General features: G+C 35.2%; 8 protein-coding genes and 1 long non-coding RNA gene across 13 annotated transcripts; 8 read left to right on the top strand and 1 right to left on the bottom strand.

Moving 5' to 3' along the window:
- The first annotated feature begins 1,047 nt into the window (after nucleotides 1–1,047).
- LOC107922828 (F-box/kelch-repeat protein SKIP30) lies at nucleotides 1,048–4,255 on the top strand. 2 transcript variants are annotated; one of them, XM_016853008.2, is made up of 2 exons: nucleotides 1,048–1,422; nucleotides 2,978–4,255. In XM_016853008.2, the coding sequence occupies exon 2, from the start codon at nucleotides 3,050–3,052 to the stop codon at nucleotides 4,085–4,087; it is 1,038 nt and encodes a 345-aa protein (XP_016708497.1). In that variant the 5' UTR covers nucleotides 1,048–1,422; nucleotides 2,978–3,049; the 3' UTR covers nucleotides 4,088–4,255. The 2 variants fall into 2 exon arrangements, with proteins under 2 accessions (XP_016708497.1, XP_016708498.1); XM_016853009.2 differs by having other exon boundaries at nucleotides 1,096–1,795.
- Nucleotides 4,256–8,048: 3,793 nt separating this feature from the next.
- LOC121223758 (uncharacterized) lies at nucleotides 8,049–14,926 on the top strand. Of its 2 annotated transcripts, none has more exons than XR_005921102.1 (4): nucleotides 8,049–8,473; nucleotides 8,566–9,507; nucleotides 9,596–9,696; nucleotides 14,311–14,926. It is a non-coding gene; the product is annotated as an uncharacterized lncRNA (long non-coding RNA). The 2 variants fall into 2 exon arrangements; XR_005921101.1 differs by having other exon boundaries at nucleotides 9,596–9,707.
- A 2,930-nt stretch (nucleotides 14,927–17,856) lies between these two features.
- Nucleotides 17,857–20,341, top strand: LOC107924280 (FCS-Like Zinc finger 8). Of its 2 annotated transcripts, none has more exons than XM_016854641.2 (3): nucleotides 17,857–19,009; nucleotides 19,106–19,968; nucleotides 20,050–20,341. In XM_016854641.2, exons 2-3 carry the CDS (start codon nucleotides 19,175–19,177, stop codon nucleotides 20,117–20,119), a joined length of 864 nt encoding a protein of 287 aa, XP_016710130.1. In that variant the 5' UTR covers nucleotides 17,857–19,009; nucleotides 19,106–19,174; the 3' UTR covers nucleotides 20,120–20,341. The 2 variants fall into 2 exon arrangements, with proteins under 2 accessions (XP_016710130.1, XP_016710131.1); XM_016854642.2 differs by having other exon boundaries at nucleotides 18,210–18,868.
- Nucleotides 20,342–22,148: 1,807 nt separating this feature from the next.
- On the bottom strand, nucleotides 22,149–23,626 carry LOC107924407 (uncharacterized). The gene has a single exon (XM_041106086.1). The coding sequence runs from the start codon at nucleotides 23,034–23,036 to the stop codon at nucleotides 22,416–22,418; it is 621 nt and encodes a 206-aa protein (XP_040962020.1). The 5' UTR covers nucleotides 23,037–23,626; the 3' UTR covers nucleotides 22,149–22,415.
- Nucleotides 23,627–30,154: 6,528 nt separating this feature from the next.
- Nucleotides 30,155–31,315, top strand: LOC121223757 (late embryogenesis abundant protein 3). Its single transcript, XM_041106085.1, has 2 exons — nucleotides 30,155–30,785; nucleotides 30,914–31,315. Exons 1-2 carry the CDS (start codon nucleotides 30,441–30,443, stop codon nucleotides 31,076–31,078), a joined length of 510 nt encoding a protein of 169 aa, XP_040962019.1. The 5' UTR covers nucleotides 30,155–30,440; the 3' UTR covers nucleotides 31,079–31,315.
- Nucleotides 31,316–32,209: 894 nt separating this feature from the next.
- Nucleotides 32,210–33,616, top strand: LOC107923656 (late embryogenesis abundant protein 3). The gene is made up of 2 exons (XM_016853839.2): nucleotides 32,210–33,085; nucleotides 33,164–33,616. The coding sequence occupies exons 1-2, from the start codon at nucleotides 32,810–32,812 to the stop codon at nucleotides 33,320–33,322; spliced, it is 435 nt and encodes a 144-aa protein (XP_016709328.1). The 5' UTR covers nucleotides 32,210–32,809; the 3' UTR covers nucleotides 33,323–33,616.
- Nucleotides 33,617–36,086: 2,470 nt separating this feature from the next.
- Nucleotides 36,087–37,222, top strand: LOC121223756 (late embryogenesis abundant protein D-34-like). Its single transcript, XM_041106083.1, has 3 exons — nucleotides 36,087–36,474; nucleotides 36,608–36,898; nucleotides 36,981–37,222. Exons 1-3 carry the CDS (start codon nucleotides 36,154–36,156, stop codon nucleotides 37,143–37,145), a joined length of 777 nt encoding a protein of 258 aa, XP_040962017.1. The 5' UTR covers nucleotides 36,087–36,153; the 3' UTR covers nucleotides 37,146–37,222.
- A 5,281-nt stretch (nucleotides 37,223–42,503) lies between these two features.
- LOC107923085 (transcription repressor OFP16) lies at nucleotides 42,504–44,833 on the top strand. The gene is made up of 2 exons (XM_016853296.2): nucleotides 42,504–44,174; nucleotides 44,457–44,833. Exons 1-2 carry the CDS (start codon nucleotides 43,427–43,429, stop codon nucleotides 44,549–44,551), a joined length of 843 nt encoding a protein of 280 aa, XP_016708785.1. The 5' UTR covers nucleotides 42,504–43,426; the 3' UTR covers nucleotides 44,552–44,833.
- Nucleotides 44,834–59,618: 14,785 nt separating this feature from the next.
- LOC107922856 (uncharacterized) lies at nucleotides 59,619–61,178 on the top strand. 2 transcript variants are annotated; one of them, XM_016853059.2, is made up of 3 exons: nucleotides 59,623–59,827; nucleotides 59,944–59,988; nucleotides 60,138–61,178. In XM_016853059.2, exon 3 carries the CDS (start codon nucleotides 60,265–60,267, stop codon nucleotides 61,012–61,014), a length of 750 nt encoding a protein of 249 aa, XP_016708548.1. In that variant the 5' UTR covers nucleotides 59,623–59,827; nucleotides 59,944–59,988; nucleotides 60,138–60,264; the 3' UTR covers nucleotides 61,015–61,178. The 2 variants fall into 2 exon arrangements, with proteins under 2 accessions (XP_016708545.1, XP_016708548.1); XM_016853056.2 differs by having other exon boundaries at nucleotides 59,619–59,827; nucleotides 59,944–61,178.
- Nucleotides 61,179–70,486: the final 9,308 nt, after the last annotated feature.

Raw genomic sequence — 70,486 nt, 5'->3', positions numbered from 1 at the left:
TCATGGGAAGCAATTATCCTCATCCTTGTTACACGCTTAAAATAGAAATATTTTTAAATTAGTAAAGATAAAATTATACTTTGACCTCCTTAAAATGATAAAAATTTGATTTAATCCTTTAAAGATTATAAAAATATAAGGTATTCAAATGGTAAAATTACATTTTTACTATCGTAAAAATTCCAATTTAATTTCGGCTCCCTCTAAAATAATTTTTTAGCTTTGCCCCTGTTAGATTTTATCTTTATGTTATTTATAATAACACTTTTTTATCTCTATACCTGTCCATGGGCTGGGCCAGGTCACCCGAAAAGTGGGAAGATTTGAGTAAAAATATAGACTCGAAAAATAGGCTTCGGGAAAAAACAAGACTCGTTTAGAAAACAGGTCAGGCCTTAGGTAAGGCTTTTTTGGCCCTGGCTTGGCCGAATATGAAAAAAAAATGCTATTCTTTTAAACTGCTTTCTTGCTTCTTCTTCTTTTCTTTTTTTTTCATTTTGTTGCTATTTTCTTTTTATTTTTTCACTATTTTGTTACCATTTCACTATTATATTGCTACTATTTTGTTGTTGTTTGGATATTATATAACTCTTATTTTATTGTTAATTTTGTTACGATTTAAGAGTCATTTGCTTATTAAGTTGCACCTATCTTAGTGTTATTTAAGTTTACATATTATTCTTTAATTTATTTTTAATTTTTTGGGAAATATTTATTTTAATATTTTTAGTAATTTTGATGTATTATATTTTTTAAAAAATTTTAAAAATAAAAAATTAATACATGCGGTCCAGGCTCAGTTTTTATTATTTTACCCGGGCCGAATTTAGACAAAATTTTAAACTCATTTTTTGAGTTGAGCCCAGGCCTAGCAAATAGGCCTAAAATTTTAGTTAGACCTAACCCGGCCCATAGACACCTCTAGCTATATAATTTTTTATGAATGAAGCTTTTGGGAAAAAGAATTGAAATACTAAATTGAAATTAAATAAATAAAAAAATTAAAAGAAAAACAAATTTCGATCTAATTCTCGAGCAGGTTAACGAAAAAAAAAAAGAAAATAAAGAGGTGACCCAAGTCGATACAGATAATGCGTAGAGGAAATCTTGTTTTAATAAGAGATAGAAAGAGTCAAGGAAGACAGAAATTTGGGAGTAAATAAAAATGGCATATCCCAAGTGGAATATCCACTTCACTTTCCACAGTTTGGTTTTAGAATTATAAAAAACCTAACAAAGTAAGAAACCAAATAAATAAATTTTAAAATATTTTACTAAATGTATTTGTAACATGGGCGTTTCCTTCCTTAGCTGTGAAAAGTCTCTCTTTGCTTTCTCTCCCTCCCTCCCTCGAGTATCTTCTCTTCGCAGGCAAACAAACAGAGCTCAATTTCTTTTCTTATTCCGAGTCTTGGTTATCAGGTAAGGCATCTTCTCTTTTCTCCATTTCAGAAGCTTTAGAATAATCGCCTTTTCTTTTCTTTAATTCAGAATCTTGATTTTATTTCGAGACTATTCCAATTCCCTTTCTTTTCTTTTTAATGATGATTTACAACTGGGTTTTTTTGTGAAACTGAAGGAACGGTGGTGGGTGTATTCTTTTTCTTATGCTGAAATTTTAGGGTTTTGTTCTCAATTTCACGAATTTCTTTGATTTATCATTGTGTTTCTGCGTTTTGGATTAACAAGTTGATAAAGTGAACTAAGCGTGTCTGTGATGGCTAAATTCAATCGGTTTGGGGAAATGAAATACATTCTGGTGCCACGTTTCTTTGAACATGTGCTTGATATTCAGGTTAGAGTCAGGAATTTTGTTCTGTGGGTCAATGAGTTAATGCTATAACTGGAAATTTTAGATCTATGTGTAGATTGTCAAAATCAGTTTTTATATGATTTTACTATGAATATTGCTAAATGTGCAAGCATATTTCTATTTTTCATAACAATTACTATTTGTATAAAGACAAAATAACTAAATCACTCAATTCGGTAACTTAACTCACCTAACATCCTAATCAACATTCAATTCATCCAAAATTTAATTGTAATTAAATTATAAAATAACTAGATTACTGTACTGTAAACAATTCAATTCATCTAATAATCCAACATGCACCTACCATTTAATATCAAATATTGAATCATGTCATTTAATACAAACAAACTTAAGTAAAAGTAATAGAAAATCTAACATTCAATTCTTCCGGAGCTAGTTATTCCCAAACTGGAATTGTTTGGGCCATGAATGGAATTTTGATAAATAGAGCTTCTATTTTCCCCACAAAGTAACTTCATTGATTGTATCTTACAGTTGTTGCTGAAGATTATTTGTTGTGTTTGATGAAAAGCATGGTGTCTAGAATGTCTTATGTTTGCCTATTTGTTTCTTATTTGCTTGTTGCAAATGCAGCAGTCTCAAGCATGGAAAATGAAATCTTAGAAGTTAATTCCATGCTATTTTATCATAGTTTATGTGCATACGATTTCCATCACCACCCTTATGTACTTTTAGGTTTATCAGCTGGTTTATCCTTCAATGTTTTATACCTTGTTTGTAAACATGTTGCAAGAACCACAGTCTCAACTGAAGTCTTAGATGTTAATTATGTGTTTTGTTTTTAATCTTATTAATAAATAGGTCAAGTGCAGATGATTTCCATTAAGGTTCATTTGTGTTTTTGGTTCATCAGTTGGTTTGTCCTCCCCATCTTAAACCACCAAGTCCTTCAGCTACATCAGGCACTTGAAAATTGTTAATGGGATGATTTCTTGCAGTTGAACTCTTGAAAAAAATTTACCAATAAACTATCTCTAATTGTGTTGTTTCAATGCCCCTTTGATCATTAGTTTTCAGAGCTAGTTATTTCATTTAAGATAGCGAAAGCACTTCAATGTTTTGTTTGTGAACTATGTTGGTTAGAAAAATTCCAAACTATTGATTTGGTTCTTACCTACAAGTCCATATATTCTTTTTCAGATTGCATGTTGCACTGGAGTGATTGACATAGCAAAAGTTTGTTAGGGAAGAATCAATGAAACCTTGGTTAGCATGTCTGGATTAATTGAAGGTCTTCCGGATGCTGTTGCCCTTAGGTGCCTAGCACGGGTTCCCTTCTACCTACATCCTAAGTTGGAGATTGTTTCTCATTCCTGGAGAGCTGCCATTCGTAGCCCCGAGCTTTTTAGAGCTCGACAGGAAATTGGCTCAACAGAGGAGCTTCTATGCGTGTGTGCCTTTGATCCGGAGAATTTATGGCAGATGTATGATTCTTTACGTGATCTTTGGATTACTCTTCCTGTCCTTCCCTCGAAGGTCAGGCACCTTGCTCACTTTGGTGTGGTCTCTACTGGTGGGAAGCTGTTTGTGCTTGGTGGTGGAAGTGAGGATGTCGACCCTTTGACTGGTGACCAAGATGGGAGTTTTGCAACTAATGAAGTCTGGTCATATGACCCTGTAGTGCGTCGGTGGGCTCAACATGCATCCATGATCTTACCTCGTGCTATGTTTGCATGTTGTGTGTTGGAAGGAAAGATCATCGTTGCTGGAGGTTTCACCAGCTGCAGAAAATCTATATCTCAAGCAGAAATGTATGATCATGAGAAGGATGTGTGGATTCCGATACCTGATCTCCACTGCACCCACAATTCAGCATGCACAGGGTTAGTTATTGGAGGAAAGGTGCACGTGTTGCACAAGGGATTATCTAAAGTGCAAGTCCTGGACAACGTGTGCTCTGGGTGGACAGTGGAGGATTACGGTTGGCTCCAGGGTCCAATGGCAGTTGTACAGGGAGCCCTCTATGTGATGAGCCATGGGCTTATTTTCAAGCAAGAAAAGGAAGTGAGAAAGGTCGTTACCTCTTCTTCGGAGTTTCGTAGGAGAATCGGGTTTGCAATGACAGGAGTGAGAGATGAAATTTACGTGATCGGAGGGGTAATTGGCCCGGATCGATTTAATTGGGATATCAAACCCATGTCTGATGTTGATATCTTGACGGTTGGGGGTGATAGACCTACATGGCGTCAGGCTGCTCCAATGACAATGTGCCGAGGAACAATTTTTGGTTGTACACAGCTAAGAATTTAGATCTCAACTCTTCTCTCTTTTCTTTTTTCTTTTTTTTTTCTTTTTTTTGGTTTTAATTTTATTTATTTTTATATTTAATAGTTGGCTGATTTCATTTTAAGCAGTGTACTGTTGCTGAGGCATTGAGTTCCCTCCTATTGGAGATGAGAAATGATATTTTCTCTTTTACTCCTTATGGCTACTTTATTTTCTATATACATATATATATATATTCTCATCTCTGCTCTTGTTTTTCCCTTTTGCTTTTATAATTTAGTAGCAACTTTTTTAATAAAATAAAACAAAACAAAAGTAGGAGCATAAATTAGTGTCATAGAGCTAGAACTTTAGTCTCGTTAACCATATGATTTTGGGTGATTTTTTTGTTTCAAATTTATCTAAGTCAGCCTAATTTTCGCAAAAGTGAGAATTTTCAAAAAAAATTATCTAAGGCATCGAAATATAGTGGAAGCAGACTCGAAATGAAAGAACAACGAAAAACAGAAAAAGGAAAAATAGCGCATACGAATTGTTTGACTAAATGCTCTTAAATATATTCACAACTACGAATGAAATGGTTACAAATGAGGGGAAAGGCTTTTATTTAGTTTCCCCAAAATTAACAGTACATATTAAGTTACATCGACGATTATTATTAGAGTTCATCTATAATCGAGAGTCCATAAGGATTTAAACTCTACACAATATTATCCTTTTAGGATTTATACTATTTACCTTGATAACTCTAGTTTTACTAGTGAAGTAAAATCAATAGCAAAGCTTTTCTTCAATGTTTTCAAAATTGGATCGGTGGTAAAAACGATTGTTCTATCGATCCAAGTGATACGACATGATCAATCCGACCAAGTGGTTGAACATGATTTTTTAAATAATTTACTTAATTTTTTATTTTTAATGATAATTTGTTTTTTATAGACTTATTTTATTATTTTAATTATTTTAATTTACTTCTATTTGAATCTTTAAACTCTAAATAAACCTCCAATTTTGTCCTTTTGTTACTCGTCTTATTTAGTTCTATAAAAATAATTAAATTAAAATTTTAGATTTTTAATTGTAGTATATATTTTATTAATATTTTTTTCTTTGGCAACTTTTTCCTTCTTTAAACTACAAGCAATAAAATAAAATAAAAAAAAATAATTAAATATATTTTTTTTAAAATTTTATATTGCTTATATTTTTTCTTTTTATTTGTTAATAAATAAATACAAAAAAATGTTTTACATTATTTAGTATAAATTTTATTTGCACTAATCTATTATTAAAAATAAAATAAATATTCTTAATTAAATAATGTAAAAAAAGTTTTTTATTTAATGATAATTTGTTTTTTATAGACTTATTTTATTCATGAAAAAAGAAACAAGAAAAAATAATTGGGTTACAATTTGGTACACTGAAACTCCACAAAGCAAACTTAAAAAATTGTCATCGGTCTCTTTTCTTTTATATATATATTTTAATATTTTACTATATCCCGTGAGACACTTGTCATCACTTAAATTCTGCTTGTGAAGTTTAAATATTCGTATCAAATATTCTTTTTCAAAATAATTTTGTAAAAATTGATGTATAAGAATATATTTTAATAAATTATTTTTTGTATTTATATAATGAAAATAAGGAAATTAAAATAAAAAGGATTTTTATAAAATTATAACAAATGAAAATTTTCCTAAAAAAAACAAATAAGATATGTTTGAAGCACTTGATTGAAACAATATTAATAAGTTGAAATTTTAATTTAAAAGTTAAAAAGATCATTAACTCTTGCATTTATCTATTTATAAACAAATTTAATAATATTTAAATACATAACGTACATCAAATACAAGTCATAATAATCCACGAAATTATTAGAGAAGATGGTATAAGTGTCATTATCAAGCAAACCATTTCCATACGTTGCTTTTTTTTTTTTTGGCAGATACCTTTTCTTTTTTCTTCATTCCTTGGTTTGTCAAGAAAATGGTTTGACGAAATGGAACAACCCCAAGGCCAATTTTTGAAAAAACCTTCATTTCTCGGCATTTTATTTTCTGATGATGAAGGCTATTCTCCACCTGACACTTGAAAACGAAAAATCTAAAACCATAATTGTATTTGGCAAAGACGTAGAAACCACTGAATTGAAGGGCCCTAATGCCAACTCCATCTGTTAACGAGAGAAACATTTGCCCCAGTCAATATTATATCTCCCCCAAACTTGGGGTTTAGCCTAATCTCCTATCTTTGAACTGGATATATGCCATTAATTAACTGGGAGTGAAGAAGATATGATTGCTACTCTCCTTGACAGCTGGAATGGTGCCACCTTTGTCTGAGTTGAATCAAAGTTCATGGAGTTGATAAGGTTAGTACCGATGATGTAGGAATAGGTAGGTTGATGAAAATTGAGGTTTACACCTGCGGTGACACCAACCTTGCAATGAGGAGAGAGTCATTTTCAAGTTTCTGTATACAAAATATAAAGGGGATAAAATGTATGTATGAAGAAAATTTTGGAAACTGAAAAGTGGTTGTATTAATATGGAAGTCCATAAACTTTAAAATACGCAAGATGGAGTGAAGGGTGAGCGAGATGAATTCCCGGTGCACCTCTCTAATTATCTTATTGGATGCTCTAAGTGTGATGGGACTTGGGCTGCCTTTTTCCTTTCACATGTTGATTCCATCATCCATTTCTCCGCCTTTAGTATTTTATATTCCTGAAATCACTTTATAATTCATCAACAACCATTTTTCCATCCTCCCAAACAACCTTTACTTTTTCTCCTGTGCAAACTTTGTGGGCTAATCAAAAGTGGAGAACTAATAAAATTATATTAATAATTATTTATTACGAAATAGGTGATGAATCGAAAGCATAAATAATTATTTTATAATTTTTTATAATTAAATTATCTATGTCGAAACCATTTTTTATGAAAACAAAAATTTAGTTGTCGACTTTAAAAATAAAAATTGGAGTCGCCACCGATCCTTGATTGAGGTGTGATCAGCTCACCTTAAAAATGATTTTGGTCTACGAAATTTGAGAAAACAAGTTTGGGAGTCAGTTACGCACGAGGAAGGGGTTAGCACCCTCGTAACGCCCAAAATCGGTACTAAATTGATTGTTTAATGTCTTGGTGTCAAAAATTTGAAAAGATTTTAAAAGAAAACTTTTTATCTTGAATGAATTAACATAATAAAACATTCTTATTTCAAAGACACAAAACATCACACCCAATGAGTTAGGGCGCAACATTTTTTAATCTTCAAAATTAAGTTTGTCTTTTGATTTTTCAAACTCATGCATTTAAACCTAAGAAGGATGTTCGGTTATTTAGGTCAAATGAAGAAAATAGAAACCCAGTAAGTTAGGGCACAATTTCTCAAAATTCCAAATACCGAATATTGCCTTTATTTTTTAAAAATTCTTATTTCGAGATGACAAAACGTCATGTCCAGTAAGTTAGGACCCAACATTTTTGGATTCCCAATAATAAGCTTTTATTTGAAATTTACAATTTTATTGCAAAATAAATACTTGGCTATCTAAATTCATCGAATAGAATTGAAGCCCAGTAAGTTAGGACCAAATTCTTCTCGAGAATCATGAATGCCAAATATTTTAAAAATTTAAGAAATAAAATGATTTTAATGCTTTAATAAAAACAAACATATTTTAAAGACAAATATACAAATATATATAAAAAATGTTTAAATATATATATAAAAAAATGGAGAGTTTGAAAGAAATAAAATATGTGTAAAAATAAAACAATTCATTATAAGACAAAATAATAACATATAATAAAAACAGTTTGAAATAATGATAAATAATAAGGTAATATCTATGTATAGATTCATATATATAAAAAATAAGTAAATAGAAATATAATCAAATATAATAATTATTTTTTTGTCAAAATAAGCTGATATTATTAAAACAGGCTCAAAAGTGTAACTGAAAGGCACCAAAGCAGCAAATGAATCGGCAAAAGCAAACAAATAACAGCTGTCCAACATAGAAAATAAATGAATCCTAGAAAGTAACGATCAAAAAATAAAGCAAAATAAACCTCATGAGCCTGCAGCAGCACCGCTTCAACATCCAATATCAGCCAAACGAGCACTCCTCAACATCTGCCACAATAACATGCAACCAAGAGCAAACAGCGCTTTGCAACCAGAAATGGAGATTCAAGGAACCTTCTCCAACCTCAAAGCGAACAAGCATGGAACTCAGATCCTCTGATTCCAAATCAACCAGTCATTCTCCACCACCAACCTCACAAAATCCGGTGTACCAGCAACCCAGTTCCCACACACCCTTCTTCTCTGACCTTCCAGTGCCAGAACGTGAGCCGCACTATTAATCGCCCGGGGCACAAAATTGTAAGTGACTTCTTCAAAAAACTGTTACAATCGCTGAATATGATAAGTAATCGGCCTAAGTACCGATCTATCTTCCTCTTTTTTCATAATAGATTTGATGATTGTCAGAGAGTCACATTCCACGATCAGCCGCCGAAAGCCCCATCATGCGCGCGAAGAGTAACGCCCTTTCACAAGCTCATGCCTCTGCCACAAAAGCATCACCAACATCCTTAAACAGATAAGTATCCGCCTCTACAACTTTCCCTCTGCTATTTCTGGCTAAGATTGTTGTTAGAGTAAGTTTCTTTCCCGGAATATAAGACGCATCAAAATTAAGTTTAATAATACCAGAATCAGGAGGCCTCCAAATATCCTTACCCAGAAAACCAAAAGAAGAGTAAAGATTCTTATGAACTAACCAAATATAATGGTCATACCCCCTAATGAACCCCAATAATTTTGACATTGAAAACTTAACCCCTTCATGGACAAACTTATTTCTATGAAACCAAAGGCACCATAAAGAGATAGAAATGAGTCTTCTTTGTCGGCCATCAACAACAAGAAATGTATTAACAAAGCGATTTTTATAATCCAGTAAAACATCAAAGGGAGGGAGTTGGATTTGCAATGAAGTCCACCCACACTTCAGAACCCCACAGAACCACAATAGATGCTCGGTGTCTTCCAACTCTTCCTTGCACAACGGGCACACAGTCTCCACACACAAGGTTTTACGCGCTAGATTACCATAATGAGGCACCAGATTGTTAAACACCCTCCAAACATGTATTTTCATTTTTCCAGGGATGTTCAAAGCCCATCGGTCCGTGTAAAATCCTTTGTAGTCCTCATTACTAGTGGACATATGAAGACTATTCTGTAAACGATCTGTAATGAGAACTCGATAACCACTCCTAACGGTATACTCGCCTGATCCTTCATGCTTCCAGACCAGCACATCTTCCGGCCCATTTTCAGAAATAGGAATAGAGAAAATACGATTTGCTGTGTCAACATCCACTAAGCTATGGATTAACTCTCTGTTTCAGGTACTGTCCCTATAACTAATAAGCTGATCAACCGTTGTCCAGGTAGGCCGAATTTCTTGAACCGAAATTCTGTTGTTCTCCCTTCCAGGTAACCAGGGATCGTTCCAGATATTGACGCGGACACCGTTTCCCACCCGCCACAAAATCCCATCTCCAATCAGCTCTCGAGCACTACAAATACTCCTCCAGGTAAAAGAAGGGTAAGAGCCAACCTTTGCTGTTAGAATTTCAGAAAAAGGAAAATAACGGGCTTTTAAGACCTTGGTTAAAAGACACTGAGGCTGGGATAAAATGCGCCACATCTGCTTTGCTAATAAGGCCTTATTAAATAAAAACAAATTTTTAAACCCCAGGCCTCCCAAATATTTCGGTTTACATAGCGTGTGCCAATTATTCCAATGGATACCCTTCAAAGTTTTATTATTCGTCTACCAGAATCGATTCATAATACCTTCAAGATTACAACATAACGTCTTTGGCAACTGAAAACACTGCATAGCATAGATTGATGTTGCCCGTAAAACTGATTTTATAAAAACCTCCTTGCCCCCCATTGACAGATAGCACATACTCCACCCCTCAATTCGTTTCCTAAATCGATCCACAAACTTAGCAAAAGTCCATTTTTTCCTCCTACCCACCATCATAGGCAAATCGAGGTACTTCTCAGGGTTAGAGGCCAAACGGACCCCTAACAGTATAATAATCTCCTCCTGAACGTTAGAAGCATCATTCGCACCAAAATATATGAGGGATTTATCAAAATTCACTCTCTGCCCCGAAACCATTTCATATTCATTGATAATATCCCGAACCACCTCAGCACCCTCGCGTGATGCATCATCGAATAGAATATTATCATCTGCAAAAAACAAATGGTTGACCGAAAACTTCTCTCTATCTATAGGTGCCCCCAACATCTTTCCTTTCACCTTCGCATCCTGAAGAAGCAGAGAAAACCCTTCAGTGCAAATTAAAAACAGGTAAGGACTGAGAGGATCCCCTTGCTGTAGTCCTCTAGAGGGTGAAAACCAATCACTATTGGATCCATTAAGGCTAACAGAGTATGTAACAGAACAGACACAACGCATGATGAGAACAATCCAATCCATATGAAAACACAAATACTTCATCATCCCCGCCAAAAAATCCAATTCCACTCGGCCATACGCTTTGCTCATATCGAGCTTAAGCGCGAAGTTGCCTTTCTTGCCTCTCTTCTTCATTTTTAAAGAATGAAGTATCTCATAGGCAACCAATACATTATCAGAAATAAGTCTACCTGGAATAAAAGCTCCTTGGGCTTCATGAATGCAATTCCCCAGCATATCACTCATACGTAAAACCAATACCTTAGCAATAATTTTATAAATAACATTACAAAGGCTGATAGGTCTGAAATATGACATATTTTTTGGCTTATCAATCTTAGGAATCAAAATTATACGCGTTTTATTGATATCACCTATATCCGAGTGTCCATGTAGAACGGATAAACAAAATTGGGAAACTTCAAGACCAATAATATGCCAGTACCGTTGAAAGAATAAAGCCGGAAAGCCATCAACACCAGGTGCTTTCAAAGGTGCCAATAATTTGATTGCATTTATGATTTCCTCCTCCGTGAACTGTTTTAATAACCTTTCATTCATGCAATCGGTAATCTTTCTTTCAACTAACCCAAACAAATGCTTATCCGAACCACTTTTTGATGCAGAAAAAAGCTTACCAAAGTAGTTAGTTGCAATCTGTAAAAATTCCTCAGATGAGGTAGTCTTCCTACCAGCGCCATCTTCCAGTTCAGAGATTCTACCACGAAAATGTTGTTGCACGGTAACCTTGTGAAAAAAGCTAGTATTTCGGTCCCCATTCTTCAGCCAATTAACGTGGACACGTTGCTCCCAAAATAATTCTTCCTCATCAGCTTCTAGATTGAGTCCTAATTGGACCTCCATAATCTCTGCTAGAATCTTATCAGAAGGGTTTTGATTATAAAGGCTAGATAATCTATCTTCTAACACAAGTCGATTCCTCCTCTCCTGCTAGAATCTTATCAGAAGGGTTTTGATTATAAAGGCTAGATAATCTATCTTCTAACACAAGTCGATTCCTCCTCTCCTTACTACTAGTGAGCTTGCTCCACTTTACGATTTGACGACTCATTTTCTCTAACTTATCCAATACACCATCAGACTCTTCCTATCACCATCTTCTAACCATCCCTTCAAACGAACTATCTAAACACCACTTGGCCTCAAATCTAAACGGCTTCACGTGACTGCTTTAACGATTCCATACCACCCCAATGTATCCAAAAGAAGAGGACAGTGATCAGAGAAAGAGTGACTCAAATGTTCAAGACGATATCTCGGAAAAAGGTTTACCCAATTCAAAAATGCAACCCCACGATCCAGACGTTCCCTTATATTTGACGAAACAAACCGTCTTCGTTCCTATGTAAACCATCGGCCAACAAATCCTAAGTCATTAAGGCTACAGTCTTCAAGGGCCCTGCGAAAATCTCTCATTTGACGATCCGATCTGATCCGACCATCATTCTTCTCAAAAGAACTTGTAATCTCATTAAAATCCCCCAAAACCACACAAGACATAGCTTGATCATGATTCAACTGATGAAGCAAGCCCCATGAAACTCCTCTACACCTTTAATCCGGATTCCCATAGAACCCCGTTAGCCTCCAAATATCACCACATTCATTATCGTGGACCTCAACATCAATGTGAAAAAAGGAAAAACTTTTAAGTTGAACCAATGTATTCCCTTTCCAGCCCAACGACAATCCACCTCTTATACCAAATGCACCAACATCAATTCCATTCTCAAAACTGCAGTTTAATCTAACCAACTCCATTTTTTTGAACTCAATTTTGTCTCCATAAGAAACAAAATACGGGGATTAATGGCTCTTAACTTGTTTCTGAGCCTTGTAACTATTTGTGATCTCCTCAAACCACGAACATTCCAGCTTAGGACTTTTATTGAGCCCGGCTGTTCTGACCTGTAGAGCTAGCTGAAACATCCATTGAACCTGATCCCGTATTAACATCCATAAGGACACGTGAACTCTTCACTGTTCTTTGTCATTTTTTACCATCAGACAATGTAATTGGGTCATTTTTCTCAACTAAAACCAACTCCATAGGCCCATAAGCGACCCAGACAGAACTCAAATCATCAATACACCCATCACGCCCCTTAGTTGAGTTACCAACACCCTGAATGTGCGCAGAACCCAAAGGAGTTAGATTAGGATTAAGATAAGGATTCGGATTCCCAACAAAACCCCTAGAATTAAGGCCTAAACCTTCCCTCACATTAACCGAGTTACCATGTTTGACACCTGCCCAATTTTCTTCACTGCACGACGACCCATCCACTGTCCGTAACCACCATGCTCCGACACCTAGCCACCGCACGCAACGATAAATCCCATCCAACGACTATTTTTGAGGAATCAATAGTTAGCCGAAGAGGACAGTAGCTCTCCCCATGCCCCAACTTTCCATAAATAAAACAAAACAAACTTAACTTCTCGTATTTGAACCGAGCATAAACAACCATAGACTTCCCAACCATAACTTTCTTTTTGCGCTTCAATGGGGCAGCAACATTTAAACAAACACGAATATGTAAATAATTTTGAATCCCCAAAGTCGAAATGGATGTATCATACTCAAGAAACTTTCCACAAAAATCACCCAAATTTTTTGCCATCGACACACTCATCAACCCCGGAGGTAATTCATGAACTTGTATCCAAAACTCTGAATGGTTTAACTCCATCACTGCTGGATTTACCCTAACTGGAACTTTTTGTAAGATAATTAAATGGTTATTAAAAAACCACGGTATACCCGCAACAACCCTTTCAATATCCACTTCATAAAAAATTGAAAAAGGTGTTGTTTCTCCCCTATTACGCAGTGAGGGAAAATAAACAACACTATCTGTTAGACATCGACCCACCAAACAAAGTTGATGACCGTAACCCATCGCTCATTCAACCTCTTGAAACGCTTCCTCCTCATCGTCCAATAATCTCAAGTTCTCCAAAGCATCTTCCATCACAACCACCACACTCTGCCAATCGAAACAAAAGGAAAAAAGGATTGAATGTAAAGCCCCCAGAAAACAAGACTAATAACGTCGAAAAAACCTAAACCAGAACACCAAAGAACCGTGCCAAAAAACGGCAGACAAAGAACCCCGTGCCAATACGGCAGACCTGCTGCTATATTGTTGTTTTCTTACTATTTTTCTATCAAATATAATAATTATAAATAAAAGCAATAGGAGCAACAGGAAAAAAAAAATTAATTAATAACAAAAACACCAAACATGATTAAATTGAAACATAAACGAAAATTCTGGGGCAAATTTGAAATAAATAAAATGCAAATGGCCCAAATAGAATACGCAATTAACATTGGAGGATCAAAAGGGAAATTAATCATGCCCTTCCAAAACGCTGCGCAGCAACACGGATTAAAATGCCAAAGAAGTAAAATATTTGGGCCAAATTAAAAGAGAAACAACATGTTTATTAAAAATGCTTCACGAAAAAGGAGTCCTTATTGCGCAAATTTCCCATTTAGGGTAGGAACGCGTGAACCCTGCCTGCGGGCCGGGTCGACGAGCGGATCCTACCCTCACCAAACGGCTTATACTATTAAAACTAAATTTTCCTTCAAAAACATTTTTACTTCACTTTTTTTAAAAAAAAAACAAAGTAGAGGGAGAGGGGTTTTCTCTGCTACGGTTTTTTCTTAACTCAACCCCAGTCGCCGCAGCCATGTCGCCACCGAAGCTCCACCGCAGATGGCGGTCTGAGGAGATGGACCCATGGTAAGTACCTCATTTCTTTCTTTATTCTTTTTTTTAAAGAAAATGAAACGAACATATAAACAGTAAGGGAAAAAAACGAAGAAAGGAAAAAAACAAATAACCTTTAAAATCTATTCGATTCTCTATTTTTGTATTTTCAATGGTTTTTTTATATAATATACGTAACCCTTTTACAGCTTTTTACTTTGCTTTATATAGCCAAAAATAATGAAAAATCTTTCAAAAATTCCCCCTTTTTGTCGTAATTTCTGCTGCCGTTTGCTACTCGTGATTCCTGATTTTGTTGCAAGTAAGCATTGGATTAAAGTACGTGGGCTATGCGAGGGCGACGTGCGTGACATATAGGCTGCTGTGCGTTCGTGCGTGGAGACGATTACTGCGGTGTCGAGGCTGGGAAGAAGGCTGCTGCTGAAGATTGTAGGGTTTTCAGATTTTTCAGTTTTGGGTTGATTTGGGTTTTAGGGTAATCGGGCTGGTGAAATTGGGCCACATATATGTAAAAATGGACTATTTATTGTTTTATTTTATATTTGAGCTTTAGTATTCGGTTTTTATATTGGCTTTATTCATTCAAACGGGCCCGGGCAATAATTGGGCATTACAATCTAAATCAAAATTATGAAATGTAAACAAAAAATTCTTATTTGATAGTTTCGTTGTACTTTACCCTAAAGAAAGACAGAAAGATATAGAATTTGATATTGAGTTGAAAGATTCATGAAAAGTTCATCAACATTTTCTTAAACCCTAAGCAACAATTAAACATGTTTCCAATTTTTTTTTTTTGGTTTCCATCCTTATGAATTATTTGATTGGTATTTGTTTTTATAATTACATATATGACCTAAACCTAATCCTATTTAAATAGAAAACCAACTTTTAATAAATCAGCTGACCCACGGTGTAAGTACAATCACAAGTTGATGAAATGTACATTAATGCATGATACCTAACACTTCATAATGACCTATGTCTTGTCACATAATAGATGTGTTATATATTTAACATTTTTCTTAATATAAATCAAAATAATAATGACACCATTTTTTTCCATTTCTATCTTATCAAAAAGTAGTGGCTTTTATGAAATTAAACTTCCTCGAGGTAATAAATAATCATGGTATTGGTTCTCAAGCTCCACTATAGTATATTAAATTTTTTTTTCATCGATGCTGCAGTTAATAATGCTAAATAAATGTTAATGCAGGTGAAAATTATATTGTCTTAGCATTGGTATTGTTGTCAGTGTAAGAGGTCACGAGTTTGAGTGTGTTGAAGAGTATTATCCTCTTATTTAAGACTTGAAGAGAGTTATGGGTAGTTCTAGACATTTTCTTAAAAAACAACAAATATAATAAGAATATATAATAAGATTAATGGTAAAAAAAAAGCATTGATCAGTATTAACTCAATTGATAAAAGATATTAATTCAATTAAGTGACATTAACCAATGGAGTGGATGTCATTATATCTAATTTAAAATAATAGTTTATAAACTAATTATTTTTTTATAATTATATATTAATTTAATAAACCATTTACAATTTTTTTCACATATTAAAGTCTTTATTAAAATAAGTTTTTCCCAATTGATAATTACTTTTTTTCAAATTAAATATTAAGTAGTTGTTGTGTTTATATATGGGTTGATGCATTCCACTTTTTTTTATATTTAATTTTTTTTAATATATCTCACATCTCACCCTTTTAATCGTGTTTGTAGAGTTTTTAAACTTTGCTATAAACATGTTTTTGTTATGAACATATTTTTTAAAACAAAAATTTCCAAATTGATTATAAGTAGAAAAGGAATAAATTTTTAATGAATATAAGTCAAACACACACAAAACAAAAACTATATTTACTTTGACAATAATCGAAATATGAAGATATAAGTAAAGATAAGAAATAAAATGTGAGAGGAAAAAAGTGTTGATATGATATTATATAGATAATCATGAATGTGGTAGTGATGAAATATTTGGGTAATAACAAGGATATGCATTTTGTAACCATTGATAGGCTTTGACATAGTGATCATAATCGTGGATATAATTTTGTTAATACAACGTAATTGATCATTCATGCAATAAACACGTACACAAAATCTAGAAACAATTGTATACGTAATTGTTTTAATTTAAATATTATTATGGTGAAAAGGATAGTTGGACCCATTCATGCATACCCCATCTGCTCATCATTTTTTCCATGACTCCCCTAATTTGAAACCCATTTAGAAATTCCGGCCCACGGTTCAAATCAGCCCTCGTAAGCTAGGTCCCACTTCTCATAATTTGTTTTGACTTCACCTATTTTATATTTGATGATAGGGTTACATTCAAAAGGGGACTAATGGACCCAATCAGACAAAAAAAATAGTGGGGCCCAGTTAATTTGTTTGATGCTGAATTGTTGATCGATAAAACTGCGGGCCTAAGTTTGTTCTTAGGTTAAGAGCCAGCCTTACACTTGCCATTTGTCGTTTGTCGACATTAACCATTGTTGCTTCTTGTTCAAGAGTAACCTAGGCTCCATAGGCTACGTCCTTTGGATATTTATTGTACAGTATCTTCTTCTAATTCACTTTTTACTCTATAAATCGATTATCCTATTCCTATCCTAGAGTTATTGAAACATGTATTAAGCTATAGTTTTTTATTTCTATATAATAACTTATCATCATTTGTTTGGATTCCTAGCTTAGGATTTGAAGGATCAATCTTATATGGGGAGAATTAATTGCAATTGAATGGAAATCTTCCCTGCCCCAATTATTGGGGTTTTGATTCAAGGATGCTCTCATTCCTTGCCGCGTGCAGAACCAGGAACCCTACATCTCCGGGCCTATGCTTATTTGAAAACAGGGGTAATCAACATGAAGATTAAATTTAATAACATTATTATAGGCAAGATCGAGTAAACTAAGGTACTTGGATTGGAGTTGGACCCATCAATGAATGCATTAGATTAGAGGAAAATGACACATGGACCTTTTGATTACATGGTTAAGCAAAGTGCAGTTTCAGGTCCCATTTCATGTCCTCCCACACCAACACTGCTCTGCTTTAATTTGCGTCAGAGTTTAGACAGAGTGATCAGTGTAGAGTAAATACACCAGAGAAAGTCGAGAGCGAATGCGACAAAACTACGTATGATATTAAAGGGTTAGAGTTGATGAATACGCTTTCAAGTTTAGACACCAATTGAAACAGTGAATTAACTGCTGCTATCCATAACATTTGAAAAAGTCAAAATTATATAAATCTAACCAAAATTTGGGTAACTTGAACTGTGAAAGTGGTTTGGGTCTTTTATCAGAACTTCAAAAACCCAAGTGATATTTACAAAATAAAAAAGGGGGGGGGGCACTGAAGAGAAAACAGTCTGATTTGGGTGCTAGATAACCAAAACTATAAACCCCATGGTCCATCACGTTTTAATCTATATAATTAAATAAAAGCTTAAAGATTGAAGGCGTGAGCCACATTTTCATCCTTGAAAATTGTTGTTGTTTTTCTTTTACTAGGTTACATCTTCATGCATGAAAAAAAAGGTAAAAAAAAGGTCTCTGTAAATACTGAAAAGCGGTACAAGGTAAAGTTATTTTGTGCTCAGCCGTGAAATAATGATTATTCCTTTGAGAGTGCATACGTTTATTTCTGAATTCGAAAACCTGCTGCAGAGAACAGTGAAAGATTGACAACAGACCAAGAAAGTCAGGACAAATTACCATTGAAATCTGGACCTCGAAATTCTATCCACCAACGGACAAAACTCACTTCAGTTTTTTTACAACATAAAATTATAAAAAAAAGGAGAAATTATTGCTGGACGTTTGTCATACTTTTACTGTAAGAAGTAAGAACCCACTATCTCGCATGCATACGCCTCTCTTCTATCTTTCTCTTTAAAAGCCACACCCAACAACGAAACTCTTACCTGTTTAAGCTTCACTTTTCTTTAGTTTTCTCGTCTTTTTTGGCTCTTACCTTTTCTCTCTTTTGCAAAGTTTTGCAGGGCTGAAAAAAAACTGAATGGAAAATAGATTGGCACGGTTAAATCGATCTAAATAACGAGAGCCCACTAACAGAAAAGTATTAAGTCCCAAACATCAGAGAGAGAGAGAGAGAGAGAGAGAGAGCTTTATCTTTTTAATATTTGATTTTACTTGAGATTGATGATGGTTTTGGGAGTGGCAAACATTTATACCATATTTGCCTGAAACTCTCAGAGACTTTAGATAGGTACTACTTCTTTTGCAGTAAACGAAGGGGAAAAAAACAAATGGCGGAGCAGTTGTTCGTGCCTGCTCTTGATCATGTGCTTTGCATGCGAGTTATTATGATGGGTATCGAGTCTTGTCCTTGTTGAGGCAGTTGATCGAAGGAAAAAAGACAAGAGAAATACGGAAACCGGTTTTTTTTTTGTTTCTTTTTTAATGTTCTGCCATGGAGGCTACAGAGATTTAGAAAGCATTTCAATTTCCCAGAGTATGCGTTTCTGAATCTTGAAATAATAAAAAATTATAATTAAAAAAGAAAAAAAGCTTTGGTGTTTTTTTTTTCTTTTTCGTGATTAGCTCAAGCAGGCCAGCAATTCATGGTGGTGTGAGTGATATTAATCATTTCCAGGTGAGTTGCTGGCTTTTTTCTGACTTTCCCCTCTCTTTCCTTTCAATTTCTTGTTCCTTATTCTTAATTAATCTGATTCTTTCCTTGTTTTTGCAGTTGTTTCATATTAGAAATTTGGCGGGGTCTGATTCTGATATCCATCTAATAAAAAGAGGATAGGTAGGTATGCTGAGGAATAGGTCCAGAGCAGTGACCAGCAAGCAAACTTTAATGGCTGATCTCAGCTCTCAAGCATCCCCTGCCCAGAATTGCACAAAACCAAACCCATCTTTCTTCGATTCTCCAAGATTTAAAGCTTTCACTTCAAAAGCCTTTCCCGACACCGAATCTCTCAAGAGCCCTACTTCAATCCTTGACAACAAACCCTTCTTTCCTTTTGGTAACCCCTTTGCCTTGGACAGAAACCATCCCAAATCCCCAAAACCCTTCTCGCCTAATAACACACACCCCTCACCTGAAAACTCAGAACCAAAAGGTATTGCTCTTGCTATAGTTGATACATTCCTTAACAAAAACCAAACTGAAAATAAGAGTTGCTGCGAGGCAAGTAATAAGAAAAAGGTCTTGTTTGGGACCGAGCTCAGAGTTCAGATTCCACCAATACTCCCACCTTCCTTAGTCTCTCCAACTACTTCTCCCACTGATTTTGGAATCAAGACCAGGAATTCACATTTGACACCTGCATTTGCCTCTCCCAATTACGGTATCCATATGAAGGATTCTCCTCGGGTCTTCAATGGATGCCTGCCCGTTAGGGAAATGGAGCTGTCTGAGGATTATACATGCGTCATATCTCACGGTCCTAATCCCAGAACCACCCATATATTTGACAACTGCGTTGTGGAGAACTACTGCAGTGTATTGGATAATAAGCCCAAACCAGCACCAGAGAGTTTCCTCAGCTTTTGTCACACATGCAAGAAGAATCTTCAACAGAAAATTGACATTTACATTTACAGGTTCAGTTTATTTTTTGCCTGATAATTTTGATTCTATTAGGTTGGAAGTCACTTAAAATGCATAATTTGATTTATATGCAGAGGTGAGAAAGCTTTTTGCAGTCAAGAGTGCCGACACCAAGAAATGCTCCTGGATGGAGACGAGAATTGAGAATTTCATTACTGGCTGAATAAATTATTTTGGATTTGCAAATCATTGATTCCATAAAACCAAAAATATTCCCAGTTCTTTATTTTTCTTTTTCGTTTTTCTTTTTTTCCCTCTCCCCTGCAGATAAGAGATAAGAGAGGATGAGATAATGTAGACTTAATTAGATTAATTCTGTTTTTGAGTAAATTATTCATAATGATTGGCAATGGGATTTTTAACCTACATTTTTCCCTTGGCTTCTCAATACGTAATGATGCATGATTGAATATTAACTTGCCTTATCTTTCTTTATTATTATTATATTCTTTCAATCACATCAATCATCAATCCATAGCTAAGAGGCAATTACTTGGCTGATACAACAAGTTTTTTCTTCCTCTCTCCGATCATCATAATCCCTACCCTTACTTTGGTTGAGAAATAGAGAAACAAAAAATCTCAGAATTCTTAATTCCAACATTAACCAAGTATTGATATCCAATGAAGTAGATCCAAACTCTAGTCTCTTTCAAGATCAATACGTACAAGACTGGAGCTAAACGATTAAATATGAGTAGTAGTCGAGAAATTTGATACTTGATGCACATATATAAGTCCAAATATATATTTTTTAAAGTGTAACAGGGAGAGCTCTTTTTTCAACCCACATCATTGCTTGCTCCTTTTCACGAAATAATGATGATGAGGATGAGCACTTGTATAAAGCAAACTAAGAAACAGCGACCTTCGTTATTTATAGCAAACAAACCAAATTTATTGTGGAGGTAAATAGGGATATTCTGAAACATGTGAAACTGTAATCAAGTATAAGTTGAAACGTGGGTTTTGATCATTTGCTTCTCTTCTAGATTGATTTTGGGGGAGTCAAAGCAAACATTAATTCTAGAAAATAACTACCGCATGGCCCAAGTGCTTCCACACATGCTTTTGCTTTCTCACATATTAATATAGGCATCGCAATTATTAAATCGACACGTATGGACCGTGGTCCAAAACTCATTCAACCTTTTCCAATTCACGATTGGATCTCACTTTCCTTTTTTCAATTTCTTTCCTTTGAGTTGCGTGTGATTAATGTAACTATTATTTGAAAGGAAATTTAATATTTCAATGGATACACAAGGTTTGGCAATCCTAGTCTGTACAAATATGACTTCATTTTCCGCGTGCACCACCGTACTTCGTGACCAGCTGGGACAAAACCAATTACGTTCCTCTGTACTCCGATCCAAAAATTGTAGGCGTTTCAAGCTAATACAATATAAGCAGTTCGTTTTCCATTTTTCTCTCAAATTATAACTTCTGACCCAAGATTATGATTTCCTGTTTGCAAGCATTTGAAGTCCTCACGTTACCCAGCTCAAAGGCCAAACTACGGTAACAGAAGAGCATATGGTGCCAATCACCAATATAGTTCTTACAAGGACAACATCCGACGCATCTACTTTAGCAAAAGCCTCTTCAAATACTCATCCCACTAACTCCTACAAGAAATATATATATATTTGTATAGTAAATCGTTAGTAATAGTTAACAAAGGTTTCATGGAAAAGAGTATCTTGTAGTAGCTTGGCAACATCCACAAATCTCCAAGCAAGAAACACATGCTCTATGAATACAACAGTGGCGCCGCAGCTGATTAACCTAACAAGCTTCAGAAGCCGATGTGTGTGACACATATAACCACTTACCCTTCCCGCTTTTTCCTTCTAAAAACCAGGAAAAGATGGTGAGATTGCGGGGTGTCGAGGACAGAAATCTTTACTAAAAGAAACAAGCGTATGTTGAGGATATTTGGGAATTAAGCAGCCAATGATGTGAAATTGAAAATAATAATTGCAGGAATAAAGAAAATCATTTAGGTAAGGCTAGTTTAGAAAAATAGAAAGGGCAAAACCAAATTTCAATAGAAACAAAGGGCAGTTAGGGGAAAACAATGTAATGGAGATTCTACAGGGGCAAGAGACATATAGGCAACCATCTATGCAATTTCATGCCAGAGAAGAGAGAAAACAATCAGCATCCAAGCTAACAAAACCAATACATCACATGCCTTGCGCATCTTGTCCATCATAATGTTCATAACCAGCCTTAAAATTCTCACTAACCATCAATTCATAAACCAAAATAAGGAGACTGTCCACCTAATATTGCTACAACTTTTACATACCACCTCCCCTCATAACCATTCATGCTACCAACTATCTTTTAAATCTTATATACAATCTACAAGTAACTCCAAATCAGCACACTAAACTTATTTACAGGAGGTAGAAAGGTCCTTAATTTCCTCTATTTAGTTATCAGTGTTGTCAAGATTAAGAATACGGCGTAAAGTCTTGGTGGCAGAGTCATCACAACCAAAGAGTTCGGCTACAGTAGGGTGAAGCTCCCCGGTAGGAGAAGCAGGCGCAGAGTTGCCAGTTGGATGAACATCAACAAAAGGGTCAGCAGCAGGCAAATCGAGTGACACCGTCCTCTTCACACGAAGAGAGAATTTGGGTATTGGCAAAGAACTAGGTGGTGGTGAATTGGAATAAGCAGGCCCAGCCCATAGCTCACGGTAGGGAAAACCTTCCCCAGAGATCTCCTCACTAGAAAACTTACCATTTTTAGTGGCCCTGTTGTTGTTTATTAGAGTAGTAGAGCTTTTCATGGTAGTTTTTGAGTGCGGACATGGTGTATTTGGGGAAGATGATGATGATGAAGAAGGGGGAAGGGAAGAGAGCCGTCTGTCTGTAGGAGCAGCGCCATACTCGAACGGGGAAGGGAGTAATCCCGCACCGAAATGGAAACTCCTACAATTAATCCATCTGAAATTCCTAGACGGTGATGACCCAAACCAGGCTGGCCCATCTGGATTCACCTTGCTACAGTAGCGATTCCTATGCTGCGCCATCACAATCAGAGTCTCCATACTTTCGTTAATTTGGATAATCAAAACCCACTGAACCAACTACTCAAATCGTGCTATAATAAATCCCCCAAAAAATATAAAAAAAACGAACTTGTTGTAAATCCATAAATTCTCGTTACAGCCCACTGAAATATGATAAATGAGGGAACTCAGAGGCCAAAATCGTATGCTAAAGAACAACTTGAGCTGCTAGTTCTTCATCGTCGCAGATGCAACAAGACGATACTAAAATCAATGTTATTTACTCCCCTCTCTCGCTCTTTTGTGCCAAATTTATTGGGTCAGAATCTCCGACGATTCAAAGCAAAATCATGATAATAAAAAAAAGGGACAACTCTGTTGCCTGGAATCAGACAAGATCCTCCTACATTACAACCATCAATCATCGAACTGTACAAAGGAAAGGAAAGGAAAAAAGGCAAAAATTAAGAAATGGCAACGGAAAAAGACCCTGAATTCTAAAATAGGAGTAGGCTGACAGACATCTTTTTTGGGGAGAAACTTCTGAGTGAGTGAGAACTTACCGGAAAAAGTTAGCCTGAGATAGTTAAAGGTGAAGTTATTGGATATGGCTAGGTGCGGAGAGACAGAATATGTGTTGTGCGGAAGCGTGTAAAAGAGTAAAATTATTGTACTAAAAAATCACACTAAGTTCAATTCCCAGGAAAGAGAGGTGGATCACAAGGATCGCTTAAGTACCAGGTCTTTCCTAGCCAGAATATCCCTCAATCGTAATTTAATAGCACAATAAATCACTACAATCACACACACAATTCATGTAGAATAATACAATAAAGAACACAAGAATTTAACGAGGTTCAACAAATTTTGCCTACGTCCTCGGGCACTACCAAATATATTTCACTCCAAAATACAAGTGAGAATTTACAAAGAGAGAGAGAGAAAACAATGCCTTAAGTAGAGAATGGCAAGTTTGAGATACAGAATGAGAGATGGTTATGCCTATTTATAGTTGAGGTTCAGGGATCAACTTGCAAAGTCACTTTACAATTAGGGACCATATATTGCAAATATCTCAGATTTTATTATGCCAATATCTCGATACCCATATCTTTGACTTTCCAATATTTGATACCCATATCTTTGACTTTCCAATATTTGATACCCATATCTTTGACTTTCTATTATTTGATACCCATATCTTTGATTTTCCATAAATATGGATAATTCCCAATAATCTCCACCTTGAAGATTTGATTCGAGTAATCTTATCTTCACACAATTCTCTCTGCCTTTGTCAACAACACTTGATAGTGCCTTCTTCAACTGTTAAACATGCAGAATATTGATCAAGTTCAAACAATGTTCGAACTTGATTGTTGTTACCACCTTGGTCATCATATCTGCGGGATTATCTGCAGTCTTAATCTTCTGAAGGTGAATTTTCCCCTCATCAATAATTTCCCGCACAAAGTGGAAACGTACATCGATATGCTTTGTACGTGCATGATAGACTTGATTCTTTGCTAAATGAATAGCACTTTGACTATCACAATACACATTAATATGCTCCTCGACCAATCCCAAGGTTTTAACCATACCTTGTAACCAAATAGCTTCCTTTACAGCCTCTGTTACAGCCATGTATTCAGCTTCTGTGGTTGACAACGCAACTATAGACTGCAGTGTAGACTTCCAACTTATTGGTCCTCCAGCAAGAGTAAACACATAACCAGTGGTTGATCTTCGTTTGTCCAAATCACCGGCATAATCAGAATCAACGTACCCAACAACACCTTTACCAAGTGCAGTATCCTGCTTGAACAGTAATCCAATATCCATGGTCTTATGAATATACCGTAGAATCCATTTCACAGCTTGCCAATGTCCTTTTCCAGGATTATGCATATACCTGCTCACTATACTAACTGCCTGTGAAATGTCGGGTCTTGTACACACCATTGCATACATCAAGCTACCTACTGCATTAGAATACGGAACTTGTAACATGTATTCTTGTTCCGTATTTGTCGAAGGAGATAGTTGTGCAGAAAGCTTGAAATGAGAAGCCAACGGGGTACTTACAGCTTTAGTCTGCTCGTTCATGCCAAACTTCTGTAGTATCTTCTTTAAATATTGCTTCTGAGATAAACTAACTCTGCCATGAGCTCTATCCCTACATATTTCCATGCCAAGGATCTTCTTAGCTTCACCTAGATCTTTCATCTCAAACTCAAGGTTGAGTTGAGTCTTCAATCTCTCAATTTCAACTTTACTCTTAGATGCTATCAACATATCATCAACATATAAGAGCAAGTATACGAAAAATCCTTCTTGTAGCTTCTGAAAATACACGCAATGATCAAATTTACTTCTTGTATACCTTTACCCTTTCATGAACTGATCAAATCGCTTGTACCACTGCCTTGGAGATTATTTCAATCCATAAAGCGACTTTGTCAGTTTGCAAACCCAATTTTCTTTATCAACAACCTTGAATCCATCTGGCTGAGTCATATAGATTTCCTCTTCCAAATCACCGTGTAAAAATGCGGTCTTCACATCGAGCTGAACTAGTTCAAGATCATATTGTGCAACCAAGGCTAGCAAAATCCGAATAGACGAATGCTTCACAACTGGAGAAAATACTTCATTGTAGTCTATTCCTTCTTTCTGAGCGTAACCCTTTGCTACCAATCTAGCCTTGTATCGAACTTCATTTTTATCAGGAAATCCTTCCTTCTTTGCATATACCCATTTGCATCCAATTGCCTTCTTTCCTTTAGGTAGTGTCACCAACTCCCAAGTCCTATTTTTATGAAGAGACTGCATTTCTTCATTCATAGCTTGCTTCCACTTTACACTATCAGAGTTACTTCTTGCTTCTGTGTAAGTAGAAGGAACATCATCATCTGCAATTAGAAGTGCATAGGCCACCATATCATCAAAGCGAGCAGGCATACGAATCTCTCTTCTTGGCCTTCTATATGCAATTGAATCATGTTGTTGTAGAAGTTCTTGGGTCGAAACTTCTTCATCATTTGTTCCTTCAATATTAGCTGGATCATCATTAACCTTTTCAAGCTCCACCTGCTGCAAAGTGCCACTGGTTGTGTTATCCTTTTGTGAATCATTGTTCTTCATCATGGTTGATTCATCAAAAGTCACATCTCTACTGAAAATTATTTTCCTTGTATCAGGACACCAGAGACGGTATCCTTTTACTCCACCAGTTATACCCATGAATAATGCTTTCTTTGCTCTTGGGTCTAACTTAGATTCTTTTACATGATAATATGCAGTGGAACCAAAAATATGTAAAGAATCATAATCAATAGCAGGTTTACCAGCCTACCTCTCCATAGGAGTTTTTCCATTTATTACAGCTGATGGCAACCGATTAATTAGATGGCACGCATATGTAACTGCCTCAGCCCAAAATTATTTGCCCAATCCAGCATTGGACAACATACATCGAACTTTCTCCAGTATAGTCCGATTCATACGTTCTGCCACCCCATTCTGTTGTGGTGTATTTCGAACAGTGAAGTGTCGTACAATACCTTCATCGTGACATACTTGTAGAAATGGATCATTCTTGTACTCAGTACCATTGTCCGATCGAAGTCGTTTGACTTTTCGACCAGCCTGGGTCTCCACCATCTTCTTCCATTTCAGAAATACATCCAAAACTTCATTTTTCCTTTTCATTAGATACACCCATACTTTTCTTGAATAATCATCAACAAAAGTAACAAAATAGTGCATACCTCCCAAAGAAGCCACTTTAGTAGGTCCCCACACATCACTGTGAACGTAGTCCAGAATTTCTTTTGTATTGTGAATTGCTGAACCAAATTTTATCCTCGTCTGCTTGCCCAGAACACAATGTTCACAGAATTCCAATTTGCAAGAATTTGCACCTTTCAACAAGCCTTGCTTCGCCAAACTCTGCAAAGCTTTTTCACCAGCATGTCCCAATCGCATATGCCATAACCTGGTAGCCTCTGAATCTGCATCTTTCGTAAAAGCTGTTGATGTTGATCCAATAACTGTACTTCCATTTAAATAATACAGATTATTCCTTCTTGTGCCTTTCATCACCGTCAATAACCCAGCTACTACCTTTAGTAATCCATCTCTCAAAGTGATTGTGAGCCCTTTAGATTCTAGGACCCCTAATGAGATAAGATTTTTCTTCAAGCTAGGTATGTAGTGAACATCTGTCAAGACTTGAATTGAGCCGTCGTGATTCTTCAATTGGATTGTACCTACTCCCATTGTCTTACAAGCGCTATCATTGCCCATAAAAACAACTCCACCTTCTAGTTCTTTAAGACTAGAAAACCAGTCCTTATTAGGACACATATGGTAAGTACATCCCGAATCCAAAATCCACTCATCTGTATGACATGCCATTGCCATGCCAACCAAGCTAAAGTCTGACTCCTCATCATGCTCCGCTACACATGCATCAGAAATAGCTTTACCTTTTTGTAACTTAGGACAATTCTTTTTCCAATGCCCTTTCTCACGACAAAAAACACATTCATCTTTGGCAGGTCTCCCTTTGGACTTACTCGTTCTACCAGATTTGTTGCTGCGCGAACGACTTCTTACTGTTAAGACTTCTGTAGTTGTATCTCTGTGATCTTTTTTATCTTTCTTTCGAGTCTCAGATCTATACAACGCACTACAGACTGCATCAAATGTGATTGTATCCTTCCCATGAAGCAATGTGGTGGTAAGATGATCATATTCATCAGGAAGAGAATTCAACAACAGTAATGCCTTGTCTTCATCTTCAAATTTCTCATCCAAATTTAGCAAGTCTGCTAAAATTTTATTGAATGAGTTCACATGGTCATTCATCGACATACCGGGTGCATACGTGAATCGATAAAGTTTCTTTTTTATATAAAGCCTATTTTCAAGACTTTTTGTTAGAAACTTTTCTTCCAGTGTATCCCACAATTTCTTCGCTGATGTCTCCCTCATGACAGAGTACTTCTGCTCTTTGGCCAAACATAGGCGAATTGTTCCACATGCCTGTCTATTGATCTTGGCCCACTCCTTGTCATCCATCTTGTCAGGTTTTTCTTCAAGGGCTATATCCAGCTCTTGCTGACATAAGACATCCAGGATCTCACATTGCCACATACCAAAATTATTGGTACCATCAAATTTCTCTACTTCAAATTTCGCATTGGTCACAGTAGTCTTTGACGATGACTTTTCCATTTTTTTCTCCTCAATCCCAACTACAGTACGTGAACAGTGCCGTGAACGATCGTATTCCCCAAGTACGAATCTAGCTCTGATACCAATTGTTGTGCGGAAGCGTGTAAAAGAGTAAAATTATTGTACTAAAAAATCACACTAAGTTCAATTCCCAGGAAAGAGAGGTGGATCACAAGGATCGCTTAAGTACCAGGTCTTTCCTAGCTAGAATATCCCTCAATCGTAATTTAATAGCACAATAAATCACTACAATCACACACACAATTCATGCAGAATAATACAATAAAGAACACAAGAATTTAACGAGGTTCAACAAATTTTGCCTACGTCCTCGGGCACTACCAAATATATTTCACTCCAAAATACAAGTGAGAATTTACAAAGAGAGAGAGAGAGAAAACAATGCCTTAAGTAGAGAATGGCAAGTTTGAGATACAGAATGAGAGATGGTTATGCCTATTTATAGTTGAGATTCAGGGATCAACTTGCAAAGTCACTTTACAATTAGGGACCATATATTGCAAATATCTCAGATTTTATTATGCAAATATCTCGATACCCATATCTTTGACTTTCCAATATTTGATACCCATATCTTTGACTTTCTATTATTTGATACCCATATCTTTGATTTTCCATAAATATGGATAATTCCCAATAATATGTTCCTCCTGCTCAGCTAGAGAACAATGATTCCACGTAAATTGTTAATGGGAATTTGTTTTCTGCCATAAAAATCCAAACGGATGTCATGAAAATGAGCGACAGGAGGAGAGGGTAAGAGGGAGAGGAAATAGAATCACTCGCACGGATCTGAAATGTCACCGTCTTCACAGTGATATTTAAATATATGGGTGCTCCTCCTTTTACTGTTCTTTCTTTGGTAAAGTGGACCTCATTTTTTTTACCAGATTTACGATGTTGACATGCATTTAGGATTTTTTAACCAGCGGTTGAAAAGTATTTGAAGAATGCAGAACGTAAAAATGTTTTGGAATACTTTCAAGCATTTAGTATTGGTATTGAATGTGTCACTCCACAATTTTAAAAAAATATATAAAAACTTAAAACATAGCCTCAATTTTTAAAAAATTCATTATCAGTAATACAATTAAATTGAGATTGCAACGTGAAGAATAATATGAAATAAGTAATTATATCAATAAATAAAAATTACTTTTGAAATAAAAATATGGTTAAATAAAATGTTTTTGAGGCTTTAAAAAATGTTTTTTTATTTAATACTTTTGAGATAAAATTTATGCGTCTGAAATACTAAGTTTAAATAATTTAGCCCACTGAAATATGATAAATGAGAGAACTCAGAGGCTAAAATCGTATGCTAAAGAACAACTTGAGCTGCTAGATCTTCATCGTCGCAGATCCAAAAACAAAAGCAAAACATTTCTAAACTATATATAAAGCAAAAGAGATGATTTTTATAGAAAGGAAGCCGAAATCAGACCATATGATAAAAGCCCAAGTGCATGACTGAACAAGCCCTGAGCCTTGGATTAGACTTAATTTTAGAAGTAAATTGATACACATTTTTTATTGTTTTCTACAATTTTTTTCTGGATATCTATTAAAAATTTAGCATTTTTCTGACTTCATTACGTAATCAATGCGAATATGGAAGAAGTTAGAAACGTAATTAATCTTATATATAACTTGATAATAAACTGAATAATTAAGCTAATCAAACATATTCTTTCTTTGCATCATCAAACGATAGCCTCAGACACAAAACTACGACCACAGTCCAGCTTGGGCACAGAAACTTATCAGCTACTATATGTTTTAATACGACGATGAACTCATATTGGTGACCCCACAAAACGTTCATGTGCTGTGCTGTCCGTTTCTGCGATTGGTTTTGTTTTCTCCATTATCTTTGCCGCTCTTTAACTCGGATCCAGACAAGTGTAGCAACAAACTGCAAACCAAGCTTCAACTTAAACCTAATCCTTATCCTCTGCCATATGTCGCAGATGTTCGTATTTGGAGGCTAGATGTTACGCCCGTACACTACCACCTATTTACCTAATGTCCAAACGTCTCCTTGCCTACCCGAAACGTGCAGACTTTAGTTATACATCTGGCTTACGCATTTATATGCTCTGATGCATCTCCTTAACCCTCCACACCTTTTCACACCACTTCCAATTACCCCTTCTTTGATTTACATTTACAGGGAAAATTATGAACCAGAGACAACCAATAAGGCCTCAAGCAGCCGACCAGGCTGTCGACTACGGCGATGTTTTCGGTGTCACCGGTGCTACGCCTTCATCTCCAACTCCAACGGGTGCGGGTGATCAAAGTGGCATCACCATTGGAGAAGCTTTGGAGGCAACAGCTATCTCTGTTGGCGACAAACCGGTTGACCGAGGTGATGCAGCTGCAATACGAGCAGCTGAGGCCAGAGCTGCTGGTGGTAACGTCACCCAACGTAGCGGCCTTGGCGCCAAAGCTCAAGCTGCTGTCAATTTCAATGACCGTGTGGCTTATGATTACAATAAAATCACTATATCAGATGTTTTGTCGGTAATAAAGACTTGATGAATTAAGCCCAACACTTGTTAGCCCTTCACTTTACCAGTTACATTACACAGCAGACAACAAGTAAATCCCCCATTCGTCTAATTCTCTTATTTTTTGTTTGGGACCGACAGGATGCTAGTGCGAAGCTGCCTCACGATAAAGCCGTGACAAGCGAAGATGCTGATGGCGTGAGAGGTGCGGAGCTGAGTAACAATACTGAAGCAATGCCCACACCAGGAGGAGTGGCGGATACCATGGCCACAGCTGCTAGGGTAAATCGGGATGATAAGCCATGAACTTCATTTCTGTAGCCAATGTTATGGTTTTAGTAAAGCAGTTTTATGGTAGAAATTAAATCTTCGTGCTTTGTTGCATATATAATGGATGATCCGTGGCTGGCCATTTACGAATAAAAAAATGTAATCAATAAATTGCGGTTACTAACAGCAGTAAATTAGTATGTTGACCATGGGAGCAAAACAACAATTAGTTTTGTTGTAGTAGCTTGAATTGAAAATCCATGTATAGTTTCCAACTTTCCATACTACATACCCCACCTTTCTCAGTTGCTAGCACTTTGGCCTGAGTAAGTTAAGCAAGACGGTCGATTGCTTGAAATTTATTTTGCTCTATATATTCGGATCTCTGAATTAATAAACTGAGATTTACATAGTTGTACAATATGTTATTTCATCCCCAAACTCAAACATTAGCTTAAGGTTTAAAGCCATCTCACTGACACTGTCCTCTTTTATTTTGCTTCTTAATTTGCACTCATGGCGTCAATTTTTACAAGGATAAGGAGCATCAAGTATATCTAATTAATTTGTCGCCAAAGAAAAATCGTTTACTCTACTACTACCCAGATACTGGAGTGAAACAAGTGTTATCATCTTTCGCATTTTTAAAACTTTTATGCCATACCTCAGTCACAACTCACAAGCCATGCTTTGTACTTCAACCTTTTCTGTTTTTTGGAAAACCGGAAAGAGATTGAAGAGTATTAATTTTCATTACTCATTTTAATTGGTTTCGATATGAGTTATGTGTGCAATGGTTGAGTAAGTCGACAAAAATAAATTGTTTTATCTATCATTTTATGAAATGGTAAATTGATGAGAATGTTGAAAAGAAACTTAAGAACCAATAAACTTTGGGCTGTAATTTCATTATATTAATAAATTATATCTTTATAAATTTTTAACTAATTAAATTGGAATTTTTATTATTTTAGATTAAAATACATTTTTATCCTTAGAATTTTATAAAATTATAAAGAATTTAAATAAAAAAAAATTTCATCTTAGAGTTCGGAACACAATTACATATTAAAAGGTTTGAAGTGCAATTATTAGTTTGCATGTGGAAAGAGATATGAACTATCAAAGTAGAGGTGATCATGGGTTGGGCTATTCGACTCGGCCCGACGATTTGCCCGAAAAATGAGAGGGTTCAAGTAAAAATATAGGCTTAAAATATGAGTTTGGGCAAAAAAATGAGGCCTAAGACTTTTTTGGCTCGGGCCCAGCCCGGCCTGAATTATATATTAAATATATATTAGACTTTTAATCCGAATTACATATTAAATATATATTTTTTATTTTTAATTAAATATGGGTCGAACTAGGGTCGGGTTTAGTAATTTTCTTTCGGGCCGAGCTTGGATAAATTTTTAGGCCCATATTTTGGGTCGACCCAGACCTAGAATATGAACTTAAAATTTTATCAATGCCCGGCCCGACCATTATCACCACTACATCAAAGCACCTCCCGCATTGATCGAAGCCTTCCAAAAATGCAGCCAAAAAGAACCACTAAAAGAGCTTGCAATTTCCAAGCGTCTCTTTCGCAGGCTGAAACGTGAAAAATCCACACGTCAAATATCAAAGCACAATTGTAACTCCATCCCGGTGCGGGTCCAGCAACGGCATATATTTATAGAAACCACTAATTAAGAGATCCCTCGTTTTAACTTTCACCGTCATCTCATTCTCTAAAATTTTCGGTATCAATCAATCAAAATAATAATGAGCCAGGGACAGCCACCCAAGCCTCATATGGACAAATACTTCGACCTGGAACCCATCACTATCGGAGAAGTTCTAGAGACAGCAGCCGTATCGGTCGGCGATGCACCCATTGAATCAAGCGATGCAGATGCAATACAAGCCGCAGAAAGGAGAGCCTCTTGCGGTGACGAAGGGGAAAGCGGTGGGTTAGGCGACACCGCACAAGCTGCGGCCAGTTTCAATGCCACTGCTGCCCAAAACGTCCATAAGATTAACATTTCAGATGTATTAACGGTAAGTATATTTTTAAGACCCCACGTATCAATTCATTTAAGATTGCATGTTCAGATGAATTATTTTCCATTGCAATAGAATGCTGCTTCCAAGTTGCCTCATGATAAAGCTGTGACATGTGAAGATGCTGAAGCGGTGAAAGGTGCAGAGCTGAGAGGCAGACTAGAAACCGTTGTCAGGCCCGGTGGAGTAGCGGATACGATGTCAAAAGCCTATAAGGTGAACCTGCAGGATTAGGATGACAGCGCATGAAGCCTGCATATAAGTGTGTTATTGTTGTAGCTTTGTTACAGGTTTTGTCTTGCAACAACAAGTGAAGGAGTCGGTTATGGAGATGTAGTACCTTAGCGGGGTTCCAAAGTGGTAACTAATTTCCTTGAATGTTAAGATATTTCAAGTTTCAAGTTCAGTTATTGGTGTGGATTACTTCAATGTTATGGTTTGAGCATTGTTTAATTTGTTTCATTTACTGTATTCTTTTTTTTCTTTTCTTTTCATGTGTTTGAATAAAATTTTAATAAATCTTGTTAATAGTGTTATAAATCAATGTAAAGGCCCAAAGGGCTTTCCTCTTTAAGGCACAAGGCACACACCCACTCGCTTTTTTTTCTTCATTTCAAGTAAAGGAACCGGAGGATGTGTGCTACATATGTATTAAAAGGAAAAAAAAAGTTTTTTTTGAATTTCTTTTAGTATATAGCATGGATTTGAGATTTAATTTTTATGTTTTAATTTTTAAAGGAATTTAGTTTTTATATTTTTATTAATTAATTTAAATAGTTAATATTATTAATTTTTCAATTAAAATATTATGTGATTATATATAATATAAAATTAGAATTTTAAATTCATAAAGTTGAGATATTAAACTTTTGAAAATAAAATTTGAAGGATTAAGTTTCAAATCTACGAAGTGTAGAGATTTAGAGCCATAGTTATTTGAATCAATCGAACCAGTTAGGGGTACCAATCCGAAGAGAGGCATTAGACTGGTTGACACGTGAACTAGTACGAGTCGGTAGAACTAGGTTAAAAAATTGATTAAATCAATTCTTTGTTTTTTAAAATATTTTTATTTTTATGTTTTTTTAATGATTCATTTAACTGATCTATATGAACCAATTGTCTAATCAATTCAACCACTATTTTGCTTAGAGTATATTTAATCTTCAAAATTTTACTTTATAATTTGACACAAATAAATAAACAACCCTGTGGATGAAACGCAACTTTAATTTGTAAATTCTTTTATTATTTTAATTAATTGGTAAAGAAGTCAAATTTTAGTTTCTAAATTTTATAAAATTATTATAGTAACTGAAGCCGTAAATAGGTAAGTATCATGAATAGAAATATGGAAGGAATCTAAATAATTGACGAGGTTAAATAAAAGGTCAATGTATTTCCTCAAACTTAAGCATTTTCATTTTCAGATCTAGGATTGTGATATTAAATACATATATCTGTTTATCAGGTGGTTCAAAAGCTAATTCTAGCAAATGGCCATGGTAGAGATGCTTTCGTGCAATTTATGCATTTAATACTGAGAGATTCTAGTAAATTGTAAGAATACGATTACATGTAGAAATTGTTGTAATATTTCACACAATAAATAATTTTCCTCATCTTTGTCACCTGAATTTATATTTTAATTTTTTACAAAAAAAAATTTAAGAGGTAGAAAAGTTTTACGCAATTAATCCATAATGGTTCAGCTTCAATTGGAGAAGGTAAGGTTAAAATATAAATTTTCTGAGTGTTTATAAGATTTGGGCTCACTAAAAATATATAGAAAATATTACAATTGAGCACTACCAACTATGTACATGAGAAAAAAAAACCTCTAATTTTTTCTTCATTTGACGTCTGGACATTCATCTCCTATATCTTATAGTGTTTTTGAGATATTTATATCAATGAATTGATTAGTGGTTGTTTGGAATTGTCGGGAACAAATTATAGTCAATGTAAAATGAGAAGTTGTGTAGAAAGAGCTAACTATAACCAACGGTATTGATACCTTTAAAGGGGTTGAGTATTGATACTTCTAAGAAATATAACCGTTAAAAATACCATAATATCGATACAATGAAGCAAGGTATCGATAAATCTGGATCAATATCGATACCTCGAGAACATGTATCAATACATTACCTTTTTTAGGATGCCTTGAGGCTATTGACTTCCTAACGTATCGATATTTAAGATAAGGTATCTATACTTAGCCATTAAATTGCTTTAAAACCATTTTAAACACCTTATCACCTCATACATTTGCAATATGTTTTTGAGTATTTTAAAGTCTTGAAAATTTAAAACATGTGCATATATATAGAAATTATTTTTTTTAGCATAAAAAGTAATGAAAGCAAGATACTAATAAAGGTGAATACTAAAAATTTAAAACATGTTAAGAAAATAAAAATAGGGAAATTTCATTTATAAAATGCATGTCTATAGCTATAAAAGAAATTTTAAGTTGTGGTCCACTTAGTTTTGGATATTATATATAAAATGCGGTTAAATAAGTTTAAAATAGAGGGACGAAATCACATCTAATGTAGAACATATTTCAAGAACAATCGAAATTAATTGTTATATTTAAACTTATTTTTCCCTATAATACCATACCAACTTAACCTAAAAGTATTTATGTAAATCAGTGAAGATGGATTATATTAATTTAATGTGTCATGTATACTTAGGAAAATGTAGACTTGTAGTCTTATTGCACTGCTTTTTACCGCCGATGGCAATCCGAAAAAGGACGTAGAGATTATAGCGGTTGCCAAGTGTAAGGTACCTTTTCTTGCCTGGGATCATATGACCAAGCCAGCTACTACTATGCCATCTGCCATTGCCGTTCCATATGTCTCTTCACGACGCCAACGCCTAGAATTTCAAGCCACGTCGCTGCCAAAAGCAGGATTATACGTGGCTGGCTCTACGGCGCACCGAACTGCAGCCTACGTACTTAAAAAGCACCCCGCCCACCTCCCTCAACGCCCACAATACATTTCAGTTCATCCAACAGAATTACACAAATTGAACTTCCGATCAACGGAACTATGAGCCAGGAACAACCACAAAGGCCTGGGGCTAGTCAGGAACCCATCAAGTACGGTGATGTCTTTAACGTCACCGGTGAACTGGCTTCAAAACCTATTGGACCAAAAGATGCCGCCGCCATGCAGTCAGCTGAGAACAAGATCCTAGGAGAAACACCAAAAGGTGGTGCAGCAGCTGTCATGCAATCTGCAGCCATCGCCAATGAAAGAGCAGGCGTCGTTAGTCACAACCAAGCTGACGTTGCTGGAGACCAAGGCGTCGCCGTCATTAAGTCTGACGCAGATGGCGATGTTATGATCACAGAAGCCGTTGCTGGACAGGTAAAAAGTATTGGAAAATCGTTGCATTCAGTATAAAAATCATAAAGTGACAGACAGTATTTTTATTATGATTTGTTGTAATCTTGGTTTATTTATATGCGTCTAATTAACAAGTTTAAATATTGAGATACAGATTGTGGGGCAATACAGGCAACCAGATGTTTCAGCGGTGACAACTCCAGCAATGTTGGTTGATCCAGGATCAATTACGATTGGAGAGGCTTTAGAGGCGGCGGCCATCTCTGCTGCAGATAAACCGATTGATCAGAGCGATGCGGCTGCAATTCAAGCTGCTGAAATGAGAGCCACTGGCAGCAGCGAGATAACTCCGGGCGGTATTGCATCCGAAGCTCAGTCTGCAGCCACTCGGAATGCTCGAACCCAGCGGTTTGAAGATCAAGCCACTCTCTCGGACGTTTTATCGGTAATACTTTACTATTATTATTATGAACCCCATTTACTAGTGGAATATTTCTAAAGATTTCAATATGTTTTGGGGGCTGCAGGATGCTACTGCGATGCTGCCTAAGGATAAAGCAGTGACTCGTGAAGATGCTGAAAGGGTTGTAGCTGCTGAGGTGAGAAATAATCCTGGCATGAGTACTACGCCTGGGGGAGTGGGTGCTGCCATGGCTGCAGCTGCTAAGCGTAATCAAAATTCAACAATCTAGATCTTATCACTATGCTATTTTATAAATCACCATGTCTTCTGCTTTTTTGGAAAGAAAGTAATCCTTTACAGGCTTAATTTACGTTTCCACTATAACCATATCAATTGATTAAACTCAACTAACTTCACGTCAAGATTTTCAACTCTACTCAAACTAATTCCTTAGTTGCCTTTTGTTAAATCATAATTTATTAGTTTAACATGTACAATTTTTGCAATATCACATGTTCATAAATATGCTTTAATTAATGCCACTTTTTAACTACATAACACACTTCAAATTGTAATTTGCCTAGACATCTTTGCTAAAGATGCACTTCAATCCTACAATACTTATTCACATTAGCTACTCCAAAGTACAATCGTTAGTCACGGTGACGAACACAACAATTCAAATACCATAAAAAAAATAAAAAAAATAAAAGGTTTGTTTTTTAATTCCAATTTAAGGAAAAGAAATGATATATTTGTATTCCCAGAAAATAATTAATTACATATTTTTTATAATGTGAAGAAGGAAAGAAAACTAATATTGGAACTTTAGAATTTAAGGAAAAGAGTGATTTTTTTTAGGTTTGAAAAATACCTACTTAATATGGTTTGATGAAAAATATATTAATTCTATAGGGTTTATTTGTTAAATGAATTTTAAATAAATGGAATCATTTTATCTATTTTTTTTTATCTTCAATCTTTATATGTTCAATAAATTTTAATTTAAAATATAAATAATTAATTATTAAATTTTTTTATAAATTTTTTATATTTTCTTTGTTGAATATAATGTATTTTTTAATTAATACATGTATTTTTTTTTCAAAATTACAAGTATAGTTGCATTTCCATTATAATGAATAAATTTAAATAATTATAACTAAAATTAATCAATGATAATAAAAATATATCCAAACCTAAACCTTTTATACATGACCCAGATATTGTAGAATATCAATTAAGAACTCACATATAGATTTGTTAATGGGCTGGGCCACCCCACTCGAAAAGTGAGAGGGTTAAGGTAAAAATATATGTCTGAAAAATGGGCTTAGGCAAAAATATAATGCTTGTTTAGAAAATAGGTCGGGCCTCGAGTGAGGCTTTTTTGGCTCGAGCCCGGCCCGAATATGAAAACAAAAATTTTTTTGCTGTTCTTTTTACTATTTTGCTATCATTTCACAATTATGTTACTACTATTTTGTTGTTATTATTTGGATATTGTATAATTCTTGTTTTATTGTTAATTTTGTTACTATTTTTTTCACATTTGCTTGTTAAGTTACATTTATCTTAGTGTTATTTAAGTATGCATATATATTTTTAATTTATTTTCAATTTGTTGGGAAACATTTATTTTAATGTTTTTAGTATTTTTATGTATTACATTTTTAAAAAATTATATAAAAGGCCAAATTTGAGTTTTAATATTTTATCGCTTAGGCAAAATTTTAAGCTTTTTTTTTACCAGTCCAAGCCAATACCTAACAAACGGGCCTAATTTTTTTGTTCGACCCAACCCATAGATACCTGATATACACAAAATAAGAATGAAACCTGAAATGTTTAAATTCCGAAGGCTTTAGCCTTGTCCATTAAACTAAGATCTCAGAATAATAATTATTATTATATTTTGTTACTTTTTGTTTTGGGTTTTTTTTTAAATTTTTATGCAAATTTATATTAACTATTTCAATTTTATTTATGCATAGAGATAAATTTTTTATTTTATATTTTAATCAAATTTCTTAACAAATCGGGATTTCCATTTTCCGTGAAAGGCTCGCCTCTTTTTTTTTAAAAAAAAAGAGTCTTTATAGAGGCAGCTTTATTTATCAATGTAATTAATTTTAACTATAATTAATTTCAACCAATTGAATTGTCCATTTAATAATTAGTAGATGATGATTTTATAATTTTTTAAATTAAAAATAGAAAATTCGTTAAATTGTAAAATAAAATATAAATGTCCATTGTCCAACATTAACATAAAGTGCATCCAAGTTTAATAAGAAATTAAAACATGAAGTAGGGGTTTAACAAATCAATTAATATGTGCCAAGTTAATAACAAAAACCCCAACTCAATCCGAATTTAAAGATTTAAGAGAACAATTATAAAGTTAATTATTTTTGTTAAACTAATATAGTTTAGAAAACTAACCCACTGTTTTACTTTCTTCATTAGCCGGCAACCGTGAAAGATTTAACCACCCTTCTTTTAATTTTGATTTTTTTAAATTTATCAAAATAAGTAATATTCACATATCCAAAAATATGTTTTTATTTTTATTTTTATCATTGTGTGTTAACATCTGGATTGGGTTGGCCCAAGAAAACGACTTCACGAGAAAAATGTAAAGACAAATAGAGGCAGGCATCCATTTGATTTGATTGGGCTTACGGCCTGATGAGTGCTACAACTAGCATTATTTCCCGTAAAAGAAGATTAATTGGCTGTGCTTGTAGTCGCATTTCAAACCCAATCCTGTCTTGAATTTAACAGTGTTTTCAAGGTGAATGGTTCAATGCCATTTGTTTTGGCAATTTCAATAAGAACCCAGCCAAGGTCTAAGTAATTGGAAAATACCTTTGAAAAGTGTGTAGAAAAAAAGAGTGGTTTGGATTATGAAAAAAGTGACTTAGAGTTGACATTGTACGTTGTTAGGGCCCCTCCCCTCTCGCTGCCTTGCAAATGAACAAAAGAACTGAAAAGCGCCAAATCACTTTGTTTGATGCCCTTCTGCTTTCTTTTAACCTTTTTTTTCCCTTTAGTAGTAAACTAAACATCAAAGCTGCCAAATTTCAACTTTTCCCAACGGTTTTATTTGCATGAATTCTCTCTCAACACGGCGCTCAACAGGAGCAGTAGAAAACCATAGCAGAAAAATACCAAAAGAACATTAAGAATCTGAAAAAAAAAATTTATCAAAAACTATTGCAAATTGATGAGAGGAAAATAATTATACAAATCTTAAAGACTAGAAAATTGATATTAGTGTTACAAAGTACTAGATATATCCCATAATATTGCAGAACCTGCCTGGTGGCAGCACATAACAGGCAGGGAAGTTTCACCGAATAGAACACCTTTGGGTGGCTTATGGGCAGAGATTCCAGACCAGGACAATTTCTATAGCTCATCTCTAAGATCTAAAAACCTTGTGAGGAGCTGATTTGGCACTGCCACAAACAATCTTCTTGGGCTTCACTCTGCCTCTTACCTAATCGCTGTATCACGCATATGAGAAACAAGGGTTTCTTCTTTTTCCTATAGTTTATATATGCATAGGTCAATGATTAGTCTTCCTTGCATATTTTATTCGTTTAGAAATGATATTGAACTCAAACTGGCCACCTTATGTTAGGATGAGTTTAAGCAAGCTTCCTTTCCATGTTATCATCATGTGATCAGTGATCACGTGTGTGTGGCTTAAGGGTATGTTGGTTAATAATGCCTTGACTGACTGTGTGATGTTATAACTTATAAGCAAGTGAGATATATCTGTCCTTGCCGGCTGAGTTTATAGTTTGATTGAGTTCACAGCTCTCCCACGAAACTAACAACTTAATGATTATTAGAACACGGTTGAGGAGAAAAAAAGATTACTTGAAAAGGATGCCCTGCCTGCCCTTGTGTTGAAGCTTAGAAGAAAGAGTAAGAATAGCTGGCTAATACGTACGCTAAAACAGCAGACAATTTACGTTTCATGGAAATTGAGGCGACTACACAAACAAATCGTATGGTCGTGTGGTTGCAATTGACGTTGATTTCTCATTTCGCAGTTTTGGGTAATGTTGCAGTGGATAGTGGTCACTCTGTTGCAACGTCCTTCTCTGAGTGAATACAACAGCAACAGTTTCTTATCTTCTTCTACTTCAGATTTCTAATATTTATGTAATGGGTTGGGAAGTGATGCACACCGTTACGTGAACCGATGGTTGCGGGTCCTTTGGACACAATAGAAGCAAGATGTTAGGTTAGTTGGATTGCTCTACCTTGGGGCTCCCACCACCATGTGCTACCAGTGGTCGTTTTAACCTTGGGTGGACCATCGCGCCCAACCAGATCGACCTCTCCCTTTCTTTCTACTGCGTTACGTCTCCATTTAATATATATGGGCCTTTTGTCTCCTACATAACCTTTTTTTTTTTTTGTTGAAGTTCTAATTAAGATCATATCGCCCATTCTAACCTTAAATTAATTGTCTTTAATAATAATTTAACTGCGGTGCGTCTCCATTTCATATATATGGGCCTTTTGCCCCCTACATAACCTTTTCTTTTTTAGATTCTAATTATATATTAAATATCATATGGCGCGTATTAATTCTCTTTCCATATTAATGTTTTTTAATTAAATAAACTTATCAAATAGTAATACAAGGTTAGAATTTAGAATTTCTAACCATTATGATTTTAGGGAAAGAGTAGATTAAGAATTAAGGTTTAAATGGGTCTAAGGTTTAGAATCTTTGGTTAATTTTAGAGTTAAAAATAATAATAATGATAATTAATTTAATGTTTGTTGATATATTATATTATATTATATTATCCATTCTCTCTAAAACAATATAATATAATATGTTATTATTAAGGGCTTAAAATATGGTTTTTTTAGAATCATTAAGTTAAACCTTAATTATAACCACATAATTTATTCTTGTTTTTTCTTTTTCAATTGAGCCTTAGCTCGATTGGCATAGATATTGTTGTCAATATAGGAGGACGTGGGTTTGAGTGCGTTGAAGCGTATTATCTTCCTATCTGTGAATTGGAAAGGAACTAGTAGTTCTAGATATTGTCTTAAAAAAGAACAAATGTGATGAGAACCCAAAAATTTAACTGCTGATTTTTTTTTTGTAATTAGTAAATTTTTTAAAACAAGAAAGTAAAAAAATCTCTAAAATTAAATTTTGGTTTTCTCTGTTTTAAAAAGACTTTTGTTTGATATGTGGTAAGTGACAATGAATCATTTGATTTCTCTAATATCATAACACTACTCAAGTGGCAGATAATGACAGAAGTTTATATAAAAATAAAAATCAATTTCAAAAATCTAACTCACATCAAAAGATTACTTTCAATGAAATAAGTTAAAATGTGCAAGAAATAGATATGCGAGTCGCGCGCACTGCCACTGATAGCACTAAAATAAATAATTTTATTTTTAATGAAATAATATGATTGGAATGCACATTTTTGATCGATTCCATTTATTGTAGAATGAGGATTAATATTATTAATTTATAATATTTGATATTAAAGGTATGACCCAAATCTCAAATGGCACAAATAGTATTCCACGTCCCTTAATTTCATTCCCTCTCTTTTTTATCATTTCTATTTTCTTCATTTTAATTTTCCTCCTTCTCCTTCCACAAACCCTAGCTGCTTCTCACCCGTCACCTCCTTCTCTTCTTTCTTTCTTTTTCTCTTTTTCTTCGCTTCCATCTCCTTAGAAAACCCTAGTTGCTAATGCCCTCTATCACATGTCGTCTTCTCTAGCCAAAAAACATCGATGAGCTCTCCTTTTTCTCCCCTTACTTACTTTTTCATTGTTTAGATTTTCTGATGAATAATTAAGAAACTCACGAAATGCAAAATAATTTTTTGAAATCTCTTAACTAATTTTCGTGGTTGGCCGTTAGATCGGTTTACCAAGCCTCGCACTAGTTTCCCACCATTGGGATCTCCGAGGAGATGAGTAAAACTTTTCGAACTAGCCCTAGGCCAAATCTAATATGGATTTTCTTTTTTTGTTCGATGAGTGGGGTTTGTTTTCTGGGATATGGTTATGGTGTGGGTATGTAATGTTGGTGGAGGTGATAAACGATGGTGAAGGTACTATGAGTTAAGAGGATGAGAATGGGAGACGTAAAATAGACGTTGACATTTAACGGAAATATTTGTGCTCGTGGCTGATGAGTGATGAGTGATGAGTGATGAGTGATTAAAATGTTATAAATCTAATTTCGTAATAAATGTGAAAACATAATTGATATCAAAATCTACAATTTACCCTAAAAATAACTCTTTTATATATGACTGTATGAGTGAACTGTTTGCCTGAATTAAATGATTGTCAATAACTTGTCCATCAACTCTCTCTCCTCCAACTTTCACAAATAACAAATATATTAATGGAGCCTTCCCCTTCCATTCTCCTGCTACTCTCTCTCTCTCTCTCTAACATAAAAGTATACAAATAAACAGAGAATTAAAAAAGTTGGAGCCTTGCACTTCATTTTCCTTCTGTCTTTGAGATCACAACACTGGAGTGGAAATTATGCCAAACACCCTGGCCAAAAATCTCAATCTCTGCTTCAAAAAGATCAGATCCCCATTAACTTCCCAACCTTCCTCTTCCTCGCCGCTAACCCCAGATGATGACAGCCGTCCACTAACCTCATCCACCGCCACCGCTTCATCACCCCTCTTCAAAAACTACAACTCCCTCTATGACAACACCTTCGACTACTCAACCTCCAAATCCTTGACGCACTCCTCTCTCTCCTTTGACCCAGACCCCTTCCCTGAATCCGACTCCGAACCCGACTTCGCCACCGTTTTTGCTTCGCAGCGCTTCTTTTTCACTTTTCCGGGTAGCTCCAACTCCATCATTGAATCAACAGTACCGTCATCAATCGCCACCACTCCCGAGTCATCAGATACCCTATTACCCAGCAGTTCCAGTCCCAACAATGACGCAAATCAATCCTCTAACCACGGTTGCGGTGATCGACCGAGTGAAGAACATGGCCACCCAAGGACCGTTGAAAACAGCGTAGCTGTCCCAACCTTCTCTCGCAACCCGTACATGGATCTCAGGACATCCATGCAGGAAATGGTGGAGGCACGTCACTTAATCGACGTCAAGGCTAACTGGGAATACTTGCATGAGCTTCTCTTGTGTTACCTCGCATTGAATCCCAAAAGTACGCACAAGTTTATTATAGGAGCATTTGCGGATCTTCTTGTTAGCCTAATGGCAGCGCAGGGTGGCGGCAACAACAACGACGGAAAGATCGGTGACGGTAAGATTCCGGGGAAGTGCATGTAAAATATGTAATGTTATCACCAATTGATTGCGGATCAGAATATTGATTAATTATCTAAATGAGTAATATATACATGTGGGGAACTAAAAAGTTTGTTCCCATTGTTTTTTTGTCTCATATACTTGGTTCAATTATATTACCTTATCTTGTAAGCTGTCTTCTTTTGGTTCTTGTCTGAAACATTGCAACTCATGACATACATAACACCTTCTAAAACACATTAGAAACTGTAAGTAAAAGCTGATGTTTGTGTTGAAGCCGTGGCCTGCATTGCAACAAAGAACCAACAGCAACAAATTGGTCAAAAGACCAGCAGCCGCAAATTGTACAAGTTAGCTGCTATACTGTTTTGAAGTGAAGCAGTGGAGTTGAATGAAGGATCATATTTTAAATGTTTTATTCCTATGTAACTTTGACCAAATCTTTTGTAATATGATGGCTAAGTTAGTAGGATAAGATTGAATGATTCATTTTGATGTAATAGCTGTTATATCAGCTTTCTTTTGTAAGCAAACTTTATTTTAGTATGTATTAAGTAAGGGCAGTTAAATTAGTAGGTAACTGTCAAATTTGTTCTTTTGTAACTTCCATATATTCAAAAATTTGAATGAAAAAAATACAACTTTCAGTTACAATTCTTTGCTGAGTTCTTCTTCATTTTTGTTTTCTTTCATTCCATTTGCTTCTGTTTATACTGCCATTTATCCAACAAATGGTATCCAGAGCTTTCAGTCTTTGAGGGCCTTGGTTGTACACTGTCATTAAGCAAGTTATACTTGAAACAAAAGAAGCAAAGGTTGTTTTTGGTTGCTGAAAATGAGTTTTACACCACCTCCTCCACCTGTCTTTGCTGGAGAAAATTACAACATCTGGGCAGTAAAAATGAGAACATATCTGCAGGCACATGACCTGTGGAATGTTGTTCTCAATGACACTGAGCCACCACCACTAAGAGCTAACCCGACTATAGCCCAGATCAGGCAGCACAATGAAGACTGTGCCAAGAAGTATAAGGCTATGTCGTGCCTTCAAAGTGGAGTTTCTGATGTTATTTTCACAAGAATAATGGCTTGTGACACTCCAAAGCAGGCCTGGGACAAACTCAAGGAGGAGTTTCAGGGGTCTGACAAGACCAGGCAACAACAGCTGATCAACATGAGAAGAGATTTTGAAAATCTCAAAATGAAGGACTCAGAAACCATCAAGCAGTATGCTGACAGAATCATGGCTACTGTCAACAATATAAGGCTGCTTGGGGAAGAATTCAGTGACCAAAGAGTGGTTGAGAAGGTCATAACAACCTTGCCAGAGAAGTATGAGGCAAAAATTTCTTCTCTGGAAGACTCAAGGGACTTGTCAACAATCCCTTTGACAGAGCTTATAAATGCTCTTTATGCTCAGGAGCAGAGAAGGGCAAATAGCCAGGAAGACCACTATGAAGGAGCTTTTCAGGCTAGAGGCAGAGAAGGCTCAAGTGCAAACTTAAATGCCAAAGGCAAGAAGCCTTGGACTGAGAAGAAGAAGAAAGAACCTGTCAAAAGGAAGTTCCCACCCTGTGTCCATTGCAAGAAGACTACTCATCTTGAGAAATACTGCTGGTACAGACCAGACATTCAATGTAGAGCCTGCAAGTAATTTGGCCACATTGAAAAGGTCTGTAAAAGCAAATCAAAAGTACAACCAAAGTTTCAAAACCAAGCTCAAGCTGCAGAAGAGGTTGAAACACCAGAAGAGCATGTTTTTTCAGCATCATGCTTTGCAAGCTCGAGCAAGGTTAACAAAATTTGGCTGATTGACAGTGGATGCACCCACCATATGGCTTCTGAGAAGAGTATATTCAAGGAGCTTGACACTACCTTCAAGTCCAAAGTCAGAATTGGCAATGGTGAGCTACTGGAGGCAAAAGGGAAAGGCAAGGCTTTGATAAGCACCAAGTCAGGTATTAAAACCATTTCAGAGGTTCTCTATGTACCTGATATTGACCAAAACTTGCTAAGTGTTGGCCAGCTATTGGAGAAAGGCTATTCTCTGATTTTTGAAGGCAAGAACTGTTTGATAAAAAATGCTGCTGGTGAAGTGTTAACCACAGTGGCTATGCAAGATAGGACTTTCATTGTAGATATGAATCAGCTTCAGGCTAAAGCATATGCATCTCAGTCTGATGAGACTGATTTGTGGCACAGGAGGATGGGACATGTGAACTACAATTCTCTGAATATGATGCAAAAGATGGATTTGGTCAGTGACATGTCTAAAATTGAGCCAAGGGATGCTGTGTGTGAAGTCTGTCAGTTAGGAAAACAGACCAGGTTACCATTTCCTGTCAACAAAGCATGGAGAGCTCATGGGAAGCTTCAGCTGGTTCATACAGACATTTGTGGACCAATGAAGACCACCTCCTTAAATGACAGCAGGTACTTTGTACTTTTTATCGATGGTTATTCAAGGTTCTATTGGGTGAATTTTTTAAAGCATAAGTCAGATGTTTATGGTTCTTTCTACAAATTTAAAGCCTTGGTTAAAAACCAAGCAAATTGCAAATTGAAATGTTTGAGGTCTGACAATGGTTCTGAGTATGTATCTCAGAAGTTTCAAAAATTGTGTGATGATGCTAGAATTCAACACCAATTGACTACTGTGTACACACCACAACAAAATGGTGTCTGTGAAAGGAAAAACAGAACAGTCCTTGATATGGCTAGGTGTTTGTTATTTGAGGCTAAAATGCCTAATACTTTTTGGGCTGAAGCTGTGAATACAGCTGTTTACTTGTTGAATAGGCTGCCAACTAATGCAGTCAAGGGTAAAACACCCTTTGAAGCCTGGTTTGGACAAAAACCATCTGTCTCACATTTGAAGGTATTTGGTTGTCTATGTTATGTGTTGGTACCTGAGGAGAGAAGAACCAAGTTGGACAGGAGGTCCATGCCAGGGGTGTTTGTTGGCTACAGCAATGTGAAGAAAGGATACAGAGTCTTTGATCCACTGACCAAGAAGGTTGTAGTGAGCAGAGATGTGAAATTCAGTGAAGCAAGTAGCTGGAAATGGGATGGAATTGAAGCAAATTTGCCCGAGGGAGAACAGATTGATGTTGATCTGCAGCAAGCTGAAAATGAAGAAGTAGCTGAAAATGGCTATGATGATGAACCTGTTCGAGGCACTAGGACATTAACAGACATCTATGAGAGATGTGCAGTAACCATAGTAGAGCCTTCATGTTTTGAAGAAGCTGCAAAAGAAAAGTGCTGGCTGGATGCTATGGAAACTGAATTTAAAATGATTCAGAAAAATGATACATGGGAGCTTGTGGATAGACCTGAAAACAGAAGAATCATTAGTGTCAAATGGGTCTTTAGGACTAAAAACAATGCTGATGGTACTTTGAACAGACACAAGGCCAGATTGGTTGTAAAAGGTTATAGTCAGCAGCAAGGGATTGATTTTTCTGAGACTTTTGCACCTGTTGCAAGGTTGGACACTATCAGACTGCTGCTTGCTTTGGCAGCTCAAAAGCACTGGAAGGTGTACCATTTAGATGTTAAGTCAGCCTTTCTAAATGGCTTTCTTAATGAAGAAATATTCATTGAGCAACCTGAGGGTTTTGAGGTCCCTGGTGAAGAACAGAAGGTTTACAAGTTGAAAAAGGCCTTATATGGCCTAAAATAGGCTCCAAGAGCCTGGTATGAGAGGATTGATGGCTACCTAGCAAGGCTCGGGTTCACAAAGAGTGTCAGTGAGCCTACACTCTATGTTAAGAAGGATCAGAAGGAAACTTTGCTAATTGTTTCCTTGTATGTTGATGATCTGCTAGTCATTGGCTGTAAAGATGAACTGGTAGAAGACTTTAAGAAGCAGATGCAACATGTCTTTAAGATGACTGACCTTGGTCTAATGACCTATTTTCTTGGTATGGAAATCAGACAAGGAAGTGATGGTATTTTCATAAGTCAACAAACATTTGCTTCCAAGGTGCTTGAAAAATTTTGCATGTCGAAATGCAAATCAGTCACTACACCAGTTGCATTGAGGGAAAAATTATCAAGTGCCAGTGAGCATGATCGAGTAGATGAGAGAGCATATAGAAGCTTAATTGGTTGTTTGCTTTATTTAACAGCAACTAGACCAGACATTGTCTATGCTGTTAGTCTACTTTCAAGGTTTATGCACTGCAGTAATGTGGCACATCTGAAGGCAGCAAAAAGAGTGTTAAGGTATGTCAAAGGAACCATCGATGCTGGTGTAAAGTTTTGGAGGGCAAAGGAGCTGAAACTCTTAGGCTATTCTGATAGCGATTGGGCAGGGTCAGTTGATGACATGAGGAGCACTTCAAGTTATTTTTCACCTTAGGCTCGAGTGTTTTCAGCTGGAGTTCAAAGAAGCAACAAACTGTTGCACAATCCACAACAGAGGCTGAGTATATCTCAGCTGCAGCAGCAGTAAATCAAGCCATTTGGCTTAGGAAGATTTTGGATGATTTGAATGAAAATCAAGCTCAGCCTACTGAGATTAGAGTGGATAACCAATCAGCTGTGGCCATAGCCAAGAATCCAGTCTTCCATGGTACGACTAAACACTTCAAAATCAAATTTCATTTTGTTAGAGAAGCTGAGCAATCGAGGGAGGTTAGCTTAGTTCATTGCAGTTCAGAAATTCAGTTAGCTGACATTTTAACTAAACCATTGGGAGCCAACCGATTTAATGCTTTGAAGGAAAGGATTGCTGTTTGTTGCATACAGTCCAAGGAGGAGTGTTGAAGCCGTGGCCTGCATTGCAACAAAGAACCAACAGCAACAAATTGCTCAAAAGACCAGCAGCCGCAAATTGTACAAGTTAGCTGCTATACTGTTTTGAAGTGAAGCAGTGGAGTTGAATGAAGGATCATATTTTAAATGTTTTATTCCTATGTAACTTTGACCAAATCTTTTGTAATATGATGGCTAAGTTAGTAGGATAAGATTGAATGATTCATTTTAATGTAATAGCTGTTATATCAGCTTTCTTTTGTAAGCAAACTTTATTTAGTATGTATTAAGTAAGGGCAGTTAAATTAGTAGGTAACTGTCAAATTTGTTCTTTTGTAACTTCCATATATTCAAAAATTTGAATGAAAAAAATACAACTTTCAGTTACAATTCTTTGCTGAGTTCTTCATTTTTGTTTTCTTTCATTCCATTTGCTTCTGTTTATACTGCCATTTATCCAACAGTTTGTTTGCATTGAAACTAATTTGATAAATGGCTGTCTCTTACACACTTTTTTATTGTTCTACTTTCGTATCTTTTTTTCCAGATTTTAATTTAGAATTCTGGGCGGTTTATCCATAAACCTACAAAAACAATGCACACATTGAAGTAGAGAAATATTATGCAATTCAACACCAATTGAATGTTAGATTAGGACATTATTTTGATATGGAAAATCAAATGAGCAATGTGTGGTTGTTAGGATGGTAGGGGCATTATTTCATGGCCGCTATCCCAATTTTGTTGCTTATTTTCCTGTGCAGTTAGCAACTCAGCATCATTGGCTTTCTTTTTTATTAAATTTTATTACCATGTTCTTCTCTAAAATTTATGTACACCTTTTGTCTTTTACATGCACGCCTCGTGGTTTCTTTCGAGTTAAGTAAGAGAGAACATTATTATATTAAGAAAATAATTAATTTTTTTTTAAAAAAAAATCCCGAAATCCATGTGAGCTTGGAATCAGCAATGTAGGTGGTTGGTTCTGTAAGCACATAAAGTCATAAATGGATAGCGATGGAGTGTACAAATTTTACTTACTTCAATTTAACACAGAGACAAACAGAGTCTTTTTTGTCTTTTTGCAAATGTGACTGATGAGGTGAAGCCAAACAATTTGTAATAAGTTTCCTGGATCTTCCCCAAGCATCCTTATCAATGCAGACAATTCCCCGGATTAAAATGAAACCCAATTGGTATGAGTAAAAAATTACCCATCAAAACAGACAGGGCCAGGGAATCCTGAATTTTGTCCTTCATTATTTTTTAACTTTTCTATATCGGAAACCATTTCAAACAAACATGGTGCAAGATTCACTGAAACGTGGTGATTATGATTCGTCCTTAGTATATAACTTAAGTGGCTCATAATTGATTAAAACGATGGAACATTGGTCCATTCTGTACCCAAGATTAGAGCTTTGAATTAATGAGTAATCACATGGTTATGTCCTCTAGTTATCATAACCATCAAACGATGCTTTTAAAATGGTAGGTGGTTTTTGTCATAATTTTCTAGAATCTGAAACTATACTAGATTGCATCAAATAAAGGCCAAGATTAAGTTTAAGGGACCGTGTTTGTTTTTAGCAGACCCATTGAAATAGTTAAAGGTCAAGAGAGATGGGCCTATGGAAGGCAGACTTCTAGTTCTTGGTTAGGCACTCACCCAACTTTTGTGATAATCTAAAGGAAGTGCTCTGGATTTAAGGTACTTGCAAATGAAAGAACTAGGTAAAAGAAATGACTAACTAAACAGAGAATGAAAACAGATAATGAGGGAATAAACTTCTTTCTTTATTCCAAAAATTCTTAACCCCTCAATACATGAGATACAGTATATATAAGGCTTGAGTAACAGCTCTAACAATGTAACAGCATTTTACCAGATTCAAAACTGACTTAACAACTCTCTACACTGCTAATATTCATCCATCTTCTCCCTAGGCAAAACCCGTAGACAACTTCGAAAACGAGCAAAATTCGATAACGAAAGTAGCTTAGTGGGAATATCAGCGACTTGATCACACGCAGGAACTTTCCCAACTGCTATTGAACCATTAGCAACCTTTTCACGAACGAAAAATAAATCTAACTCGTCGTGCTTAAACTTTGAATGTAGAACAGGATTAGCAGCAACCGCAACTGCACCGAAACTGTCACACCAAATATTGGGTATATCGGGACATTGAACATGTAATTCTTGAAGTAATGATAATAGCCATGTAACCTCACTAGTGACTGCGGCAAGGCTCCTGTATTCTGCCTCAGCAGTAGACCGAGCAACGACTTGCTGTTTCTTAGAATACCAAGACACAGGAGTATGTCCGAAATAAACACAGTACCCAGTAGTGGATCTCTGGTCATCAAAATCGAACCCCCAGTTTGCATCAACATACCCAACTAAGGACAAACTAGCGTACGGACGAAACACAACCCCAAGTTCAAGCGTGCCACTTAGATACCACAAAATGCACTTTAAAGCAGTCATATGGACAGAAGTGGGACAATGCATAAATTGACATATCCGATTTACAGCATATGCAACATCAGGCCTCGTAAGAGTAACATACTGTAGTGCTCCGGCAAGACTCCTGTATTCAGTCGGGTCCTCTAAACACTCACCATCATCTCTAGTCATGACAGAAGAACTAACCATCGGTGTATGAACACTCTTCGCTTTTTCCATCGAACACCTAACAAGAATATCTCGTATATACTTCTTCTGACAGAGATGAAGACCTCCTGATGAAGAACGAGTAACTTCAATCCCAAGAAAATAATGAAGATCGCCCATGTCCTTAAGCGAGAACTCGTTATTCAACAACTGAACAAACCACTCTATAACAGGAGGCACATCACCAGTAACAATAATATCATCAACGTACACAAGAACATATAGCGTTGAAAACAGATAATGAGGGAATAAACTTCTTTCTTTATTCCAAAAATTCTTAACCCCTCAATACATGAGGTACATTATATATAAGGCTTGAGTAACAGCTCTAACAATGTAACAGCATTTTACCGGATTCAAAATTGACTTAACAACTCTCTACACTGCTAATAGCAAATGTGTCTTACATATAGTTGCAATGCCTTTATGGTTAAAATGGACCCAACTGTATAAATTCGAAGAGAGAGACACTTGTTGAAGAGAATAAAAACATGGAAAATGATAGAAACTAGTTTTACTGTTTTAGGGAAAATACATAATGCTACTTGATAAAAAGAAACAATTGTTGTTGGCCCCATAATTATGGTTCAGAAAAAAAAAAGACCAAACAGCAGAGGGGCTTTAGTTTTCATAATCGTCATTAGTTAGGCGCAAACATCACCTTCTGTCCTACAACATGCATGGTTTTTGCAAGTGTAAGCGGATGATGTGAGAGCTGAGCACAGAAATGGGTCAGGCATCATAGATGATTTGGAGCTTTCAGCACATGGTAATGAGGTTGATTGCATAAACAGTCAAAAGCAAAAAAAAGGGTGTAAAAGTTTTACCTCTTTTCTTTTTCAATCTGTTTGTAAGTTGGCCAACAAGAATGATATAATTACAGAAGGTAAGTGAAATGAAATGTTGTTCTAGTTTCTGATTGAAAATGGGAGGCAAACAAACAAGAGGAAAAAGGCGTAATGGATTAAAGAAATATGGTCTTTGATTGCGCTGATTAATAACTATTTTTAACCAATGCTATAAGAACTGACTGATGTTATTGAATGAGAATACTTTACATTGTTGATTAACTGCAGGGTTTTGATTTAATAAAGTAAAGAAGTTGCAAGTGGAAATCTAGAGTGAAGTTGGTGACCCACACTTGTTTTTGTCCACCTTGAAAGCTACGTTCAATCAAGAAGCCGGCCTAATTAGATTGACAATCCCAGTTAACACTCAAAATAAATAATCAAATCCAAGCTTTTAACTTCAACTACTTCCTTTACTAAATCTAAGTAATCCTTACTATTTAACTCTTTATTATTGACGCTTGGTGTTTGACATGTCATTTCTTGTTTTTTAATGATTCACTTTTTTGGTTTAATTTTGTATTTCATAAATAATAATCATAAGATATAGTATTTTTTTTTTTACATAATTAAAATGAATCATTGAAGAAAAGCATAATCAACACAGGTAAATCTATTTTTAATCAATACATTTATCAAATAACCAAATGAATAGACATGATTTTAGATATTTGATTCATAAATTTAGACTGAATCTTACGTTTTCACACTTGATTTAATGCGATAAATCATAAAATCTAATAGCACAAACATTAAGTAAGCATAACAAAATATATTATGATAAATTGCAAATGTAAAGTTGACTTAGTATAGAATTTTTAAGTATTTTCATAAATTATAATAACTTAATAAATTCATATTTATGAACATAATAGTTTATTTTAAAAATTTTAGTTTGCTTTTAATATGAAAAGAAAAATGCAACTAAAAATCATAATATAAACTTCCAAGTTTTCTGTTCGATCTAATACGGTGCGGAGGTTTTGAACAAGTTTAAGAAGACTAGGTTTTAAAAAAAAAAACAAATTGTTAATGCTTGTTCGGTAATTTGTAAATTTTTATTGAAGATAAAAAGCATGGAGGATTTTATTTCCCAAAGTAATACTATAAAGAAATTCGTACCTAAGATTAATCAAAGTTCGTAATTTAATTTAATATTAAAATTCAAAATTTATAATAAAAAATTATTCAGATTCACAATTGATTTCTGATAATACGTCAGATTGTATCAATAAAAATTCGTTTTATTCCATTTATTCCAATGCAAGGATTCAACAATCGTTTAGTCAATACGCTCTTGAACAGAAATAAGGAATCACAATCTTTGATAATTTTGTTATCATCTAATTGTTTTTGCATGAGCCCATTCAACGATGTAAAGTATCACAATGTGATAAAATAATCAATTAAAAAAGATCCTCTAATTCCAATTAAGAATTTATTGGGTCCTTTGGGAACAACATTCAACAAACAATTTTTTTTTAAATGTAATAACAAATAGTTAACAATCAATGCAATAAACTACAAAGTAGTACGAAGACAAAGTAATTTTGTCTAAAATTTCAAATTTTGCTCGGAACCTCAGAAAAGGCTGTTTAAAAATATGAGATTTCGAAATGACCAAAATGTTAAGAATCCAAACATCCTAATCCTTCAAAATTTAAAATGTGAACAAAAATATCGTTCCTACGAAGATTAAAAATACTAGTAATTACAGTTTTTCTATTATTTAACGGATAAATCCGAGTGATTGATTAAAAACTAAAATTAACTAAATTAATTAACTAATGAGCACGACAAAGAACAAAGAACAAATCAGGAAAATAACCGATTAACAACCAATAAGCAAAACAATACCCAGGAAAGAATTCACCTAAACTTCATCTACCACTATCAATCTAAATTACGCAATTTATTTGCTTAGTATCTTGAACCGTAAAAATCCTTAAATTATGCTAATATCTCTCTTCAAGAATAAGAACAATGGACTCTAGGTTGATTAATTAAAAAAAATTCTAATTAAAACCCCTATTATCGCATTAACTCAATTTATGGATTCCCCTATTAGATTTGACTCTAATTCGATAGGTTTATATCGTCATATTTCTAGGATTGCATGCAACTCCACTTAATTACGCTAGATCTACTCTTAAACAGGGTCTATTCCTCCTCTGATTTAAGCACATCAAACATGAATCGATAATCTAGAAATATCAAATCAAGTATTAAGCACACATAATTGAGAACAAGATCTAAGTATTTATTGTGTAAAATAAAAATCAAACGACAAAATTCATCATAAGATTCATTTCCCTAGGTATTTAGAAAATTAGTTCATGCTTACAAATAAAAACATCCCGAAAACAGTATAACCACAAGAAACAAAGAAACTCATAATAATCTCCAAAGAAATCAAAAGGGAATCTTCAATCCTGATGGAAATCTACTTCAGAATCAGCTTTAATGGTGTTTTTCGAGTTATTTTTTTGAATATTCTGTGACAGCTTTATCATATCTTATTATTTTTGTCATATATAGGTCTCAGAATGTTCGAAAAACCCTAAAAATCGCATTTTCCCACTGTTTGGAGTGCAATTCGCAAAATCGACATGGCCTACCATATGGTCATGTGGCAGCCCATGTGGAATGGTCCAACATGTAATTTGCTCCGATTTTCACTTGTTTTTCACTTATTTTGCTCCCAAATACTCTCCTAAGTATAAAAACAAAGGATTAGGAGCATAAAATTCACCATTAACATTGAATAATCACCTATAAACGCATTAAGAATGAGGCTAAAAACATGTTACGTTTAACACCTATCAGTTTGGTATTTGGTTTATTCGAATTATTTGAGTTATTCGCATTCAAAAATTTAACTCGATTCGAACTCGAAATTCAATTAACTCGATTTGACTAATTCAAAATTTAAACTTTTTTTCGAGTTGAATCGAATTTTGCTCACCTCTAGACTAAACTATGCAATTGTTCCCATATGGAGACATGAACTTGGTAATTATTCCCATAGTAGAGCTTGAACTTTAGGGTCTATAAGAAAATATCAATGACTAACTTGGACAAAGAAAACCTCAAGCCATAATATTAGAACAACTGCCAAGTCCAAGAACTAAAAAGGTTTAGGCCCCAATTTATGAACAATTGTCACGAGTCAACTGAATACCAATTATAAAATTATTAAACTACCCTTACATATTTGAAATAAATTATATCCTTACGAGAGTACTTATTGTTTTTTTTTTACATTTTTAATAAAACCAATATAAAATTTGCATAAGATTTGATCTCTTGCCACCAACATTTATAAAATCCTTTATTTACCACTTAAACCAAAACATTATTTTAATATTTTTTATACATTTTAATGTTATTACACAAATTGCTACACCCATATTGTTTGTATATATTGATATTGTCGTCAATTGAATTGATATATCAAATCAACTCGATACCAACTCAAAAAAATGATAATATCATAATAACCAATTGCAGTGCATTTAATATTTTTAATTTAATGAATTTATCTACTTAAATTTCCTTTTATTCACAATTTAAACTAATTTTTTATTTTAATTTTGTACATATTGTGTATGTGTTATTATTAGTTTCAAACATTGTGTTTCATCATTTATTTTCTGTTACTTTTAGATGTACACATACGTTCGAAATATATGATTTCCAAACGCATATGCGTGTGATATGATTTATAGTGTAATATATGCAACTTCAAACCGAGTTTTAATTAAGCACTTATATAAAATATTAATTATTATAGAATAAATTTGGATTGTTAAAAAGAATTTATCATATAATATTTTGCAACAAATATAATTTATAATATATTTATTTCACTAATAACAATTTTTTTTAAAAATGGTTATTAAAAAATTTGTAGAAAAATATTTTATATAAAATTATCCAAACACTAAAAATCATTTTTAAAAAATATATTTAATGAAACAAACCCAACCTAAAATATAACATGCAACAGCGAGGCATTTGCATTTGGGATTTGAAATGAGTAGCATTATATCTCATATTCATACGAAGTTGTTGGAATGTTAGCTATGTAGCAAGGATCTGATTCGAAAGAAGTTGTTTTCGGACATTTAATCTTTGGCGTTCTTCGTGGTATCAGATAAGGGTCGGAAAGCTTGGAAAAAAGAGGGGCAGGAAGACCAAAGTCCTGGGACCATATGAAATGATAAACCTAAGACATTTTTACGTACAGGAACAGGATTCACAGACACTAAACAGCTTTCACATGTCAATCTAGCCCCAAAGCTTACAGAGTTTCCTTATTTTTGTTGGGAATTCTTGGTTTTTGTTGCCAAAACTAATATCCTTGGGTTGGTCTACATCGATTCAAAGAAAGACTTAAATAATTGTAGGTTAAAAATCCAAATTTTAATTAAACAGAATATGGGTTGTAAATACTTAATTGATGGTCACCTAAAATGCAATACCAAATTGTCAGGGCACCTAATTCCAACATTACTTAATTACACTTGAAGCTAGTGGACCAAAAATTTAAAAACTATGGGATAGGGGCAGGGGATTTGAGTAAGTAGAAAGAAATAGTTGTTTAGTGGGTGCAAGCTAATATTAAAAAGGAAAAGAAGTAAATCTCAAGTGTCGGTAATTATAGAATATTTTCTCCTTGTTTATGGCTTTAAAAGACGACAAGGAAAAGGTATCCCATATTTGGTTAAAAAGGAGCCAAAAACTGGTCCACTCTAGCAGGGCATTGCCAGCCAGGCATCATAAACCATTGCCTGTCTCTACCTTTATATGGTAATATTTGATCCATGTTGAGCAAACTACATTTCAATGTTCACAACACATTTAAGTGACTTTCTTGTAGATTCTATATATAAAAAAAAATTCACTTTTTTTTCTCATCCTCAAAAACTCCTTTTGCATGCTCCCAGTTAACACTTACTGCTAATACAAAGTATCAATAAGTTTAGTCACTAAATAAATTGTAACATTCTCTCAAACATATGGGATCAGACAAATTCAAAGCCGCCGCCGTGAGTAATAGGGAGGAGGCTTTTCAGGAAACTTGGTTCACACTCTACCACTACCAAACCATTGCTTCGCTTTGATTTGTCGGTCAAACGCCTATGGCAGCTAATAACAAAAAAAAGCAAGCACCACCACCTCTATCTCAATTCAATGCTTGAAAAACTTAAATTCTATATATTAAATGCATTTGATCAAGTGTTGAAGAACCAACACTACTTTTACTCTTCTTTTGCTTTGCTTGTGTCACCATGCAATGCATTGACCAAAATTTCCTCCCCCTATGAGTATTGTAGAGTGGCATGATTTCTTTTGGTAACACGCCAACCATCATATATGCTAACGAGGATAATGAAAGAAGAAAAAGGAAAGCAAATGGTGAAAATACTCGTCAATTCAACAATACACCTCATGACCATATTTTGGTTTTGGCTAAAATATTAAAACACTTGAAAATGGTTAAGGCATATCAAGAATTAAAAACAATAAATCTCTAAAATCACCAACAAATTGAAAATGGTTAAGGCATTTCACTGCAGTACTTGAGGCATATCTTCAATACACATAATAGATGACCAATTCTTTCACTTTTTGTTAAAAAAATCATTATACTTTTATTATATTCACCTAAGGAATGTTCATTTGATTTTGTATTTAATTAAATCCTTTATTTCAAGTAATTTGTTAATTTTTGTTAATAAACTTAAAATTAAAGGAAAATGTATGATTACTAAGTAGTTAGAATAAATAGAAGGGATTTTTCCCTGGCATTTAGGTCAAATTCAAATTTTAAAGTCAACATTCTTAAAAGGGTTTTACTTAAATACCGTTCTCGACATACAAATAATAATATATGTGTATTTATACCAGAAAAGCAACCTCCAAAACTAGGTATAATATAAACACAAGGCATAACCTTTTTCTCTACAATATGTTCTTCACCATTCCTATCATTGCAAACACTTGCCTATCCTTACTGCTACACAAAACTCTATTAATTTCAGCATCAGAAAATATTATATAACTTATAAGCTTAACACACAGGTAGTGGCGTATCTGGCAGTAATTTCAGCATCGGAAAATATTATATAACTTATAAGCTCAACACACAGGTAGTGGCATATCTGGCAGCTGGCAGTGCCTCTCACTCGCTAAAATGTAAAATTGCCTACTTAGGTCTTTTAGAAAATTTAAAATTAGTAAAAGGTAAAATTGTACTTTGGCTCCTCTTAAAAATAATAAAAATTTTATTTAATTCTTTAAAAATTATTTAATCCTTTAAAAACTATAAAGATATAAACTATTAAAATTTAAAATTTAATTTCGACTTCTCCTAACAAAATTTTCTAACTTCGCCCCTACACAGATAAAAACATTCTATTACCAACCCAACTCTCTACTTTAAAAAAAACATAATTATTTAGAAATGCAATTGAAGAGATTTTTATAATTATGTTAGCCTTTAATTTTTTTTTTGGTAAATTATAAGAAGAGAGCAAAACTCTAATAACAATGCAATTAACGCGACTCGAAATTAGGCTACATCTATAATGGTAAACACCTTAAATATCATACCAACACGGTTTAATATTATTTACAGTGTTGGCATTAAATGCTTTGGCAAGCATGCATCTCATAACTGAAAGCCATTCTCATTGAATGCTCAACAACATTACTGCACACACCTTCCCTTATTATTTTTCTAATCGTGCAAGTATATCTTTTCCCTTCTTTAAATGTTATCCAAGTGTACTCCTTATCTGAGATCTGACGAAGAATGGTTCCACAACCATACAAAAGTTAACCATTAAAGTCAATTGGTGATGTAGATTTTCATTGGATCATTTGTCCTTCTTTTGACCAAGTGGAAGACATGAACCTCATTTATTGTATATTATGGTTTAATTAAACATGTAATTATTTATTGACCCTAACATTTATATTCTATGAATTCTTGATGAATAAAGCAAACAATAAATTACATTATTAACAACATTTGTAATCTCTTAATTATGGACTAAAACAGGCATGGGGAAAAGGAAAATAGAAAGGAATTGCGAATAAAGGAGATAAGAGAGAGAGAGAGAGACAATTTTTTTATACATATCATTTTCGTTTGTGTAATGTTGTATATAAACCCAGCCCTTTTCCAGCAAATACACAGTTGCCATTTTCATTTTTTTAATTATATATTGTTTGGCCGTTTCCTCTGCGTTTTTCTTATGTCTCTTTTTTCAGTCTTGGTTTTTGTTTATTGCAATAAAATATTCTCAGCTCTGATGGACTGAAGACAGACTTTGACAGTGGAGCAAATCTAAAGTATCCTCTCTCTCTCTCTCTCTCTCTCTCTCTCTCTCTCATTTGTTTACAACCTTAGGCTGTCCAAAACAGGACACCCATATCAAACTGAAGCATTGTAAAACTGATTTTTGAAGCTTTCTGGAAGTGGGTTCTTGAGTTCATCTATCAGTGTATCCAAGGTAGTACGATTGTGCTGTTGCTCGTTCTTTTCTTTCTTTCTTTTTTTTTTTTGGTTTAAAAACAGAGGATTAGTAAAAGAGAGTTAAAAAAAAAAGTTTCCCTTTATGGTTATTATAATGAGGGACTTTCCTTCTTGTTTTGGTGAAAGCGGTGTTCAAGTAGCTGATTCATCATCTTCAAGTGCAGCTAAAGCTGCTCAAAACTTGGTTACTTGTGTTTATCAGTTTCAATTACACGGTCGTTCGTGTTTAATCACGGTTACATGGACCAAGAATATGATGGGTCAAGGCCTTGGTGTTGCTATTGATGATTCAGCCAATCAATGTTTGTGTAAAGTTGACATGAAGCCCTGGTTGTTCTCTAAGAGAAAAGGATCGAAGACTATAGATGTAGATTCTGGTAAAATTGATATATGTTGGGACTTGTCTAATGCTAGATTTGGTTCCTCGCCAGAACCAGTTGAAGGGTTTTACCTGGCTGTTGCATTTGACCAGGAAATGGTGCTGCTTCTTGGAGATTTGAAGAAGGAAGCATCCAAGAAGATTAACATTAGCAGTACTCCTCTTAGTTCCGATGCTGTTTTCATTGCAAAAAGAGAGCATATTTTTGGGAAGAAGTTTTATGGTGCCAAGGCTCAGTTTTGTGACAAGGGACCGATTCACGATGTTGTAATCGAGTGCGACCCCTTCGATCTTAAGGATCCATGCCTTGTTATCCGCATTGATAGTAAAACAGTGATGCAGGTGAAGCGGCTCAAGTGGAAGTTCCGCGGCAACCATACCATTTTGGTGGATGGACTTCCGGTGGAAGTGTTCTGGGATGTGCACAACTGGCTATTTGGCAATGCTATGGGCAATGCTGTTTTCATGTTTCAAAGTTGCATCTCTGCAGAGAAGTTGTGGACTGGCGACTCTGCATTTGATCCATCTCTATTGACATGGTCTTCCTCTCAAAAGCTTAAAGATCATCACCAAGTACAGGGTCTTGGCTTTTCATTAATATTGTATGCTTGGAAGCATGAATAGAAGTGTAAACTTTTTTTCTCACTAGTGAGATGTAGAAAATACCTTCTACTATGATTTTTCATTGATGGGATTGAAATATGGTACATGCAACATAAGAGTTGTGGTTCATTTGTTTGTCTCAGTTCTTCCTCCTTACCTTATATCATATTAACAGCATAAATCAATTACTCTGGTTGGTTTCGAATTAGCGTTTTAATTTCTAGGGAGAATTGTTATATGGACTAATGCAGCAATCAGTTTCTGCTAATGCAAATGGCAGAAACATTGATGTATGACCCTGCTTGCTCTTTCCCGACAACGATGTTTGGAAGAGGCACGAACTCTGTTGTTGAAGCCATATGAATCCACGAAATGTAGGCCACGGCATTTGGGATAGATGCACGACATTAATGAGAGCATGGAAAAGGTGTGCTTTATTTTATTTTAGCATTTTTATAAAGTTTTATAAAAAAGAAAAATGTAAGAGGAAAATCGAAATCTTTATAGCAGTGATAGAGCTAAGCAAATGAAACCTTTAGTTTCATGAATCATGATTATAAAACTCAGGTCCGTGATAATATGTTAAATATTCTGCCATATCTTCATAGCTGCCTAGTAGGTGGATCTTATGAATCTATCATGTACTTAAGGAGCTTACAGGAGACTATCTAATAGTGCATTCGAAGTGGAACACAATCTACAGAAAATGTGGGAAGAATGTGCTTACCGGTGTGTGATAGATGTATACCTACTGAAACCCCCTTCATTGGTCATGCAAAATCATTGCCTATACAGGGTGGTGAATTTGCTTGCTTTCGACCACTATGTAAAGAAGTCGGTGTAATTGCTAAGGCTGGACATCTATTTCAATATTAAGGTTTTACGATCCCCATTGTAATGCCCCCCCATGCTTTGGAGAAGTGGATGTAGCTAAGAAGCACTAAGCCCTTTGCTTGTTCCTATACTGTTCCCAAATGTTGTCAAACCCTGCATTAGTGGATGTTAGCAGTTGTATGTCCATATTCCAATATACTTTAACTGTTCGAAGGAGTCTGTAAGATACTACTCAAAATATGTATAAACAGAAAAATGAAGTATAGAAGAATTCTTTAGTCTTATTCCTTGTTCTTGAATCAATACACTAATGAGGTTTTATACACATATGCGAACCAACTGCCTAATGAACTGTTTAACAGATTTTGTAACAACCTGTCAAACTAACCATCTTAACAATTGTTTAACATTCACCCTGCTTCTCAACGGGTACGACTCGAAGTAGGCTTCGAAAGCGAGAAAACAAAGAAGCAGATAATGGTTTAGTAAGAATTTTGGCAATTTGATCATAGGCGGGCAGTTCACCGACAACAAAAGACCCATTAGCCACTTTTTCACGAACAAAAAACAAGTGAAGCTCAACATGTTTGAATTTGGAATGTAAAACTGGATTGGCTGTAACAACAACCGCACTTGAATTATCACACCAGACTGTAGGAGGATCAGTAAAATTGATTCATAACTCTTGTAAAAATGATACTAACCATGTAATATCACTAAAGGCTGCAGCGAGACTTCTATACTCAGCCTCTGCTGTCGACCGAGATACCACTTGTTGTTTCTTAGAACACCATGAAACGGGTGTATGACCAAAATAAACACAAAACCCTGTTGTAAACCGGCGATCATCAAAATCAAGCTCCCAGTTGGCATCCGCATATCCAACCAAAGATAGTCTATCGAATCGTCGAAAAACCAGCCCATGAGTAATAGTACCATGTAAATACCTCAGAATACATTTTAGAGCTATCAAATGAACTGTAGTAGGTGCATGCATAAATTGAAAAACACGATTTACAGCATAAACAATATCTGGTCGAGTCAAAACCACATACTGAAGAACACCAATCGGACTCATGTATTCAGTAGGATAAACAAGCCTTTCACCATCATCTTTAGACAAATTTGACGAATTAACCATTGGTGTATGAACACTCTTTGTATTAGTCAAAGAACTCCTCTCAAGTAGATCTTGAACATACTTGCGCTGGCACAAATGAAGACTACCAGTGGGGGATCGACTGACCTCAATTCCCAAAAAATAGTGAAGCTCACCCATATCATTTAGAAAAAACTTGTTATGTAGTTGTTGAACAAAACAATTTATTTCATCAGTAGAACTGCCAGTAATAACAATATCATCCACATAAACCAAGATATAAACAATGGACGTGGTTGAAACTTTAAAAAACAAGGAGGCATCAGCTTTAGACAAAACGAACCCAGTAGATATAAGAAACTGTTTCAATGTTTCAAAGCTTGCTACAACCCATATAAAGTCTTTGTCAGACGGCACACCAAAGGCTCACCATTTGGACCATATTGAACATATCCTGGAGGCTACTGCATAAACACTTCATCAGTCAGGTCTCTATTCAAAAAGACATTATTTACATCGACTTGACGAAGTTTCCAACCATTAGTCACAGCAATAGACAAAATGGTTCGAATAGTAACGGGTTTGACTACTGGGTTAAACGTCTCTTTGAAATTACAGCCAGGAACCTGAGAGCACCCCTTTGCAACCAATCGAGCTTTCCGACGACTAATCGACCCATCAGGATTCTTTTTAATTTGAAAAGTCATTTGCATCCAATTACTTTCCGACCAGGAGGTGGCGAAACTAGCTCCCATGTAGAGTTTGCCATTAAAGTATCAAATTCAGCTGGAACTACAAATTTCCATTCCTCAATAGACCGAGGTTCAAAATCAACACCAACTGACAAAACTTTAGGCTTAAAAATACCTGCCTTAGACCGAGTAACCATAGCATGAGTATTTCCTACAGGACAGGAAGTAACAATTGGAGACACACTGAATTGATCAACCGGACTAGTTTCTGTAGACGACACATGGGAATGACACATATCTGGTAACTCAACCGTTACAGATCGATTAGAATTGTAACCTAAATCAGAAGGCAAAGGTACAATTGGTGATGAAATAATGGTGTGAGGAAAAGACACAGTTGGTGATGAAACAGTGGTGTAACTGGGTTGTGCAGCAGACTGGATGGAAGAAGCCCGAACAGTAGGAACATATGTGGAAGAGTGAGAAGATGACTGAACAGTGGACAAATCAGATGAATGAAACAAAAACTGACGCTCATCAAACACAACATGACGAGAAATAACAACATTACCCTCTAGAGTGAGACAAAAATACCCCTTATGTTGAGAACTATACCCTAGAAATGTATATGGCTATGAGTGAAAATCCAATTTGTGGGACACAAAAAGACGTAAATATGGGAAGCAACAACAACCAAACACCTTTAAGTGATCATATGTAGGCTCACAACCATAAAGCTACTGATACGGAGACTGACCTTTCAAGACCGAAGTAGGTAACCGATTAATAAGATGCACAACACTACAGAATGCATAGCCCCAATATTTCATAGGTAAATTTGCCTAAGCCAAAAGTGTAAGACCAGTTTTCACAATGTACATGTGCTTGCGTTCAGCAACACCATTTTGTTCTGAAGTATGAGGGCAGAAAATACGATGAATAATCCCATGACTAGCTAGAACTGAAGCAAACGCACAAAACTCACCGCCCCAATCACTTTGAAATTTCTTAATAGTCTTTCCAAATTGAGTGCTGACCATTTTTTGAAACTGAAGGAAACATTCAACTGCTTGAGATTTACGTTTAATCAGATAAACCTAGGTAAATCGACTACACATATCAACAAGCGAAACATAATACAGATTTTCACCACAATCAACAAAGGCTGGCCCCCACAAATCAAAGACAACTAATTCAAACAATTCCGTATATTCAGTGGAAGAGTGTGAAAAAGGTAACTTATGTGATTTCCCTTTCTGACAAGCAACACAAACATTATCAAGACATTTTTTATTTGAAACAATTTGGCATTTGTCAAGTATAAGTTTAACAATCGCAAGAGAAGGGTGACCAAGCCTTTTATGCCACAGTGAAAAAACATCATCATTATTCAATTGACAACCTCGGATCCAGTGTTGTGAATAGAAGGAACAAAATAAAAAAAAAACAGACGAACTAGTCGAAAACTAATAGAGACCATCACGAACTTGGCCCCGCAGTAAAATTTCATGTGTCTGAATGTCTTTAACAACACAATAAAAAGGGTAAAACTCAAAAAATATATTGTTGGCAACAGAAAATTGAGAAACAGACATAAGGTTTTTTCGGATACTTAGCACGCGCGAAACATTAGAAAAATGCAATAGCTTTTTCTTTGATGGTAGAACAATATTCCCTATAGACGAAATTTTAATGGGAGCTTCATTTTCCTTTAAAAGAGAAGAAGTACCTTTGGAGTGGATGCATTTAAATTAGATGCATTCTGACACATATGATGAGTCGCCCCTGAATCTGGATACCACGATGAAGTTCATATCGGCACAGGAACACACGAGTTAGTATTATTAAAATTGGAATCATATTGTGTGCCATCCAAAAAATCAAAGGCATGAAAATCAAGAATTCGGGGTAGCCCAACACACAGAGAGGAATTAAAATAAAAAACACGTGCTCGTGGCTTTATCCGCTACGGAACAGGAGCATTATTTCACATAAAGCCTTCAACACTAACAAAATTAGCACTAGGCCCAAGTTTTTTACTAGCATCAACTTGTCCACTATTCGACCCATTAATCTGCCCACTAAGAGGCCCAACAGACTGGCTTACATGCAGCCCAAATTACTGCACATCATGCTGCCCATTAACTGACCTAAAATACTGACTATCAGTTGGCCCAAAACAATGCCCAGTATTCTACCCACAAGGCTAACCACTCTTCTTCCCATGAACCGGCCCAAAACCCTAACTAGCATTTGGTCCAAGATACTACCTATGAATCTGGCCTGCATAATGCGGCATGTGTGCAACCGAGGAAGGCAGCCTAATGTGTTGTGCAGATCGTTGACCCACAGCATGCCTAACACGCCTTTCATAGTAATCAGACGGGCCAACAGAACCAAACCATTGTCCATTTGTGTCTTCTGTAAACTCAACCCCATAGCTAGTTTCACCAAAATCCCTAGCTTGCAGTTGCGGCGGATATACACTCTGACTCTGAGAAGATAACCAGCCTCCCAAAAGGTCACCAGATCCACAACCATCCAGCGAACCAAAACCTTGTTGTCTATTATGCGTAGACGGTGAAAACCTCACTATGGTGGAAGCATTCGAGCCATAATAAAACTGATTAAAGCGATAGAAGTAACTCTGCGTAGTGTGACCAAACCTATTACAGATTTGGCGCTGCATACACGATCGAAAGCCACGCCCTCGCAAACCTACTGTCTCACGGCCTCCATAATATCACACAAAATAGAATCAATGATCGCAGCAATATCAGGCCTTTCAACGAGATTAGCATGGATGGGAACCTCACGCACCATTCGCACCTGTCAACTTTCAAATTCCATGAAACTTAACCAAATGCCAAATGGGAAGAGGCTCCGTCGAGAACGTAGCCAAGGTCAGTACGACTTCAAAATTCAATGAGAGCCCAGCCAAAACAACTTCCACCTTTTCGGCTTCTGACACCGCTGATCCAGAGGCTGCAAGTAAGGCACAGGTATTTTCTATCTTCGCAATATATTTTGTCACAGTTAACTCACCCTTCTTTGTAGAATGAAGATCATGCTTGATGCGAGAAATTTTCGCACTGGTTGACGCAGCGAAAAGATGATTTGTGGTGCTCTAGATGTCACACACAGATTGAGCAGAGGTAAAGCATGGCAAAAGTGACGAATTAATCGTACTTAGGAGCCAAGAAGCTAACAGCTTATCCTATTGATTGAACGCAACCGCTTCTGGATTCGAAATAAGTGCACCTTCTGGAGACACAATAAACCGAGACGGAGCATACAGTGTACCTTTCAAGAAACCTTGAAGCACATATCCTTCTATTATCAACTGGACATGTTGCTGCCATTGAACAAAGTTTCCTCCCTTTAGCTTCACCGTGTCATGACGAGGGAAAGATTGAACCAGGCGTTGACTGGAAAACGTCAGACTCATAAGATCTGCAGAATTAGAACTAGCTGATGGTGCTATAACACAATAACGGAAGCATGTACCAGGACTAGGCGAGTGATACCATATAACACTACTCAAAATATGTATAAACAGAAAAATGAAGTATAGAAGAATTATTTAGTCTTAGTCGTTGTTCTTGAATCAATACACTGAAGAGGTTTTATACACATATGAGAACCAACTGCCTAATGAACTGCTTAACAGATTTTGTAACAACCTATCAAACTAACTATCTTAACAACTGTTTAACAGAGTCTTAAAAGTACAGAAAGAAAGACCCTATAATAAGTGTTGGCATGTTCATAACATCCTAGATTGAAAGCTAAAACAAGTAGTGCTATAATTACTTGTCTGGATTGGATGTTCCATATTGCAGCAGTCCAGGTCCAGGTAGAGAGTGGTGAAGTTTCCCAATTTTACGAGTTGGCTACCATTTAAATGAATTCAAAAAAGTCAACTGATTCATACTACTGTCGAAACCATTTTTTATTTTTGAAAAAAAAAACAAAAATTAGTTGTCGACTTTAAAAAAAACAAAAATTGGGAGTCGCCACCAATCTTTTATTAAGGTGTGATTGGGTTACCTAAAAACGACTTTGGTCTACGAGTTTCAGAAAAATAGATTCGGGAGTCAGTTACTTACGAGGAAGGATTAACACCCTCGTAACGCCCAAAAATTGGTACCGAATTGATTAATTAATGTCTTAAAGTCGAGAGTTAAAAAATGCGATCCTTAATTAAATTAAATTATTTATTAAGACTTTCTAATTTTGAAAAAAAAGAAATATCACACCCAATGCGTTAGGGCACAACATTTTATTCTCTTCAAGATGAGTTAGTCCAAAAAACTCGCGTAATAAAATTTAAGAAAATATCTAATTGTTTAAAATTTATGAAAAAATCGCTGCCCAATACCTTAGGGCACAATTTCCTAAAATCCCAAACATTCAATATTTCCTTTATTTTTTTAAAAAAAATCTTTGTCTCGAGAAATCAACGTGTCACATCCAATACGTTAGGACACGCCATATTGAATTCCCGATGACAAGTTTTATTTTGTTTGATTAAAGAGCAATCCTCGATTGTTAGATTTTACGAAAAAAATCAGAACCCAATACGTTACGGCTCAATTTTCTTGAAAATCCTAAATATGAGTATTTTCTCTATTTTGAAAAACTCTATTTTTAAATTCGAGTAAAAAGATGACATAATGTTATGTTGAATGTATGAATAGATGCCTCTTTAACAAATATCAATAATAAATACAACAATTGTATAGAAATAATATGAATAAATAAATAAATAAAAATAATGACATGCAAAATATCAAATAAAAGAGCAAAATAAAAAATATGAAAACATAAATTGATAAACAAATGAAGGAAATAAACAAATAAAAAGAAAAAAAATACAAAATATATACATTGAAATTATGAAGGATAAAAGACATACATATGATTTACATATAAAATTTTGGATTATAAAATTTATACAAACAAAATACATAATACAATAAAGAAAATATATAAATATATATATAAATTATAAAATATAAAATATGCGTTAAAAATATAAGTATGTAATTATACATTTTCGAAAATAAAAAAATAGATATATGCGTATATATATAAATATAAAAGAATATTCATTAGGAAAAAAAGTATGTATACATATATATATAAAATATATATATAGATTAAAAATAGTTAAATAATATCTACATTATCAAAATAAAAAAATAAATATGTATATATATAAATATGAGAAAAATATTATTTGAAAAAAATATAAATAAATAAATATACATATATATAGAGATTAAAAAGATAATTACATATGAAAATTAAAAATAATAATAATAATTACGTTAGATTTAAAACTAAATACATTAAAAACAACAAAATAAAATATCTAAACAAAATTTCAATAAAAAATGAGTAAATTGAAATAAGGATTAAATCGAATTTAAAAACAAATTTAAAAGAAAATTTATAAATAAAATAAAATTTAGGGCCAAAATGCAGCGCGCGGATAACATGGGAGACTTAGTGGGAAATATTCCCTTTTCCCTTAAAACGCAGCGCTGCAATCTGGGTTAAAATGAAACAAAAAAAACAATTGCAGGGTCAAAATTAAAAATAAAAAAATCAAATTGAATCTGTTATGGAAGTGAGAGGACCAAAACCGTAAATTTCCCATTCAGGCTTCAAAAACACGCGGATCCCCTTTTGGATCGGGTCGAGTCGCGCTAGTTAGGACCAATACGACGTAGTTTCAACGCCTATAGCCCCTTGTCCAAAACGGTACCGTATGGTACCACTATTTAAATCAATTTTTCCCCCAAAATCGTTATTTGTAGCCCTAAAAATAAAAAAAAAAATTTGATGTTTCTCTGCTAGGGTTTCGACCCTAGCCTTGGCCTCCACCCTTCCGCCACAGTTCCACCGTGACCAGCGACCGGAGATGCTCTGAGTTGGGTTTTTAACCCCTTTTGAAACAGATCCGAGGGCAAAGGTAAGCACCCCTTTCCCTTCTTTTTTTTATTTTTTCGCATATATAGAAAATGAGTCATAAATCAAAGAAAGAAAGAAAAAAGCTCTAATAATCACCTTAAAAAGAAACTGATATTTGATTTATTTTGTATCAATCTCCTTTTTTTTTCATTACAGTATGTTAAGATGGCTTTTATAACCGAAATGAAACAAGAAAATAAAGGAAAAAATCATTCTATTCTTTGCTTGATTTGCGATTTTTCTGATTTTCTTGCCTATACTGTTTGTTGCCTTTTGCAGGTACATGCTTGGAGGAGCGCACGCGCGCGGAGGCGCAGCACGCGGGTGGAAGGACTCTGGTTACGGCGCCAAATGCAACTATTGTTGTCCTAGGGTTTCAGAAACTGTTTTGGGCATTTGGGCCACATTGTAATTGGGCCTTTGTTTTTAGATTGGGATTGGGGCTTTGGGTGTACTGGGCCCGAGCAAAAATGGGCTATTACAGCTGCCCCTCTTTGCTTGTTGTTGTGTAACAGGAACAGAGCAAAGACTTTAAAAATGACCAATTTTGCCCGGTCTTGCTGGAACTTGGAACTCTTCTTCTTCAAGTAGCCTCATTCTTTCCTACTGCATCTTCAGAAGTATAGGAGCTAGTGCTTCAATCTACTCCGCTGCAATATTAGAGAGATGTAATTTCTCAAGAGAACAAGATTTGCTATCTTCGATCTACTCCACTACTGTTTAGGGAGATAAGATTTGTAATTTTCAACCTACTCCACTGCTGCTTAGGGAGGTAAGGTTGGGGTCTTCGATCTGCTCTACTACTGCTTAGGGAGATAAGATCTGTAATTTTCAACCTACTCCACTGCTGCTCAGTGAGATAAGGCTGGGGACTTCGATCTGCTCCACT

Source organism: Gossypium hirsutum, chromosome D11 (assembly GCF_007990345.1).
Source record: "Gossypium hirsutum isolate 1008001.06 chromosome D11, Gossypium_hirsutum_v2.1, whole genome shotgun sequence".
Classification (NCBI taxonomy): domain Eukaryota; kingdom Viridiplantae; phylum Streptophyta; class Magnoliopsida; order Malvales; family Malvaceae; genus Gossypium; species Gossypium hirsutum.
The sequence above is the reverse complement of the archived record's forward strand: the minus strand, read 5'-3'. Positions and strand labels throughout refer to the sequence as shown.

Bases quoted from the DNA above. Each gene is read 5' to 3' on its own strand.
- LOC107923085 (XM_016853296.2), top strand. From the start codon at position 43,427: ATGCCAAACACCCTGGCCAAAAATCTCAATCTCTGCTTCAAAAAGATC. The intron at 44,175-44,456 runs GTAAGATTCCGG...TTTGTGTTGAAG, and splicing joins CGACGGAAAGATCGGTGACG to CCGTGGCCTGCATTGCAACA.
- LOC121223757 (XM_041106085.1), top strand. From the start codon at position 30,441: ATGAACCAGAGACAACCAATAAGGCCTCAAGCAGCCGACCAGGCTGTC. The intron at 30,786-30,913 runs GTAATAAAGACT...TGGGACCGACAG, and splicing joins CTATATCAGATGTTTTGTCG to GATGCTAGTGCGAAGCTGCC.
- LOC107922828 (XM_016853008.2), top strand. From the start codon at position 3,050: ATGTCTGGATTAATTGAAGGTCTTCCGGATGCTGTTGCCCTTAGGTGC.
- LOC107923656 (XM_016853839.2), top strand. From the start codon at position 32,810: ATGAGCCAGGGACAGCCACCCAAGCCTCATATGGACAAATACTTCGAC. The intron at 33,086-33,163 runs GTAAGTATATTT...CCATTGCAATAG, and splicing joins ACATTTCAGATGTATTAACG to AATGCTGCTTCCAAGTTGCC.
- LOC107924407 (XM_041106086.1), bottom strand. From the start codon at position 23,036: ATGGAGACTCTGATTGTGATGGCGCAGCATAGGAATCGCTACTGTAGC.
- LOC107924280 (XM_016854641.2), top strand. From the start codon at position 19,175: ATGCTGAGGAATAGGTCCAGAGCAGTGACCAGCAAGCAAACTTTAATG. The intron at 19,969-20,049 runs GTTCAGTTTATT...ATTTATATGCAG, and splicing joins ATTGACATTTACATTTACAG to AGGTGAGAAAGCTTTTTGCA.
- LOC107922856 (XM_016853056.2), top strand. From the start codon at position 60,094: ATGGTTATTATAATGAGGGACTTTCCTTCTTGTTTTGGTGAAAGCGGT.
- LOC121223756 (XM_041106083.1), top strand. From the start codon at position 36,154: ATGAGCCAGGAACAACCACAAAGGCCTGGGGCTAGTCAGGAACCCATC. The intron at 36,475-36,607 runs GTAAAAAGTATT...ATTGAGATACAG, and splicing joins CAGAAGCCGTTGCTGGACAG to ATTGTGGGGCAATACAGGCA. The intron at 36,899-36,980 runs GTAATACTTTAC...TGGGGGCTGCAG, and splicing joins CTCTCTCGGACGTTTTATCG to GATGCTACTGCGATGCTGCC.